The sequence below is a fragment of the Triticum urartu genome, chromosome 5, assembly GCF_003073215.2.
Source record: "Triticum urartu cultivar G1812 chromosome 5, Tu2.1, whole genome shotgun sequence".
Classification (NCBI taxonomy): Eukaryota; Viridiplantae; Streptophyta; class Magnoliopsida; order Poales; family Poaceae; genus Triticum; species Triticum urartu.
In genome coordinates, this window is record NC_053026.1 from 90,200,748 (window position 1) to 90,272,836 (window position 72,089).

Sequence of the window (72,089 nt, forward strand, 5' to 3'; positions counted from 1 at the left end):
GTGGATTGCCTCTTGGGCTGATGATGAACAATACAAGGGGAAGAATAGCCTCCTGAGAGTGAGGTGTTCTCGTGCCTGGCTAACTTGTGTGTGTGGGGATGATCTTCAGGCTCTCTCTATCTCTCTCTCTCTCTCTCTGTCGTCTTCCCCTTTTTCTCCTCTTCCTATGGTGGTGGCTAGTCCTATTTATAGAGGCCCTGGTCCTCTTCCCAAATATTGAGAGGGAAGGGAGCCAACAATGGCAGGCTAATTTGAAGGGGGACAGCTATAGTACAAGCCATCCTGACAAAAGTGGTCTTCGCCTGCCAAAGGCTCTGGTGGTGACGCCATCTTGGGCTCCATGCTGACCCCCATCTTGTCTCCCTTCTGGTCTTGGTCTTGTTGCACTGATATGGCAACCTTTGCCTGATGCCTCGGTACTCCTCGCCTGCGTAGGCCTCCTTTGCACCAAAGAGGAAACAAGGACGCTGGCGCCCGCCTGGTGCCCGCCTGGTGTCGATCGTCATGGCTCACGTCACAAGAGCCTCATGAGGTTTGCCTCGCCTTGATATCTCCGCTCCTCGTGAGCCTGCCCGACTAGGCCATTCAAGAGGAGGCCTTATGTCGTCTGCCTCGCGAGGCTTGGCTCCTCGCGAGGGTCTTGGATGCCTTGTTGATGAAGATGGGCCGTACGGCCTGCTGGCTTACCCACGCCGTGGGCCGCAGGCACGCAAGTCTAGGGACCCCCGTTCCCAGAATGCCGAAAGTAGCCCCCGGACCCAAGGTGTGCTCAGGCTTGGCTTCCCGGCGAAGCCAAGGGTTAAGTACGGAGCACCGCAGGCCCCCAAAAGCCTGCGGCCTCGGTTGACGCATGGCGATTGATTGGACATGGGCGTCTCCGCTTCCCCACACTGCCTCTGCAACTGCACGACTTGACAAAAGGCTGGCGCAGGTAGCACTTGCCTTCATCGCTTCTTCTTCGCCTTGCTCCAGATCCCCTTCCTTGCTCTCCGCCACCGCTATCTCTAGATCCGCCCCAATCTCATCCCGTAGCCCCGATTCATGGCGCCACGCAAGGCCAAGGCTTCCTCGGTGCTGGCTTGGTATGAGCCAGCCCTCGAGGCGCCCTCCATCATGGAGAAGATCCTCGCCTCTGTACGCCTGCTGACGGCGGGCGAAAGTAATGAGTGGGGGGACCGAGCTCCGGCTTGCCTCGGACGTGCCGGAGCCTGAGGAAAGCACCTTCTTCCCCTCTTCTCGAGCAGTGTCGTCGTCGGGTTGGTTCCTCCCTTCTCTGATTTTTTACGAAGTCCTCTGCCACTACGGGCTGCACGCGTTGCATCTCCATCCCAACTCTGTCCTCCTCCTGTCCATCTTTGCCTACTACTGTGAGGCATACCTGGGCGTGATGCCGTCCGTGGCGCTCCTGCGCCATTTCTTATTCCTCCATGTCAGCGAGGGTCACATCTCTGGAGGCGCAAACTTCATCGCATCCGGCAAGGCCAACTCGATCTCGAGCACCGGGAAGAGGGTCGAAAACATTCGCTCCAAATGGGTCATGATGGACGCCAAGTGCGCCGATCCGCATCTGGCGTTGCCTATGGTGGCGCCCTCTCTTCACGGGGGATGGCCCAGGGCGGAGCTTGCTGATGAGCGGGCCTCGTTAGTGTTGGGGCAGATGGTGACCGACCTGAAGCCGGGCAACGCGAGGGCGGCAAAGGTGACGGGGGCCATGCTTCTGAGGGAGTTCTTGACCCTGCGAGTAGCTCCACTCCAGGCGCGTGCACGCCCCCTGTGGGAGCTTGAAGAAGAGGGGAACATGACCCGCCTGAGGCCTGATACGTCTCCAACGTATCTATAATTTTTGATTGCTCCATGCTATATTATCTACTGTTTTGGACATTATTGGGCTTTATTATCCACTTTTATATTATTTTTGGGACTAACCTATTAACGAGAGGCCTAGCCCAGAATTGCTATTTTTTTGCCTATTTCAGTGTTTCGGAGAAACAGAATATCAAACGGAGTCCAAACGGAATGAAACCTTTAGAGCTAAAAACCTAATTCCACCGCCGCAACTTTCTGTATCCACGAGATCCCATCTTGGGGCCTGTTCGGAGCTCCGACGGAAGGGGAATCGATCATGGAGGGCTTCTACATCATCATCCAAGCCCCTCCGATGAAGTGTGAGTAGTTTACTTCAGACCTATGGGTCCATAGTTAGTATCTAGATGGCTTCTTCTCTCTTTTTGGATCTCAATACAATGTTCTCCCCCTCTCTTGTGGAGATCTATTCGATGTAATCTTCTTTTTGCGGTGTGTTTGTTGAGACCGATGAACTGTGGGTTTATGATCAAGTCTATCTGTGAATAATATTTGAATCTTCTTTGAATTTTTTTATGTATGATTGGTTATCTTCGCAAGTCTCTTCGAATTATCAGTTTGGTTTGGCCTACTAGATTGGTTGTTCTTGCCATGGGAGAAGTGCTTAGCTTTGGATTCGATCTTGCGGTGTCATTTCCCAGTGACAGAAGGGGCAGCAAGGCACGTATTGTTTTGTTGCCATCGAGGATAACAAGATGGGGTTTTTATCATATTGCATGAAACTATCCCTCTACATCATGTCATCTTGCTTAAGACGTTACTTTGTTTTTAACTTAATACTCTAGATGCATGTTGGATAGCGGTTGATGAGTGGAGTAATAGTAGTAGATGCAGGCAGGAGTCGGTCTACTTGTCTCGAACGTGATGCCTATATACATGATCGTACCTAGATATTCTCATAACTATGCTCAATTCTGTCAATTGCTCAATAGTAATTTGTTCACCCACCGTAGAATACTTATGCTCTTGAGAGAAGCCACTAGTGAAACCTATGGCCCCGGGGTCTCTTTCTCATCATATCAATCTCCATCACTTTATTATTGCTTTGCTTTTACTTTGCCTTTTACTTTTCACTTTGCATCTCTATACCAAAAATACCAAAAATATTATTTATCATCTCTATCAGGTCTCACTTTCGTAAGTGACCGTGAAGGGATTGACAACCCCTAAGCGCGTTGGTTGTGTTGAGCTATTGTTTTGTGTAGGTACGAGGAACTCGCGCGTAGCCTCCTACTGGATTGATACCTTGGTTATCAAAAACTGAGGGAAATACTTACGCTACTTTGATGCATCTCCTCTTCGGGGAAATCCAACGCAGTTCTCAAGAGGTAGCAAGAAGAATTTCTGGCGCCGTTGCCGGCGAGTCTGCGCAAAAGTCAACATACCAAGTACCCATCACAATCCTTATCTCCCGCATTACATTGTTTGCCATTTGCCTCTCGTTTTCCTCTCCCCCACTTCACCCTTGCCGTTTTATTCGCCCTCTCTCTCTCTCTCTATCCTCCCTCTCTTTCTTTATTTGCCTCTTTTTGCCCGTTTGCTTTTTGTTTGCTCGTGTGTTAGTTTGTTTGCTTGTCGTTATGGCTAGTCCCTTATCTTCTCCGTTGACCCCTGAGTTTGAAATCTTTCACTTTAAACAAAGGTTAGGAGAAAACCTAAAAGATTCCTGGTCGAGAATAATGGAATCTCATCATAATTGTACCTCTGAAATAAATCTGAGAATTTTGCTTCGCAATTTTTATGTTGGATTAAATATGTCTCATAGACAACTCTTGGATTGCGTTGCCAAAGGCAATTTTATTGAAATCGATCCCCATATTGCACTTGAAATTATAGATGGTATAGTGGGAACACTACCTCAACAAAAGGGGCCTCATCCTACTCAGGAAGAGACAAAAGTTTTTGAAAAAAATTGTGAAGTTACTAAAATCTTGCAGAAATCTCTTGAACCTCTTAAGAACATTAGTGGAAATATTCACCGCATGAATATGTTGATTACCCTTTGCAATAAGCGGTTGGATTCTTTAGATCTAAAAATTTCAGAATATGAAGGGAAACGTAAAGAACCTCCCGGATTCGAGCTTGATTCTGCTAAAAATTTGAAAACCAAAGATGGCAATACCTAGATCTATCCTTGCTTGTTACGCCTAGCTAGGGGCGTTAAACGATAGCGCTTGTTGGGAGGCAACCAAATTTTATTTTTATTCCTTGCTTTTTGCTCCTGTTTAGTAATAAATAATTTATCTAGCCTCTGTTTTGGTTGTGTTTTTTGTGTTTAATTAGTGTTTGTGCCAATTAGAACCGTTGCGAAGACTTGGGGAAAGTCTTGTTGAACTTGCTGTAAAAAAACAGAAACTTTAGCGCTCACGAGAACTGCTGTCATGTTTATTTGGAAAGTGCTATTTAGTTAATTCTTTTTGCAGATGATTAATAGATAAATTCCTCACGTTCAGCAATTTATTTTAGAATTTTTGGTGTTGCAGATCTTGCGCTAGCTACAGATTACTACAGACTGTTCTGTTTTTGACAGATTCTGTTTTTCGTGTGTTGTATGCTTATTTTGATGAATCTATGGCTAGTAAAATAGTTTATAAACCATAGAGAATTTGGAGTACAGTAGGTTTAACACCAATATAAATAAAGAATGAGTTCATTACAGTACCTTGAAGTGGTCTTTTGTTTTCTTTCGCTAACGAAGCTCACGAGATTTTCTACTTTAAGTTTTGTGTTGTGAAGTTTTCATGTTTTGGGTAAAGATTTGATGGATTATGGAACAAGGAGTGGCAAGAGCCTAAGCTTGGGGATTCCCATGGCACCCCCAAGATAATCTAAGGACACCTAAAAGCCAAAGCTTTGGGATGCCCCGGAAGGCATCCCCTCTTTCGTCTACTTCTAAAGGTAACTTTACTTGGAGCTATATTTTTATTCACCACATGATATGTGTTTTGCTTGGAGCGTCTTTTATGATTTGAGTATTTGCTTGTTAGTCTACCACAATCATCCTTTCTATACACACCTTTTGAGAGAGCCATACATAATTTGGAATTTGATAGAATACTCTATGTGCTTCACTTATATCTTTTGAGCTTTATAGTTTTGCTCTAGTGCTTCACTTATATCTTTTAGAGCACGGTCGTGGATTCATTTTATAGAAACTATTGATCTCCCATGCTTCACTTAGATTAGTTTGAGATTCTTAATAGCATGGTAATTTGCTTAAAATCCTAATATGCTTGGTATGAAAGAATAATAATAAAACTTTCTTATGAGTGTGTTGAATACTAAGAAAAGTTTGATGCTTGATGATTGTTTTGAGATATGGAGGTAATAATATCAAAGTCATGCTAGTTGAGTAATTGTGAAATTGAGAAATACTTGTCTTAAGGTTTGCAAGTCCCGTAGCATGCACGTATGGTAAACGTTATGCAACAAATTTGAACATGAGGTGTTATTTGATTGTCTTCCTTATGAGTGGCGGTCGGGGACGAGCGATGGTCTTTTCCTACCAATCTATCCCCCTAGGAGCATGCGCGTAGTACCGAGGTTTTTGATGACTTGTAGATTTTTGCAATAAGTATGTGAGTTCTTTATGACTAATGTTGAGTCCATGGATTATACGCACTCTCACCCTTCCATCCTTGCTAGCCTCTTCGGTACCGTGCATTGCCCTTTCTCACATTGAGAGTTGGCGCAAACTTCACCGGTGCATCCAAACCCCGTGATATGATAAGCTCTTTCACACATAAACCTCCCTATATCTTCCTCAAAACAGCCACCATACCTACCTATTATGGCATTTCCATAGTCATTCCGAGATATATTGCCATGCAACTTTCCATCATTCCGTTCATCATGACACATTCATCATTGTCATATTGCTTAGCATGATCATGTAGTTGACATAGTATTTGTGGCAAAGCCACCGTGCATAATTCTTTCATACATATCACTCTTGATACATTGCATATCCCGGTACACCGCCGGAGGCATTCATATAGAGTCATCTTTGTTCTAGTATCGAGTTGTAATCATTGAGTTGTAAATAAATAGAAGTGTGATGATCATCAGTATTAGAGCATTGTCCCAAGTGAGGAATAAAAAAAAGAGAAAGGCCATATAAAAAGAAAAGGCCCAAAAAATGAGAGAAAAAGAGAGAAGGTACAATGTTACTATCCTTTTACCACACTTGTGCTTCAAAGTAGCACCATGATCTTCATAATAGAGAATCTCTCATGTTATCACTTTCATATACTAGTGGGAATTTTTCATTATAGAACTTGGCTTGTATATTCCAACAATGGGCCTCCTCAAGTGCCCTAGGTCTTCGTGAGCAAGCAAGTTGGATGCACACCCACTAGTTTCTTTTGTTGAGCTTTCATACATTTATAGCTCTAGTGCATCCGTTGCATGGCAATCCCTACTCCTTGCATTAACATCAATCGGTGGGCATCTCCATAGCCCATTGATTAGCCTCGTTGATGTGAGACTTTCTCGTTTTTTGTCTTCTCCACATAACCCCCTTCATTATATTCTATTCCACCCATAGTGCTATGTCCATGGCTCGCGCTCATATATTTCGTGAAAGTTTATAGGTTTGAGATTACTAAAGTATGAAACAATTGCTTGGCTTGTCATCGGGGTTATGCATGATGAGAGCATTCTTGTGTGACGAAAATGAAACATGACTAAACTATATGATTTTGTAGGGATGAACTTTCTTTGGCCATGTTATTTTGAGAAGACATAATTGCTTAGTTAGTATGCTTGAAGTATTATCATTTTTATGTCAATATGAACTATTGTCTTGAATCTTTCGGATCTGAATATTCATACCACAATTAAGAAGAATTACATTAAAATTATGCCAAGTAGCACTCCGCATCAAAAAAATTGTTTTATCATTTACCTACTCGAGGACGAGCAGGAATTAAGCTTGGGGATGCTTGATACGTCTCCAACGTATCTATAATTTTTGATTGCTCCATGCTATATTATCTACTGTTTTGGACATTATTGGGCTTTATTATCCACTTTTATATTATTTTTGGGACTAACCTATTAACCGGAGGGCCAGCCTAGAATTGCTATTTTTTTGCCTATTTCAGTGTTTTAGAGAAACAGAATATCAAACGGAGTCCAAACGGAATGAAACCTTCAGAGCTAAAAACCTAATTCCACCGCCGCAACTTTCTGTATCCACGAGATCCCATCTTGGGGCCTGTTCCGGAGCTCCACCGGAAGGGGAATCGATCACGGAGGGCTTCTACATCATCATCCAAGCCCCTCCGATGAAGTGTGAGCAGTTTACTTCAGACCTATGGGTCCATAGTTAGTAGCTAGATGGCTTCTTCTCTCTTTTTGGATCTCAATACAATGTTCTCCCCCTCTCTTGTGGAGATCTATTCGATGTAATCTTCTTTTTGCGGTGTGTTTGTTGAGATCGATGAACTGTGGGTTTATGATCAAGTCTCTCTATGAATAATATTTGAATCTTCTCTGAATTCTTTTATGTATGATTGGTTATCTTTGCAAGTCTCTTTGAATTATCAGTTTGGTTTGGCCTACTAGATTGGTTGTTCTTGCCATGGGAGAAGTGCTTAGCTTTGGGTTTGATCTTGCGGTGTCCTTTCCCAGTGACAGAAGGGGCAGCAAGGCACGTATTGTATTGTTGCCATCGAGGATAACAAGATGGGTTTTTTATCATATTGCATGAAACTATCCCTCTACATCATGTCATCTTGCTTAAGGTGTTACTCTGTTTTTAACTTAATACTCTAGATGCATGTTGGATAGCGGTCGATGAGTGGAGTAATCATAGTAGATGCAGGCAGGAGTCGGTCTACTTGTCTCGGATGTGATGCCTATATACATGATCATACCTAGATATTCTCATAACTATGCTCAATTCTGTCAATTGCTCAACAGTAATTTGATCACCCACCATAGAATACTTATGCTCTTGAGAGAAGCCACTAGTGAAACCTATGGCCCCCGGGTCTCTTTCTCATCATATCAATCTCCATCACTTTATTATTGCTTTGCTTTTACTTTGCCTTTTACTTTTCACTTTGCATCTCTATAACAAAAATACCAAAAATATTATTTATCATCTCTATCATATCTCACTTTTGTAAGTGACCGTGAAGGGATTGACAACCCCTAAGCGCATTGGTTGCGTTGAGCTATTGTTTTTGTGTAGGTAAGAGGGACTCGCGCGTAGCCTCCTACTGGATTGATACCTTGGTTCTCAAAAACTAAGGGAAATACTTATGCTACTTTGCTGCATCATCCTCTCCTCTTCGGGGAAATCCAATGCAGTGCTCAAGAGGTAGCAAGGCCAGGGGCCCTGCCTGACGATGAATTGGCCGTTGTCCTATGCCTCATAGTTGGGGACAACCAGGAGTACCCACCAAGCGCCTTCGTCCCCTTGTTCCAACGCAAGGATCGGGAGGAATTCATCGCCTCCAGGCCGACCTTTGATGCGCGTGGGTTGGTGCCACCGGCGCTCCTGGGAACCCCCACGGCACCGAAACCGGTGGAGGTGCCTTCTGACGAGCCCCGCGGGGAGGGGGGAGAGGAGGTGCACCCGGAGAAGGCTCTGGAAGAGTTGGGGGGAGACATCCCCTCTGAGCAAGGCCGAGATCCTCCGCGCCCTTCCCGACGATGCTCAGGCCGACGCCCGCCAAAGGGAGAGGGATCAGCCCCCCATCTTGACGAGAGGTAGGTCGTCGTTGGTGCCTCATGATGCCGCCTCCATCCCGATGCTGTCAGGCTTTAGGCTTCCTAAGCGAAAGTATGTCGCGGTGGATCAGTAAGTGTCTCAAGCTTCGCCTTGTCCCTGTTTGCACTCTTCATTTCCTGATGCTGGCCCTTGGTTGATCAGGCCGTCGTCTTCTGCGAAGAAGATGAAGGAGGATGCGGCGTCTGTGCCTCCTTCCTTAGAGAAAGGGGGGAGCGGCGCCCGCATCTCCCTAGCCCGGTCGTCCTTGCGGGGCCAAGAGGAGCTTTGCCACGTGGAACCAGCCCCCATGGCCCTACTAGCTCCGGAGGTGCCGGCGCCTGGCGCGACCGATGAGGTTCCAGCTGCTACGGAAGTCGCGGTATCCCAGACCCTGGTGACGATGTCGCCTCCTCCCACTGCTGCACCTCCACTCCCAGGTTCTTCTGCTCCTACTGCTACTCTGGAACGTGCTCTATCGGAGATGACCCGACTGCAGGCGGATCTCCTAGGCGCAGACCCACGCCTTGTGGCCGGGCGTCTAGAGTTGGCCTCGGGCTGGCTCCATTCTGACTTGGCGGTTCGCGCGGCGCTAGGCTAGGCCGTTGCGGCTTCTGAGAAGGAGAAGCAGAGTGCCGCCAACGCCGCAGCCGATCGTGAGATGGCGTTGCAAGACGCTGAGGTTGCCCGCGACCGCTGCCAGGTGCTGGAGGACGAGCTGCAGGGCTTGCGCGCCAAGCACGCCGAAGAAGCATGCTGCCACAAAGCGAGGGAGGAGAAAATGAAGGCCCGGGAGGACGCCGTCAAGAACTGTGATGCTGAGCTGGCGGAGTTGGGGCGGGCATAGGCCGCTGAGCGCAACCGGTTGGAAGAGCTTGAGCGGGAGGCGAAGGCGAGGGAGGCCGAACTCGACGCCAAGGCGCGAGTCCTGACCGAAGACCATGCGGCCTTTGCCGATCTCGAGAAGAGGTCCCGCAAGGCACTAAAGACGCTCTACGAGCACGGCCTAGAGAAGTCACTGGCCGTTGATGAGGACGGCCCCGCCCGGTTGCTTCCTCTCTTGGTGCAGGCGCTCGAGGAAGTCGTTGATGGCGTCGGTCCTATGGCGGAGGCAGAAGCTCATGTTCTGTCTTCAGCTGCATTGACTCGCGTCTTCAGCCACCTGCACGTTCGCGACCCCAGCGCTTGCCTTGACGGGCTGTTGGAGCCTGTGGCTAAAGACCAATACGAGGCTGCCGCCGCAGCCGTGCAAGGTCAGGTGGAGGCCTTGCTGAAAAAGTTCTGCGGCTTTGTCTCCGCTCCTCTGTCTGGTGATGTTGCCGATCTTGCGGCTGGTGGTGAAGGCGAAGACAACGTCGCTCACGAGGTAGCTCCTTCCGCAGGTGATGGCGGCGTCCGAGGGTGACCCGCGGCTACCCTCCTGTTTCGTTCCTTCAACATGCATTAGGCCTCGGGGAGGCGTTTAGACTTTTTCATTTGATATCATGGAGACAATGTGTGAGGACAATGTGTTTGTAATATTTGCTTCGAGATTTTGTGATTTCCTTCCTATTTGCTTTGTGTTCTGCGTCGGCAGAGCCCGGCCCCGCGCATACCTCAACCGCCATTGGGCCGACTGGAGACCAGGACGGACCAAGGAGTGAGGGGCTACATGACCAGTTAGGCTCCTGAGTCGCGATGCTCAGGAGTCCCCCTTGACGCGCAAACAGCTTATAGGGAGAGTTCGCGAGGATAGACTGATGTTCTACGTCGGCAGGGCCCGGTCCCACACATACCTCAACCGCCATTGGGTCAACCGGAGACCAGGATGGACCAAGGAGTGAGGGGCTACGTGACTAGTTAGGCTCCTGAGTCGCGATGCTCAGGAGTCCCTATTGACGCGCAAACAATCTCCATACATGCCCTAGCCGAGGCCTCGGGAGGGGCGCGCGACGCCCAGGTCCGGGAGACCTGGTTGGGTGGCGTGCACTTGGGTGTGGCCCGAGCGCAGCCCCCGTACCCAGCCCCCTCGCACGGCTCTCCCGAGGGGAGGCATTGCGGTGAGGCCGGACGCTGAGCTCTGGGCTCCCTGAAGTTGGTACGACCGTGGGGCCGCCCTCAGTTGTTTATCACCAGAGCGAAGCATAGTGCTTCCGCTTGTGCACAGGAATAGCCGCTCCTTGGCAGTGTCGATGGCCAGCGTGGAGCATGGCGCTTCCACTTGCGCGTGGGATGGGGGGCCCCTCCGGGAGGAGCCCCCGTGGTGTGTACAGCCCTACCCTGACACATGGCTTGCACGGCAGGGCTGTGAGGTGTATCTGGGCACTCGTGAGCCAGCGCGGGACTCACGAGGCCCTACCTCAAGGCGGGTTGCGCCTGGTCTTGAGTCTTGGTGACTGTGTGTTCCTGTAAGGCGGTCAGGTGCAAGCACTCTACGTCCTCAGGTCCCGGCCCTCGAGCGAGCTCAGCCGCCGCTAGTATGCCAGGTCGCGATGCTGTGGTTAAGGCCAGGGGTGAGGGCTGGAGAGCCAGTAAGAGCTCCTGAGTCGCGATGCTCAGGAGCCCCCCTTTTAACGCGCAAGTGGATTGCACGGGGTGAATGTGCCCGTGGCGGGTGGCAATCGAGCAGATGATAACCATAGGCAGGTTAAGCAGGGAAGGCAAATCAGCTTGGGTAAATGCAGGAAGATACATGCCACTGGGTCCGGCCCGAGCGACTTGGGGATGATGCAGCCCGAGGGGCACCCCCAGCAAGGTAAGCTAAAGACATAAGCAAATGGGATACATGCCGTTGGGACGGACCCACGCGGCCTGGTAATAACATAGCCCAAGGGGCGCTCCCAGCTTAATGAGCTTGGAAGATGTCACCTGGTTCTGTAGACGAAACAGAGATGGTGCAGCTGAAGGCGCGTGTCGAAGAAATGACTCCTCATGAGCCACCGGAGTCCTAAGCCTCGGGACGCTCTGGGGGCTCAGGAGACTCCCTGAAGACCGTCTCCATTCCATCCAGGACGACACGGTACCTGGCCTCTTGAGCCTCCAGGTCACGCCGCATGGCGTGCTGATAGGCCGACGCCACGCTCGGCAAGCCGAACGACATGCGAACGTAGCTATGTAGCGGGCCCTTGCAATGGCCCATACGCGAAGGCCAAAAGCGCTCCTGAGACGCGGCCCTGTTGAGCCCTGGGACGTCGATGCAGACACGCAGCTCAGCACCCTCGCCTGGGTGGTGAGCCGCGCCTTGTGAGCGGCTGTCGCCGCACATGGCTCTTGCGTCTTGCAGTTCCTGTGTGGTCCTGGCGATGAACTCCTGAGCGGTGGGCACCCCTTGCCCTGCGGTCTCCTGAGGAAAACATGCCGCATAGCACTCCTCCAAGTGGTGCCCAAGCGCCTCCCTCGTGAGGTTGGCAAGGCCTGAGGCCCTCCAGAAGAGAGCCCCTGAGCCTTGCCCGAGGAGGGCGCCAAGCGCGCCTTCCTATGCGATGGAGGGAGGCGCCCCTGGGACGGACTCTGATCCTGACGAGGCTCCTTCCGCGACACCATCCTCCTGAGGTCCTGCGCGACGCAGCTGCTTCTTCTTGGGGATGGCCTCCGGAGGGCACTCACTTCTGCTGTCGGGGTCGTCGATTGCTGCATCTTGGAAGGTGCGCTCGAGGGAGCACACCGCATCCCTTTCCTCACATGGGACCGTGATGACCCCGCCACTTCCAGGCATCTTGAGGATGTTGTAGCCGTGGTGGGTGACCGCCATGAACTTGGCCAGGGCCGGACACCCAAGGATGACATTTTACGGCAGGCGGATGTGGGCGACGTTGAAATCGATGAGCTCGATGTGGTAGTTGTCGCGTGTGCCGAAGGTGACAGGTAGGCGGACCTGCCCTATCGATGTGGTGGAGCCGTCGGTCACTCCTGAGAAAGGTCTGGTAGGTTGGAGCTGCTCGTATGGCACTTGGAGGTTGTCGAATGTGTCGACGGACAGGACGTTGATCCCTGCACCACCGTCGATGAGGGTCTTGGTAACCTGCACATTGCTGATGACTAGGGAACACAACATCGGGAGGACGCCGGCGGCGGCCGCGCACTTGAGCTGATTTGCCGAGTTGAAAGTGATGGCGCACTGGGACCACCTGAGCGGGCGCGCGGCCTCAAGCTTGGGGAGCACCGCGTTCACCTCGCGAGCGAACCGTTTGAAGATGCGCTAAGAGGCTAGGGCCTGGGCACCGCCCAAGATGCAGGCGATTGCACGTGGCTCCTGGAAGCACCCAACCCCCTTGTCATGATGATGATCGTCGTTCCTTCTTGGTGGCGACAGCGGGGGAAGACCGGCGTTGCCTTGGGGGCGATCCTCACGAGGCTGGTCCCTCCAGGGCCCCTCGCGAGGATGGTCCTGCCATCGGTCCTCACGAGGCCTGTCGTGCCATTCCTAACGCGGGCCACGGTCGTCCCAGCGTCCGCCTCGACGTCCTCCTCTGCGGCCGTAGCCCCGGTCGCTGCGCTCAGGGCGTCGACTGTAGCATCCTTCTTGTATGGCTCTGAGCTCTTGGCAGTCGCTGGTGTTGTGGGTGTTCAGGTTGTTGAAGGCGCAAAACGGTCGGCTGTTCTTGGATGACTCGGGCTGATCTCTGCCCCGTTTGGTGTCGGGCTCCACAGCTAGCACTGCCTCTTCCTTGCGCTTCACGTCCTTGGCCTTGGCTTTCTTCTCCTCTGCGCCTGCGACTGGCAGCTCAAGGATGGAAAAGCGCCCCTCCTGAGCTCTTGCGCAGTTGGTCGCCAGGTTGAACAACTCCTGGGACGTGCAGAGCTCCTCGTGGATAGTGAGCTCTTCCTTCATCTTGACGTCACGGACACCGTCGGAGAACGCGGAGATGATGGCCTCATCCGTGACCTTGGGGATCTTGAGGCGGGTCGCGAGTGCCCTGGAAGTTGGCGACGAAATAGTCGCGCATCTCGTCCCAGGAGGAGATCGAGCCGTGCTGCAGGTTCAGGAGCCAAGAGCGGGCCCCGTCCTTGAGAGCCATGGGAAACCAGTTTGCCATGACTTTCTCGTCGTCGTTGGCTGCTTCGATGCTCAGCTTGTAGAGCTGCAGGAACTCCGTGGGGTCGGCAGTGCCGTCGTAGCGAGGAGGCAGATCCGGCTTGAACTTGCCTGGCCAAGCGACGCTGCGCAGCTCGGGGGTGAAGGCGCAGCAGCCGGCCGTAGTTATTGGGGCCCGCTTCGGAGGTGGACCTTGGTCTTGATGAGGTCCGCGCGGCGCCACCGCGGGCGGCACGCGGTCTTGACAAGGCAGTGCGGGGAGCGCGGGTGCAGCTCCTCGCGGCCGAGGGATTTCTTGGCAGCTTCTCTCTTCACGAGCGGGCACCGGGCGTGGCGGATCACACCGCGGGGCCGCGCACCTTGGTGCCAAGGCGCCGTCCTTGGGCTGGGGTGGTGGAGGCACGCCTCGGGCCTCGTCGCCCGTGGCCGGCTGAGGGTGAGACAAAGAGACGGATAGCGCCAGGTAGCCCCCTATGGCACGGACGAGCTCGGCGACGCGGTCGAGCCACTCCTCATAGAGGTCGTTGACTGGGCGGTAGCGCAGGAGTTTGTTTGCGGCGAGGAGTGCGGCCCGCGCTTCCATGGGAGCATGGCGTGCATGGGACGAGGAACCGGCCGGGGTCAGCGATGGAGTGCGGTGCGGCCGTCCTGCCGTACCGAAGGATGCAGCGAAGACGCTTGCTGCTCGTTCCCCACCGGGCCCGTGGCAGCATTGGCGGTGGGAGACGGAGAACGACGAGGTGGCCCGCCGATGGGGGCCGTCTGAGCAACGCGGGCGGTGAGGGCAGCCTGACGCTCAGCTCAAGCACGGCAAGCGTCCGCCATGGAGACGATGGGGCGACGGAGCAACGAATTGATGGAAGGGAAGCTACGGCGCACCCCTACCTGGCGCACCAAATGTCGCATGTGGGGTTCCGGCAAACCCTTAAGGTTCGAACACTGGGGTGTGCACGAAGTCTTTTCCTCCCACCAATCTACGCCCTAGCTCGCTAAGATCTCGCGGACGAACTTGACGAACTCGCAACACGGAAAGTCACAAGATTTATACTGGTTCGGGCCACCGTTGTGGTGTAATACCCTACTCCAGTGTGGTGGTGGTGTATTGCCTCTTGGGCTGATGATCAACAATACAATGGGAAGAACAGCCTCCTGAGAGTGAGGTGTTCTCATGCCTGGCTAACTTGTGTGTGTGGGGATGATCTTCAGGTTCTCTCTATCTCTCTCTCTCTCTGTGTGTGTGTGTGTGTCGTCCTCCCCTTTTTCTCATCTGCCTATGGTGGTGGCTAGTACTATTTATAGAGGCCCTGGTCCTCTTCCCAAATGTTGAGCAGGAAGGGAGCCAACAACGGCGGGCTAATTTGAAGGGGGACAGCTAGTACAAGCCATCCTGACAAAAGTGGTCTTCGCCTGCCAAAGGCTATGGCGGTGACGCCGTCTTGGGCTCCTCGATGACCTCCGTCTTGACGTCCTTCTAGTCTTGGTCTTGTTGCACTGATATGGCAACCTTTGCCTGATGCCTCGGTACTCCTCGCCTGCGCAGGCCTCCTTAGCACCAAAGAGGAAACAGGGACGCTGCGCACGCTGGTGCCTGCCTGGCACCCGCCTGGTGTCGATCGTCATGGCTCACGTCACAAGAGCCTCATGAGGTTTGCCTCACCTTGATATCTCTGCTCCTCGTGAGCCTGCCCGACTAGGTCACTCCAGAGGAGGTCTTGTGTCGTCCGCCTCGCGAGGCTTGGCTCCTCGCGAGGGTCTTGGATGCCTTGTTGATGAAGATGGGCCGTACGGCCTGCTGCCTTAGCCATGCCACGGGCCGCAGGCAGGCAAGTCTGGGGACCCCCGTTCCCAGAACGCTGACAGCACCATCCCAGCTGGCTCCGCGGTCAAGTTCATCAAGGGCCTCGTGAGCCGTTTCATGGTCCCCAACCGCGACAATGGCTCATAGTTCACCAGTAACCTCTTCAAAACATATTGTGCTAACCTTGGAATGCAGATCTACTACGCTTCGGTGGCGCACCCCAGAAGCAATGGCCAGGCTGAACGCGCCAACGCGGAGGTCCTGGGAGGCCTCAAGACCAGGACCTTCACAAAGAAGCTCGAGGCCTGCGGCAGGGGCTGGCACGACGAGCTCCAGTCTCTGTTGTGGTCTATCCGCACCACCGCCACTAAGATGACGGGCAAGACCCTATTCTTCCTTGTCTACGTAGCCGAAGCGGTCCTCCCTCACGAGGTCATACATCGCTCCGCATGGGTCCTGGCGTTTGATGAAACGCAGCAGGACGCCACGCGGGGGATGGACCTCGTACTAGGGGAGGAACAATGTCGCAAAGCTGCGCTGAGGGCGGCAAGGTACCAGCAGGCGCTGCGGCGGTACCACTGCCGCAACATCTGCTCTAGGACGCTCGAGGCAGGCAACCTCGTCCTGAGGCGGGTCCTCTCTAGGGAAGGGTTGCACAAGCTCTCACCCATGTGGGAGGGCCCGCTTAGGGTTTTCCATATCTCCAGGCCCGAGGCCGCGCGCCTGGAGACGCAGGACGGGGTGCCCATCCAGAACGCCTGGAACATCTAGCACCTCCGGAGGTTCTATCCATGACACAAGGCCCGGTGCCTGTGAAGCAAGGCCCGGTGCCTGTGAAGCAAGGCCCGGTGCCTATGAAGAATCACCGCCCGTGACACTCCCACGTAATAAATGAGTGGGGTTGTACACGTCCCGGAGACTCCGGAGAGCCGCCCTCGGGCCTTGGGGGCTCCCTCCCACGCCTAGTGGCAGCACTTAGCTCCGCGCTGGTGAGAAGATGTCGAAGACTAGACCAGGTGCCGGACGTGGATTTTCATTTGCTTTCCGTAGTTGGCTCGCCTCCTCTTAATCGAAGTTTGTTTCTGGTGTTCCTCGCCGATTTGGTTCTGCCGCCTTTTTTGAATCTGGTTCGCTTTTGTTCTCTCTCTCGCATACCTCGCGAGGGGGCTAGGCAGGTGCCTTCACGAGGGTTTCTTCCTCCTGTGTTGGTCCTTCTCTCCACCTTCGGTCTGCCTTCTCGCGAGGCACCCTCGTTCGGGCCCACAAACCAGCACATCCCTCTTAATCCATGCCCCTCAGGTACTGTGATGTGAAGCGCTGAGTCAAGGCTCGGGTGAACGATAAGTCTCCTGGCAAGCTCCCTAACAATTTTTTTTGCAGTTCCTGAGCAACCGCTAAGCCAAGACAAGCATGAAGAAACGAGTGCCTTATGAAGAAGAGGCTGCCCCGAATGCACCAGGCTAAGTTATTTCCGTACAAAATAAACGACACATCACAGGAATAACAAGCATAGTGTAATGATTAAGGAATCACAGTTCGATACACGCCCACCCGGGCCCACACTGGTTTCGTTTGATGCAGGAAAGGAAAGAGGGAACAAAGCGAAAGCAGCGTTGCAGCAACCGCGGGGGAAGGCCTCTAGAGACATCCCGAGCTCAGCCGGATATCTCCTCGCGCTTCACGGAGGCTCGACGGCGGGACGACCCGCTACCACCCTCGAAGCGAGCGCGGCGGCGTGGCGGCTGGTCGTAGCTGGACGAGGCGCGGCCGGCGGGCTCGCCCTCGTTGCAGCCATCGCCAAGACCAAGCACTGATAACCCACAAGTATAGGGGATCGCAATTGCAACAGTTTCCAATAAGAAAGAGTGTCGAACCCAACGAGGAGCTAAAGGCAGAACAAATACTCCCTCAAGTTCTATCGACCACCGATACAACTCTACGCACGCTTGATGTTCGCTTTACCTAGAACAAGTATGAAACTAGAAGTACTTTGTAGGTGTTGTTGGATAGGTTTGCAATAATATAAAGAGCAAGTAAATAAAAAGTAGGGGCAATTTAGATAAAGACACAACTAAGTTAGTTTTAGTAAAGTGGTTTTTGTAACGAGAAAGTTATTTGTCCCTAGGCAATCGATAACTAGACCGGTAATCATTATTGCAATTTTATTTGAGGGAGAGGCATAAGCTAACATACTTTATCTACTTGGATCATGTGCACTTATGATTGGAACTCTAGCAAGCATCCGCAACTACTAAAGATCATTAAGGTAAAACCCAACCATAGCATTAAAGCATAAAGTCCTCTTTATCCCATACGCAACAACCCCCTTACTCGGGTTTGTGTTTCAGTCACTCACGCAACCCACTATAAGCAAATCATGAACGTATTGCAACACCCTACCGCAGGGATCCCTCATGCTTGCGCGACACGGAGAGCACCATAGGACAGCACCAATAATAAAACATGCAACTCAAACCAATCTTGATCTTCAAATAGCCCATAGGACAAAACGGATCTACTCAAACATGATAGGATAGCCATACATCATTGGGAAATAATATATAGCATTGAGCACCATGTTTAAGTAGAGATTACAGCGGGTAAGAGAGAGGTTACACCGCTACATAGAGGGGGGAAGAGTTGTTATTTGTCCCTAGGCAATCGATAACTAGACCGGTAATCATTATTGCAATTTTATTTGAGGGAGAGGCATAAGCTAACATACTTTCTCTACTTGGATCATGTGCACTTATGATTGGAACTCTAGCAAGCATCCGCAACTACTAAAGATCATTAAGGTAAAACCCAACCATAGCTCCCATACGCAACAACCCCCCTTACTCGGGTTTGTGTTTCAGTCACTCACGCAACCCACTATAAGCGAATCATGAATGTATTGCAACACCCTACCGCAGGTATCCCTCACGCTTGCGCGACACGGAGAGCACCATAGGACAACACCAATAATAAAACATGCAACTCAAACCAATCTTGATCATCAAATAGCCCATAGGACACAACGGATCTACTCAAACATGATAGGATAGCCATACATCATTGGGAAATAATATATAGCGTTGAGCACCATCTTTAAGTAGAGATTACAGCGGGTAAGAGAGAGGTTACACCGCTGCATAGAGGGGGGAAGAGTTGGTGATGATGGCGATGAAGTTGTTGGTGAAGAGTGCGGTGATGATGATGGCCCCCGGTGGCACTCCGGTGCCACCGGAAGAAAGGGGGAGAGAGCCCCCCTTCTTCTTCCTTGACCTTCCCCCTGGATGGGAGAAGGGTTTCCCCTCTGGTCCATGGCCTCCATGGCATGGGAGGGGCGAGAGCCCCTCCGAGATTGGATCTGTCTCTCTGTCTCTCTCTGTTTCTGTGTTCTCAGATTCTTCCCTTTCACCGTTTCTTATATTCCTGGAGATCTGTAACTCCGATTGGGCTGAAATTTTAACAGGATCTCTATCCAGATATTAGCTTTCTTGCGCCAAAAGAAGGGAACCAACCGCCTTAGGGGTGGCCCACATGGGTCAGGGGCGCGCCCCCTGCCTCATGGCCACCTCGGGCACCGTCTCGCGTGGATTTTCCTTCCCAAAAATCATATATATTCCAAAAAAATCTCCGTCAGTTTTTATCCTGTTTGGACTCCGTTTGATATGGATATTCTGCGAAACAAAAAAACATGCAACAAACAGGAACTTGCACTAGGCACTGGATTAATATGTTAGTCCCAAAAATAGTATAAAAAGTTGCCAAAAGTATATGAAAGTTGTATAATATTGGCATGGAACCATCAAAAATTATAGATACGACGGAGACGTATCAGCATCCCCAAGCTTAATTCCTACTCGTCCTCAAGTAGGTAAATGATAAAAAGATAATTTTTGATGTGGAATGCTACCTAGCATAATCTTGATCACATATCTAAGCATGGCATGAATATTAAGACACGAGTGATTCAAAGCAATAGTCTATCATTTGACATAAAAAAATAATACTTCAAGCCCACTAATAAAGCAATCATGTCTTTTCAAAATAACAAGGCCAAAGAAAATTATCCCTACAAAATCATATAGTCTGGCTATGCTCCATGTTCACCACACAAAATATTCACATCATGCACAACCCGATGACAAGCCGAGCAATTGGATCATACTTTTTAACGCGCTTCAGCATTTTCAACCCTTGCGCAATACATGAGCGTGAGCCATGGACATAGCACTATAGGTGGAACAGAATGGTGGTTGCGGAGAACACAAAAAGGAGAAGATAGTCTCACATCAACTAGGCGTATCAACGGGCTATGGAGATGCCCATCAATAGATATCAATGTGAGGAGTAGGGATTGCCATGCAACGGATGCACTAGAGCTATAAGTATATGAAAGCTCGAACTGAAACTAAGTGGGTGTGCATCCAACTTGCTTACTCATGAAGACCTAGGGCATTTGAGGAAGCCCATCATTGGAATATACAAGCCAAGTTCTATAATGAAAAATTCCAACTAGTATATGAAAGTGATTACTCAAGAGACTCTCTATATGAAGAACATGGTGCTACTTTGAAGCACAAGTGTGGTAAAAGTATAGTAACATTGCCCCTTTTATTTTATTTTTATTTTATTTTATTTGGCCTTTTTTGGCCTTTCTCTTTTTTTGGGACAATGCTCTATTAATGATGATCATCACACTTTTATTTACTTACAACTCAATATTACAACTCGATACTAGAACAAAGATATGACTCTATATGAATGCCTCCGGCGGTGTACCGGGATGTGCAATGATCTAGCGTAGAAATGACATCAAAAAAACGGACAAGCCATGAAAACATCATGCTAGCTATCTTACGATCATGCAAAGCAATATGACAATGAATGCTCAAGTCATGTATATGATGATGATGGAAGTTGCATGGCAATATATCTTGGAATGGCTATGGAAATGCCATAATAGGTAGGTATGGTGGCTGGTTTGAGGAAGGTATATGGTGGGTTTATGGTACCGGCGAAAGTTGCACAATACTAGAGAGGCTAGCAATGGTGGAAGGGTGAGAGTGCGTATAATCCATGGACTCAACATTAGTCATAATGAACTCACATACTTATTGCAAAAGTTTATTAGCCCTCGAAGCAAAGTACTACTACGCATGCCCCTAGGGGGATAGATTGGTAGGAAAAGACCATCGCTCGTGCCCGACCGCCACTCATAAGGAAGACAATCAATAAATACCTCATGCTTCGACTTCGTTACATAACAATTCACCATACGTGCATGCTACGGGAATCACAAACCTCAACACAAGTATTTATACAATACACAACTACCCACTAGCATGACTCTAATATCACCATCTTTATATCGCAAAACTATTGCAAGGAATCAAACATATCATATTCAGTGATCTACAAGTTTTATGTAGGATTTTATGACTAACCATGTGAATGACCAATTCCTGTCATCTCTCTAAATAGATATAAGTGAAGCAAGAGAGTTTAATTCTTTCTACAAAATATATGCCCACGCTCTAACAACTACAAGTGAAGCAAAAGAGCATTCTACAAATGGCGGTTGTCTATGTAAAGAGAAACAGGCAATCCAAACTTCAAATGATATAAGTGAAGCACATGAAGCATTCTATAAACCCATACTCAAAAGATATAAGTGAAGTGCATATAGAATTCTATAAATCAACCAAGGACTATTTTCGATAAGTAAGAGTGTCGAACCCAACGAGGAGCTAAAGGCATAACAAATATTCCCTCAAGTTCTATCGACCACCGATACAACTCTACGCACGCTTGATGCTTGCTTTACCTAGAACAAGTATGAAACTAGAAGTACTTTGTAGGTGTTGTTGGATAGGCTTGCAAGAATATAAAGAGAAAGTAAATAAGAAGTAGGGGCTGTTTAGATAAAGACACAACTAAGTTAGTTTTAGTAAAGTGGTTTTTGTTACGAGAAAGTTATTTGTCCCTAGGCAATCGATAACTAGACCGGTAATCATTATTGCAATTTTATTTGAGGGAGAGGCATAAGCTAACATACTTTCTCTACTTGGATCATATGCACTTATGATTGGAACTCTAGCAAGCATCCGCAAATACTAAAGATCATTAAGGTAAAACCCAACCATAGCATTAAAGCATAAAGTCCTCTTTATCCCATATGCAACAACCCCCTTACTCGGGTTTGTGTTTCAGTCACTCACACAACCCACTATAAGCGAATCATGAACGTATTGCAACACCCTACCGCAGGGATCCTTCACGCTTGCGTGACACGGAGAGCACCATAGGACACCACCAATAATAAAACATGCAACTCAAACCAATCTTGATCATCAAATAGCCCATAGGACAAAACGGATCTACTCAAACATCATAGGATAGCCATACATCATTGGGAAATAATATATAGCGTTGAGCACCATCTTTAAGTAGAGATTACAGCGGGTAAGAGAGAGGTTACACTGCTACATAGAGGGGGGGAAGAGTTGGTGATGATGGCAGTGAAGTTGTTCGCGAAGATTGCGGTGATGATGATGGCCCCCGGTGGCACTCCGGTGCCACCGGAAGCAAGGGGGGAGAGCCCCCCTTCTTCTTCTTCTTCTTCTTCTTCTTCTTCTTCTTTCTTGACCTTCCCCCTAGATGGGAGAAGGGTTTCCCCTCTGGTCCATGGCCTCCATGGAACGGGAGGGGTGAGAGCCCCTCCGAGATTGGATATGTCTCTCTGTCTCTCTCTGTTTCTATGTTCTCAAATTCTTCCCTTTCACTGTTTCTTATATTCCCGAAGATCTGTAACTCCGAATGGGCTGAAATTTTAACACAATCTATATCTGGATATTAGCTTTCTTGCGGCAAAAGAAGGGCACCAACCGCCTTACGGGTGGCCCACGAGGGTCAGGGGCGTGCCCCCTGCCTCGTGGCCACCTCGAGCACCGTCTCGCGTGGATTTTTCTTCCCAAAAATCATATATATTCCAAAAAAATCCCCGTCAGTTTTTATCTCGTTTGGACTCCGTTTGATATGGATATTCTGCGAAACAAAAAACATTCAACAAACAGGAACTGGCACTAGGCACTGGATCAATATGTTAGTCCCAAAAATAGTATAAAAAGTTGCCAAAAGTATATGAAAGTTGTAGAATATTGGCATGGAACAATCAAAAATTATAGATACGACGGAGACGTATCAAGCATCTCCTCGCCGTCGTCCGTCTCGGGGCAGCACCCAGCGCGGCGGCCATCTTCCCCAAGCACCCTCACATAGAGGGTCGCATCACCGTCATACTTAAAGTGGAGGGTGCAACGCTTGCCCAGGCCGCGCACGCGGGCGAACGCCTGCCAGCCACGGGCCAGAGCTATGTTGCCCGCGGCGGAGACTTCGACTGCGACCCAGGAAGCCCCGCTGCAGTAACCGTCCGACTGCAGCCAGAGCCCGCCCGGACCAGGGGCCCGCAGCTCGTCGGCAAAGAAGTGCGGAAGCTGGAGCCAGTTGCCAGCCGGATCCACCGACCAGACAACAAACTCCGGCAGCACCTTTGCCGAGTGGAAGCGTGGCCAGGGAGGCGATGCAACCACGGCACGTCTCCCCTCACAGACGGGGCTGCCGTGGCCAGATCGACCCCCACCACGCGCAGCGGCACCACCCCGGGAGCAGGGAGCACGGCGGGAGTCGAGGAGAGCTTGCGGGGATGGCCGCGTCCCTGTTTAGGAGTCGGGCCCCTCGCGAGGGGCCTTTCCTTTCTCCGCGGTGGTGAACCTCTTTGATGGCGCCATTGGAGTCGGAGGCGGAGCAGACGAAATGGGAAGAGATGGGCGATGGGGGCTCTTCTGCCTCCCCATTTATAGTAGAGGAAGGCCAACCAGCACCCCCACGATCATAGGTAAATGATGGTTTTATTTGCATGTCGCACGGACTTGTCAAGTCGGGCAGTTGCCGAGGCAGCATGGGGAAGCGGACACGCCCACAACCAATCAACTACCACGCGTCAACTAAGGCCGCATGCTTTTGGGGCCCGTGGCGCTATGTGCTTGACCCTTTGGCTTCACCTTAAAGCCAAGCCCGAGCGCGCCTTGGACCCGGGGGCTACTGTCGGCATTCTAGGAACGGGGGTCCCCAGACTTGCCTGCCTGCAGCCCACGGTGTGGCTAGGCTGGCGGGTTCGTACGGCCCATCTTCATCGACAAGGCATTCAAGACCCTCGCGAGGGGCCAAGCCTCGCGGGGCGGACGACGCAAGACGTCCTCAAGAGCGGCCTCGCCAGGAAGGCTCACGAGGGGCGGAGAGATCAAGGCAAGGCAAATCTCGCGAGGCCCCTCATGATGTGAGCCATGACGGTCAAGGCCAGGCGGGCGCCAGCGCGTGCAGCGTCCTTGTTTCCTCTTTGGTGCTAAGGGGGCAAGCGCAGGCGCGGAGTACCAAGGCGTCAAGCAAAGGTTTCCATATTGGTGCAACGAGACCAGGACCAGAAGGACGGCAAGACGGAGGTCACCATGGAGCCCAAGACGACGTCATCACCAGAGCCTTTTGCAGGCGAAGACCACCTTTTGTCAGGATAGCTTGTACTAGCTGTCCCCTTTCGAATTGGCGATTGTTGGCTCCCTTCCCGCTCAATATTTGGGGAGAGGACCAAGGCCTATATAAGTAGAACTAGCCACCACCACGAGGGGCATCGGATCAACACCATCACAAGTTGGCAGCTGATTTCGATCCACACACACACAAACTCACAAGCACAAGAACACCTCGAACTCAGGAGGCTGTTCTTCCTCTTGTACTGTTCATCATTAGCCCAAGAGGCAATCCACCACCACCACACTGGAGTAGGGTATTACACCACAACGGTGGCCCGAACCAGTATAAATCTTGTGTCTTTCTGTGTTGAGAGTTCGTCGTGTTCGTCTGCGAGATCTTAGAGAGCTAGGGTGTGGATCGATAGGGAGGAAACCTTCGTGTGCACCCCAGTGTTCGAAGCTCAAGGGTCTGCCTGAACCCTAGATCCGACAGCTTCGCCTAAGTACTTCAAAGATATGATCGAGGTGAATTATGGTGGAGGGGGGCACCGCACACGGCTAAGAGATCAATGTCTGTTGTGTGTTCTAGGGTGCCCCCTGCCCCCGTATATAAAGGAGCAAGGGGGAGGCCAGCCGGCGTTGGGGCGCGCCAAGCAGGGGGAGGAGTCCTCCTCCTAGTAGGACTAGGACTCCCCCTTTATCCGGTGACCCCCGGAACTCATCCGATGTCCGAATATAGTCATCCAATATATTAATGTTTGTGTCTCGACCATTTCGAGACTCCACGTCATGTCCGTGATCATATCCGGGACTCTGAACTATATTCGGTACATCAAAACACATAAACTCATAATACTGATCGTCACCGAACGTTAAGCGTGCGGACCCTACGGGTTCGAGAACTATGTAGACATGACCGAGACACGTTTCCGGTCAATAACCAATAGTGAAACCTGGATGTTCATATTGGCTCCTACATATTCTACGAAGATCTTTATCAGTCAAACCGCATAACAACATATGTTGTTCCCTTTGTCATCGGTATGTTACTTGCCCGAGATTCGATCGTCGGTATCTCAATACCTAGTTCAATCTCATTACCGGCAAGTCTCTTTACTCGTTCCGTAATGCAACATCCTGTAACTAACTCATTTGTCACATTGCTTGCAAGGCTTATAGTGATGTGCATTACCGAGAGGTCCTAGAGATACCTCTCCGATACACGGAGTGACAAATCCTAATCTCGATCTATGCCAACTCAACAAACACCATTGGAGACGCTTGTAGAGCATCTTTATAGTCACCCAGTTATGTTGTGACCTTTGATAGCACACTAAGTGTTCCTCCGGTATTCGGGAGTTGCATAATCTCATAGTCAAAGGAACATGTATAAGTATGAAGAAAGCAATAGCAACAAACTAAACGATCATCATGCTAAGCTAACGGATGGGTCAAGTCAATCACATCATTCTCTAATGATGTGATCATGTTAATCAAATGACAACTCTTTGTCCATGGCTAGGAAACTTAACCATCTTTGATTAATGAGCTAGTCAAGTAGAGGCATACTAGTGACACTCAGTTTGTCTATGTATTCACACATGTACTAAGTTTCTGGTTAATACAATTCTAGCATGAATAATAAACATTTATCATGATATAAGGAAATATAAATAACAACTTTATTATTGCCTCTAGGGCATATTTCCTTCACCTTGCAGCTCTTTTCCACATGAATGATTCATTCATCCCCAGTTGTTCATGTGTTTCACATAATAATTTGAAGTGCTATTCGATCTTCCAAAATCCTCGGTAGCCTGTTGCTCCTGATCTTCCTTACCTGCTTGCAATATGGTTAATTCCATATGTCTAGCAATATTCATTAAAATCCTTTGGGGTTGTCAATCTGATCCTATTAATTCAACATGTGTGTGAATGCAAGCAATCATCAGTTGATCCTTATAAATTATCTTTCTGGATCAAACGTCATTTTGAACATGAGCTGGTTCTTGACCAATCAATTTGCTCTCGATTGTGCCCCTAAGTCTATTCAACTTATCCATCCTTGATCAGAGCGTCTGCTTGCAATCCTTCATTTTGGAAATCATAATTCCTTTGTTATCTAAGCATCGAATTATTTAGATGTTCTATAATCCGATGCCTTTGCATTCTTTCTTCTTCTGTCTGAGTATCGTTACTCGCATTAGATCATCTATGGTCCACTATCCCCTTTGGTGAATTATTATCCGACCGTTCCTGCATATTCTCAGAACCTTGAGTTCTTCCCCTGTACATAATGGATTTGGTAAATTGTATCCCTTGGTCTTGTCAACCATGCTCTGCTTCCGAGCTTGAGTTAATTACTCCTAAAGTTTGTGGTATATGTTCCTACCCCGATGGGTTGAACCTATGTCTGCCATAATCTATGTGAACCCAAAGATTATGCGGGTTATATCTACTGGTGTTTCGTCGGATAAATTTTCAACTCTACAACTTCTTCGAAAGCGAGAAGTGAATGAAAGGGTATGCATTGGAGAAGTGGGAGTCGACCTTGAACTTTGTGTTCATGCCCGTGGACACGATGTAGATCTTACCATGGAATCGTCTCATAAAAATGATTACCCCTTGTTATAAGTTCACCTTATATCTGGATTTGGTCAGTTGCAATCGTGGTTCTGACCATATTTTCTCCTTGATTCTATTTCTCAGACAAGTTAAAGCACTTGTCTTCTGCAGATCATTACATCCCTGCAACCTCTATTGTGATCTTCCTTCGAGTATTACCCTCCGGTATCTCGAGAATATCAAAGAACTGTGTTGCTTCCTATGAGTCTTCATCTAGTATTGCTTCTCACCGAGTTCAGATTTCCCACGGGTTAAGAGTTATTAGTCACTCGAGAACACCGATAAATGAATCGATTCTGCACTCCGATTCAATAACTCTAAGTATTTTTCGTTGCTTATGAGTTTAATAATCCTTCAAGTTATTCCTAGCCTGTTTGGCTATATCATTATCATGCTAAATTTTAATTGTGCTACATGGTCCTTCTTCCCGGAGCACAATGTTCTACGATGAGTGCTACTTCTTGAGCTTGCGTTAGTTTTTCCCTTGAAGAGGAAAGGGTGATGTGGCAAAGTAGAGATAAGTAAAGTAGAGATAGGTATTTCCCTCAGTTTGAGAACCAAGGTATCAATCCAGTAGGAGACAACATACAAATCACCTAATACCTGCACAAACAATCAAACAAATTACCCCCAACATGATAAAGGGGTTGTCAATCCCTTCATGGTTACTTGCAAAAGTGAGATCTAATAGAGATAGATAAAACTAAACAAAGGTAAAGTAAATATTTTTGGTATTTTTGGTTTATAGATCGGAAAGTAAAAGATTGCAAAAATAGTAAAATGCAAACTTGTATGATGGAAAATAGACCGAGGGGCCATAGGTTTCATTAGAGGCTTCTCTCATGATAGCAAATAATATGGTGGGTGAACAAATTACTGTCAAGCAATTGATAGAAAAGCACAAAGTTATGACGATATCTAAGGCAATGATTATGAAAAATAGGCATCACATCAGTTTCAAGTAGACTAAAACGATTCTGCATCTACTACTATTACTCCACACATCGACCGGCTCCTGCCTGCATCTAGAGTATTAATTTCATGAAGAACAGAGAAACGCATTAAGTAAGATGACATGATGTAGAGGACTTAACTCAAGCAATATGATGAAAACCCCATCTTTTATCCTCGATGGAAACAATACAATACGTGCCTTGCTGCCCCTACTGTCACTGGGAAAGGAAACCGCAAGATTGAACCGAAAGCTAAGCACTTCTCCCATTGCAAGTAAAACCAATCTAGTTGCCCAAACCAAACCAATAGTTTGAAGAGAATTACAAAGATGTCAAATCATGCATATAATAATTCATAGAAGATTCAAATAATTTTCATAGATAAGCTGATCATAAATCCACAATTCATCGGATCTCGACAAACACACCGCAAAAGAATATTACATCGGATAGATATCCAAGAACATCAAGGAGAACATGGTATTGAGAATCAAACAGAGAGAGAAGAAGCCATCTAGCTACTAGCTATGGACCCGTAGGTCTGAGGTAAACTACTCACGCTTCATCGGAAGGGCAATAGACTTGATGTAGAAGCCCTCTGTGATCGAATCACCCTCTGGCAGGGTGCCGAAAAAGGTCCCTAGATGGGATCTCATGGGTACAGAAGGTTGCGGCGGTGGAAAACTGTTTTCGTGGATGCCTCTGGTTGTTTGGGAATATATGTGAATATATAGGCGAAGGAATAAAGTCAGGGGAGTCATGGGGGCCCACAAGGGTGGGGGGTGTACCCTCCCCCCTTGTGGCTGCCTCGTGGCTCTTCCGACTTGATCTCCAAATCTCTGGGGTGTCTTCTAGTCCAAAAAATCATCGCGAAGGTTTCATTTCATTTGGACACTATTAAATATTCCTTTTCTACAAAATTCAAAAACAAGGAAAAAACAGAAACTGGCTCTAGGCTCTAGGTTAATATGTTAGTCCCAAAAGTAATATAAAATAGCATATTAATGCATATAAAACATCCAAAACAAATAATATAATAAAATGGAAAAATCAAAAATTATAGATACGTTGGAGACGTGTCAAGCATCCCCAAGCTTAATTCATGCTCGTCCTCGAGTAGGTAAATGATAAAACAGAATTTTTGATGTGGAATGCTACCTAACATATTTATCCAAGTAATTTTTCTTTATTGTGGCATGAATGTTCAGATCCATGTGATTCAAAACAAAATTTTAATATTGACATAAAAACAATAGTACTTCAAGCATACTAACAAGGCAATTATGTCTTCTCAAAATAACATGGCCAAAGAAAGCTTATCCCTACAAAATCATATAGTCTGGCTATGCTCCATCTTCATCACACAAAATATTGAAATCATGCACAACCCCGTTGACAAGCCAAGCAAATGTTTCATACTTTTGATGTTCTCAAAGTTTTTCAACTTTCACGCAATACATGAGCGTGAGCCATGAACATAGCACTATAGGTGGAATAGAATATGGTGGTTGTAGAGAAGAAAAAAAAGAGGGAGATAGTCTCACATCAACTAGGCGTATCAACGGGCTATGGAGATGCCCATCAATAGATATCAATGTGAGTTAGTAGGGATTGCCATGCAATGGATGCACTAGACCCATAAGTTTATGAAAGCTCAAAAAGAAAACTAAGTGGGTGTGCATCCAACTTGCTTGCTCATGAATACTTAGGGCAATTTGAGGAAGCCCATCGTTGGAATATACAAGCCAAGTTCTATAATGAAAAATTCCCACTAGCATATGAAAGTGACAACATAGGAGACTCTCTATCATGAGGATCGTGGTGGTACTTTGAAGCACAAGTGTGGAAAAAGGATAGTAACAATGCCCCTTCTATCTTTTTATATCATTTTTTGTTTGGCTTCTTTGTCCACCTCTTTTTTAGGCTTCATTGGCCTCTCTCTTTTTTTCCTCACATGGGGCAATGCTCTAAGAATGAAGATCATCACACTTTTATTTACATACAACTCAAAATTTACAACTCGATAATAGAACAAAATATGACTCTATATGAATGCCTCCGGCGGTGTACCGGAATGTGCAATGACTCAAGAGCGACATGTACAAAAAATGATGAAAGGTGGCTTTGCCACAAATACGATGTCAACTACATGATCATGCAAAGCAATATGACAATGATGAAGCGTGTCATAATAAATGGAACGGTGGAAAGTTGCATGGCAATATATCTCGGAATGGTTATGGAAATGCCATAATAGGTTGGTATGGTGGCTGTTTTGACGAAGGTATATGGTGGGTGTATGGTACCGGCGAAAGTTGTGCGACACTAGAGAGGCTAGCAATGGTGGAAGGGTGAGAGTGTGTATAATCCATGGACTCAACATTAATCATAAAGAACTCAGATACTTATTGCAAAACTATATAGTCATCAAAACAAAGTACTACCCGCATTCTCCTAGGGGGATAAATTGGTAGGAAAAGACCATCGCTCATTCCCGATCGCCACTCATAAGGAAGACAATCAAAAAATACCTCATGCTCCGACTTCGTTACATAACGGTTCACCATATGTGCATGCTACAGGACTCACAAACCTTAACACAAGTATTTCTCAAATTCACAATTACTCACTAGCATGACTCTAATATCACCATCTCTATATCTCAAAACAATTATAAAGAATCAAACTTCTCATAGTATTCAATTCACTTTATATGAAAGTTTTTATTATATCCCTCTTGGATGCCTATCATATTAGGACTAAATTCATAAACAAAGCAAATTACCATGCTATTTTAAGACTCCCAAAATAATATAAGTGGAGCATGATAGTTCAACAATTTCTATAAAATAAAACCACTGTCGTACTCTAAAAAGATATAAGTGAAGCACTAGAGCAAAATTGCCTAGCTCAAAATATATAAGTGAAGCACATAGAGTATTCTAATAAATCATGATTCATGCATGTCACTCTCAAAACGTGTGTACAGCTAGGATGATTGTGGCAAACTAAAAAGCAAAGACTCAAATCATACAAGACACTCCAAGCAAAACACATATCATGTGGTGAATAAAAATATAGCCTCAAGTAAAGTTACCGATAGACGAAGACAAAAGAGGGGATGCCTTCTGGGGCATTCCCAAGCTTAGGCTCTTGGTTGTCCTTGAATATTACCTTGGGGTGCCTTGGTCATCCCCAAGCTTAGGATCTTGCCACTCCTTATTCCATAGTCCATCAAATCCTTACCCAAAACTTGAAAAATTCACAACACAAAACTCAACAGAAAATCTGATAAGCTCCGTTAGTATAAGAAAATAAATCACCACTTTTGGTACTGTTGTGAACTCATTCTTTATTTATATTGGTGTAATATATACTGTATTCCAACTTTTCCATGGTTCATACCCCCGATACTGCCCATAGGTTCATAAAAATAAGCAAACAACACAAAGAAAACATAATCTGTCAAAAACAGAATAGTCTGTAGTAATCTGTAACTCACGAATACTTATGTAACTCCAAAAAATTCTGAAAAATTATGACAACCTACGAATTTTTTTTATTAATCTTGTGCAAAAATAATCAATATTCTATCACGCTTCTGTTAGAAATAAGAATTGTTTTCCTGAGCGTAGAAGTTTCTCTTTTTGAGCAAGATCAAATCAACTATCACCGTAAGCCATCCTAAAGGTCTTACTTGGCACAAACACTAATTAAAACACAAAACCACATCTTACCGGAGGCTAGATGAATTATTTATTTAAAAACATAAAGGAAATATATTGTGTTGTCTCCCAACAAGCGCTTTTCTTTAAAGCCTTTTAGCTCGGCATTGAGATTTCAATGATGTTCACACGAAAGACAAGAATTGAAGCACAAAGAGAGCATCATAAAACACAGGACAAACACATCCAAGTCTAACATACTTCATATGCATAGGCATTATATAAGCAAACAAATTATGAAGACAAGCAAAAATTAGCATATGCAAGGAAGAAGAAAGAAACAATAGCAATCTCAACGTAACAAGAGGTAATTTAGTAACATGAAAATTTCTATAACCATATTTTCCTCTCTCATAATAATTACATGTAGGGTCATAATCAAATTCAACAACATAGCTATCGCATAAAATTTTCTCTTCATGATCCACATGCATGCAAAGTTGACACTCTTCCGAAATAGTGGGATTATCATAAAATAAAGTCATGACCTCTCCGAACCCACTTTTATCAAAAACTTCATAAGATTGAACATTATCCAAATATGTGGGATCTAAAGTTGACACTCCTCCAAACTCACTTTCAGTATTATTGAAAACTATATTATCAATCTCATATTAATCATGGAGCTTAAATAAAATTGCAAGATTATAAGAAGAATCACCCCAATCATGATCATTGCAACAAGTAGTGGACATAGCAAAACCAGCATCCCCAAGCTTAGGGTTTTGCATATCATTAACACAATTGACATTAATAGAATTAAGCATAATATCATTGCAATCATGCTTTTCATTCAAGAAACTATCATGAATCACTTTATAATTTTCTTCTTTCAACACATCATCACAATTTTCAAATTCATGAATTTCAAGCAAAACCTCATAAAGATAATCTAGTGCACTCAACTCACTAGCATTTGGCTCATCATAATTGGATCTCTTAAAATGATTAGCAAGTGGATCAGGATCCATAAACTATTTGCTTCTAATTTTCAATAAACACACAATTATACCAAGAAAACGAGCAAACAAACCAAGTAAGACATAAAGGCAAATGAAAAGACGAACGAAAGAAGGGCAAATCTTTTTGAAAATCATTTTAGAATTGGGGGAGAGGAAAATGAGAGGCGAATGGTGAATAATGTAATGCAAGAGATGAGAGTTTATGATGGGTACTTGGTATGCCTTGACTTGGCGTAGATCTCCCGGGCAACGGCGCCAGAAATTCTTCCTGTTACTTCTTGAGCTTGCGTTGGTGTTTCCCTTGAAGAGGAAAGGGTGATGCAGAAGAGTAGTGATAACTATTTCCCTCAGTTTGAGAACCAAGGTATCAATCCAGTTGGAGATAGCACACAAATCACCTAATACCTGCACAAACAATGAAATGACTTGCACCCAACACGATAAATGGGTTGTCAATCCCTTCACGGTTACTTGCAAAAGTGAGATCTAATAGAGATAGATGAAACTAATCAAAAGGTAAAGTAAATATTTTTGGTATTTTTGGTTTATAGATCGGAAAGTAAAAGATTGCAAGAATAGTAAATCGGAAACTAATATTGTAGATCGGAAACTTGTATGATGGAAAATAGACCCAGGGGCCATAGGTTTCACTAGAGGCTTCTCTCATGATATCAAATAATATTGTGGGTGAACAAATTACTCTCGAGCAATTGATAGAAAAGAGCAAAGTTATGATGATATCTAAGGCAATGATTAGGAAATATAGGCATCATGTCCGTGTCAAGTAGACCGAAACGATTCTACATCTACTACTATTACTCCACACATCGATCGACTCTTGCCTGCATCTAGAGTATTAAGGTCATGAAGAACAGAGTAACGCATTAAGTAAGATGACATGATGTACAGGAATTAGCTCAAGCAATATGATGAAAACCCCATCTTTTTATCCTCGGTGGCAATAATACAATATGTGCCTTGTTGCCCCTACTGTCATTGGGAAAGGACACCGCAAGATTGAGCCCAATGCTAAGAACTTCTTCCATTGCAAGAAAAACCAATCTAGTTGGCCAAACCAAACTGATAGTTCGAAGAGAATTACAAAGATATCAAATCATGCATATAAGTATTCAGAGAAGTTTCAAATAATATTCATAGATAAGCTGATCATAAATCCACAATTCATTGGATCTCGACAAATACATCGCAAAAGAATATTACATCGGATAGATCTCTAAGAACATCGAGGAGAACATGGTATTGAGAATCAAAGAGAGAGAAGAAGCCATCTAGCTACGCAACTTTATTCTTGTAGACACGTGTTGGGCCTCCAAGCGCAGAGTTTTGTAGGACAGTAGCAATTTTCCCTCAAGTGGATGACCTAAGGTTTATCAAAATGTGAGAAGTGTAGGATGAACATGGTCTCTCTCAAACGACCCTGCAACCAAATACAAGAAATATCTTATGTCCCCAACACACCCAATACAATGGCAAATTGTATAGGTGCACTAGTTCGGCGAAGAGATGGTGATAAAAGTGTAATATTGATGGTAGAAATATATTTTTATAATCTGAATAAATAAAACAGCAAGGTAGCAAATAGTAAATGGGCACAAAAACGGTATTGCAATGCTTGAAAATGAGGCCTAGGGTCCGTACTTTCGCTAGTGCAATCTCTCAACAATGCTAGTATAGTTGGATCATATAACTGTCCCTCAACGTGCAATGAAGAATCACTCCAAAGTTCCTATCTAGCGGAGAACATAAGACGGAATTGTTTGTTGGGTACGAAACCACCTCAAATCTATTCTTTTCGATCAATCTATCCTAGAGTTCGTACTAAAATAACACGAAGCTATTCTTTTCGATCGATCTAACCAAGAGTTCAGACTAAAATAACACCAAAGCAAATTCAGATTCATAATATTCAATACAACACAAAGAACCTCAAAGAGTGCCCCAAGATTTCTACCGGAGAAACAAAGAAAATAATGTGCATCAACCCCTATGCATAGATTACCCAATGTCAGCTCGGGAATCTGCAAGTTGAGTGCCAAAACATATATCAAGTGAATCAATACGATACCCCATTGTCACCACGAGTATTCAATTGCAAGATATATATCAAGTGTTCTCAAATCCATAAAAGTATTCAATCTGATAACAACGAAATCTCAAAGGGAAAAACTCAATTCATCACAACAAGATAGAGAGGGGAAAACATCATATGATCCAACTATATTAACAAAGCCCGTGATACATCAAGATCGTGACATCTCAAGAACATGAGAGAGAGAGAGAGATTAAACACATAGCTACTGGTACATACCCTCAGCCCCGAGGGTGGACTATTCCCTCCTCATCGTGGTGGCCGCCGAGATGATGAAGATGGCCACCAGAGATGATTCCCCCCTCCGGCAGGGTGCCAGAACGGGGTCTAGATTGGTTTTTGGTGGCTACAGAGCCTTGCGGCAGTGGAACTTCTGATCTAGGTTAATCCTGAGGGTTTTTGGAATATTTTTGAATTTATAGGGTAAACATGGGGTGCGGGAGGCCACCGAGGTGGGCACAACCCACCTGGGCACGCCTGGTGGGTTGTGCCCGCCTCGGGGCACCCCCCAGGTGCTGCTCTGGCCCATTGGTGGTCTTATGGTCCATAAAAAATCCACAAAAATTTACGCAGTGTTTGGATTCCGTTTGATATTGATTTCCTGAGATGTAAAAAAAACAAGCAAAAAATAGCAACTGGCACTGGGCACTGGGTCAATAGGTTAGTCGTAAAAAGTGATATAAAGTTGCTATAAAATGATTGTAAAACATCCAAGAATGATAAAATGACATCATGAATACTTCATAAATTATAGATACGGTTGAGACGTATCAGCATCCCCAAGCTTAATTCCTACTCGTCCTCGAGTAGGTAAATGTTAAAAGAAATAATTTATGAAGTGCGAATGCTAGCAAAGTGCATAAGTTTGATCAATGATAATTTCAATCACTTTTCCTAGCATGATAACATCAATTCTTTCTTATGAAACTTCTCATGTTAAAGTAGCAACCAATTCACATGTTAAGGTTCAAACAATGAACTCTCTTGAAACTCAATAACCTATGTTCTCAGTCACCAAGCAATTGCAATTCAACTTATTCAACAGACTTTAAGTAAGAGCTCCACATACTCAACCATCATATAGTCTTCTATGATTTCTAACACTCACCGCATACACATGAGCAGAACGTTTCAACCGGACACATAGAAAGATAGGGGCTTATTGTTTTGCCTCCCAACATATTCAACTCAAGGGTGATGTCAACAATAATAACTCATGCTACCCATATCCAACTGGATATATGTGCCTATATCTTTCCTCACCACATGATGCTTGCCAAAAGAGAAAAATAAAAAGGAATAGAGAGAAGAACTTCGACTCTTTGCATAAAAGTAAATACATAAAAGTAAAAGATAGGCCCTTCGCAGAGGGAAGCAGAGGTTGCCATGCGCTGATTTGTTTGTATGCTCAACCCCTTAGTGCAAAAGAACGTCACGTTGTATTGACCCTTGTGATAGCAACCTTTATTATGCAGTCCGTCACTTTTATTACTTTGCAATCACAAGTTTTTACAAATGCTCAATTTTCTCTTAGACTAAATGATTTAACACTTTTAGAAGCAATTTTTATTGCCTTATTGCACCGATGACAACTTACTGGAAGGATCTTGCTCAATCCTTAGGTAGGTATGGTGGACTCTTGAAGATAAGATTTGGGTTTAAGGGTTTTTGGATGCACAAGTAGTATCTCTAGTTGGTGCAGAATTTTTGGCTAGCAAAGATGGGGGGCAAGCACCACATGTTGAAGGATCTATGACAATATAACTTCTATGTGAATATGAACAAACATAAACCATTACATTGTCTTCCTTGTCCTGTGTCAACAAATTTGGTATATAATATTTTGATGGGGGCTCACAATCACAAAAGATTTCCATGATAGTGTATTTATATGATAAAGTTCACTTCCTTATACTAATTATTCGTGAATTGCTTGTATGACCAAAATTGTGATTTTCAAGCCTCAAAAGATTTCACTTTCTAAACCCAATGTGAAGATACCACTAGGCATGATATGATTTCAACTTCATGATATTTAATCTATTCAACAATTTACTCATAGGATATAAGTGAAGCACAAGAGCAATTCCAAAGAAAAGAGCTTTGTTGATGGGATGTGAATGCCGCTTACTTTGCCTCCCTGGCAACTATTTTAGGACTCTATTTTATTTAAAAACTTTCATATATAAGTATTTTATTGAAACGGCAAGTAAAACAAAAATAAAACGACATTCTAAGAATAGCACAATGTAACATATCAAAAGTCTAAATTTTCGAATGTTATAATAAATAAATAGTTTTGGTTGATTGTTTGATTTGTGGTGTGGTTGCTTGAGTGCAATTGAGTGAAATTTGATACTTTTGAAAGTTAAATGAGAGGGAATAAAAGGACTTTCCCAAACTTTCACTTTGCATTTTGATCTCCATGAATTCAAATTCTTTTCATCACAAAACCCTGGAGAGAAGATGACATGACTTCTTCCATTTAAATAAATGTAAGGGATTTTGAAAAGATTTGAATTTTTATTTGGAAATATTTTTTCAATTTCGAAACTTTAAGCAACTCAATGATTTTCATGAGAGAAGATAAAATGACTTCTTCAAATCATATGAAATATGAGTTGGGAGTTTAAAAGAATCAAATTGAAAGTCCCTTTTGAAATTATTTCTCATTTTGGAGTTATTTGGATTTTATTCAAATTATTTTTCTCCAAAAATAAAATATATGGAAATTAGGGTAAAATGATTCCCTACATTAGAAAATTGGAGAGAAATAAATTTGAATTTATTTTGGTACTTTTAAAATGATTTTTATGAGGTTTTATTGCAGCAGTAGCACTGTTTGCTTTTATTTTAAATTTTTGTCGATTCTATTTGACGCTAGAAAAATGTTCATGTCATAGAAAATCTTTTCTTAAAACTTTTGATATATAATATGCCTATATAAAAATTTATTTTATTTTCGTTATTCAGTTTTTCCTTTTCTGTTACTATTTAAAAAACTGCGTGTGCAGCCTATAACTATCCGTCGCCCACGGGCGCAACATAGTCAGCAGACACACCTGTAACTGTTTTTATTTATTTTCCGGTTATGCTTGGAAAAAACCTATTTTCGGAAATATTTCTTGTTCTTAAAAAAAAGTTCAAAAAATACTACAGCGCGCGTGCACCGGCCGGCCGAACCGCCTAAGGCCTTTAGGCCCATGCGAGGCGCCTCCTCTTTTTCCTTTCTTTTTGTCTATGTTTAGTCCCACATTGCCTAGCTTTTGACCCCTAAACCTATTTTCCACCTATAAATATAGACCCATAGAGCCTCCAAAAATCATACGATTCGGGTTAAATCAATATTTTGGTTTGACTAGATTCATTAAAGAAAAATATTTTTCTCCTCTCCGGCAGGAATTTTGGAAATCGTCTCCTCTCTCTGAAGTCGTCTTTTCTCTACCTTATAAAGGTATCTTTCTTCGTTTTTTCCTTTTATACTTCCGTAGTTTATTATTTCTAGACTAGTACGGTAGAATAATTAGATTATCAATTAGTCTATGTATTTATACATTAAACCTAGAATTCTTTTAGCCGTAGCTATTTTTTCCCATAAACAGCTTTGCCCTGATTTTTCAAATAGCCATAACTTTTACTTGTTCATCCAAATTAGATGAAACCAGCGCCTATAGTTTTGTCTTGTTTTCACATATCCAGTGAACCTGTCACATCAACTTTTTTGAAATTTTCAAATTTGTTTAGATTCATATTCAAACTTCTTTTGATCATAACTTGAGTTTCGTAACTCCGATTTAGTTGATTCTTTTTGCAAATCGAAGCTCTTGACCTAAACCTTTTGATAAGACCAAATCCACCCAATTTTGGTTCTGTTAGAAATTGTTTTCTGTTGCAAGAGTTAATTGCTTGTTTTCGAAGTTTTCTAAAGTCTTTTCTTCAATTCTTTTGCATGAGTGCTTATGTATGTAATTGCTTGCTCACGATAGATTGAACGGAGTGTGACAAGTAGAACTATCAGGAGTTATGAGTGTGAATCATCTTCATCAACAGTACAAGGCAAGTTCACACTTTGATCATGTTTTTCATACCCAGTTTTTATGCATTAGTTTCACCCTCAAACATTGCATGAGTAGGATGTGATAACATATGGGTCTTTGGGAAGTAGTTGATGAGGTAGGAACCTACTGTCTTAGATTCAAACCCCTGGGTGTTACTACGTTATGCTTATACTGCTATGCTATGCTCGTAGACGTGGATTGGTTTGTGAGGTTCATGAAAGATGTGAGAGTTATTTATATCTAAGGGTTAACGTAAGGTGGCTACTTTAATACACAGCTGGGTGGATTGGTGGGCACCCTCGAGCACCCAGTGCTTGCCCAAGGGGATCCCGGAGTACCCATGTGATCATCCTATGGAATGCCACCCAGGCTTAAAGGGATCATAAGATTATTCATACTAGAAACTTCCGTGTGCAGCCACAATACATTATGGGCTCTGGCATAGTTGAGTAAGTTGTGGGAAACCTTTCCATGATGGGCTAGCAGATGTAGGGGATTATAGGTGTACCGGCCTATCTATCGGTTAAGGGGGCCTCTTCGGAAAGACTGTGTCTCAGTCATCCATTTCTCAAATATCATGTAGTGCGAGAAATCCAACGGAGGAGATCGAGTCTTGTGGGGAAAAGTGCGCAAACATGTACAGAGTGTACAAACTAATCATGATTAGCTGTGTCCCCGGTTATGGACATCTTGAGTATCTGGTACTTGAATTATTGATTTGATCTCATCACTATACTTAATGAATTTTTTGGGTTATTAATATTTTGGGTTTGAGTTGGAGGAACCTTCTCAATAATGGCATAAACTTGGTAGTTAAATAAAATATATTCCTTTGTTGCAGGGAAAAATTAGCTTTTTGCAAAATTAAACTCTGAGCCTCCCCCAGCCAAATATGCATATAGAGATAGCCATTCTCATTTTTATCCTATGGTGTGAACTTGCCAGTACATTCAATGTACTAACCTACATGGCTGCAACGTCTTATGTTGCAGGAATCTTACAACGAGTAAGTGATATGTTAGGGTTACGTTGTCTACACTCAACTTTGCCGTTGGTGTTCATGGGAATCCACAACCTTGTTGTTACTTCCGCTATTTGTATTGGGGTAATAGTCTTTACATTACTTTATACATGTGATTTACCTATGTTATAAATCCTCGAGTACTATGTGTGTCAGCATACCGATCCAGGGATGACTCTTAAGCACAGAGACTTGATCCATTCGGGTCGGGTCGCTACAAGATGGTATCAGAGCACATGTTGACTGTAGGAGGTGACCCCTAGAGACTGGCAAGCCCATAGGAAAGATTTTCTCTAAAACTTTATTTTCAAAAGGATCTTTTACCTCTCTTCTGAGCTCATTCAAATATTCCCTTTTAGTTAGACTATACCACCCTTGCCCCTTTTTACCACACGAAGATTCGACTAATGATACCACTCCAATAAGTACAAGATATCGTACAACTAAGACCACTTCGGAATGAAGAGGATTTTACCGTGCATTATAATAATGGAAGCTACAATGGTTGAAGACTCCGAAGACTAGGAGAATTTCAAGGCTCTGAAGAATTTCCAAATTGGCATGACCTAGGAAGGCTACCCATATGGAACTTGTTAGACTATTGAAGTTGTCAATACCTGAGATCAAGGTGTGTCGGAGAAACACTAGAACATGGAGCGTTAAAACTCAAAGTTTTTGTCAAGAAAACCCTAAGGCAAGAGATATCAACTATGGAATGATAGCTCATGGCAATGACATGGGCATAAACACGGCTATCCATGATGTTATCGCCGGCTTATGATATTGTCACCGGGCTGAGTTAAGCATGCATTTCATGGGAAGGATTGGATGACAAAAGGGCTAATGGAGCACCTATCAGCAAAAGATGAAGTTTTAGCTGGTGTATCGCCAGAATCTGGAGTATTACATCAAGAATTTTAAGATGGACCTGCAGGAAGCCATATTTGACAAGGAAGCATTTCGTGAAGAACTCAGGACCCAGAAGTTGAAAGTAGCCAAGCTGGAGGAGCAAAACCTCGAGATACCGGAGATTCGATAGGAACTGAAGGACAGTAGGACCATGGTTCATGCCAAGGATGTTTAAACCCAGAAGTTTGGAACGTAACTCCTGAAATATTAAAGGACGTCACGAGAGACTTCGCGTCAACAGAGATGATCTCGCGAAAGAACTTGAGAAGGACAAGCATGATCAGAAGAAGCCATCGGAGACATGAACAAGACTTGGCAACTTTGAAGATTTATTTACCTTTAGAAGACCAAACCCTTGTTGTATACTTACGATAGATGCGATGTTTGTGAGTTGTCATTTGTTTGATGTTTTTCCGACAGCCACAAAATAAAATTTGTCTCTTCAAAACTATTGTTTGTATTGTGTGTATCCCTCTCTATCTCTCTTATCTCGCCCCAAAACCCTTGGAACCAATAGAGGATGAATGGATATGAACTCACATTTCCGGGAACGATGACTCAATTGGAGACGGACCGATGGATTCAGAACATGGAAGATCACATGAAGAATAACCCTATAGCCGGAAAGGATATGACCCAGCATGCTCTTCAGTGCTTTGAAAGAGGTGTTGCTACTTGGTGGAGGATGTACCAAACCATCAATGGATGGCAAGGAGTAACCACTTGGGAAGAATTTAAGTTGACTCTGCTAAATTCTCGGCCTGTGTCCCAGAAGTTGAAGCCTTGTGGAAATGATATGAAGAAACCTTGTGCATGCAAGCTCTGTGGAGAAATAGGACATAACCATAAAGAACACAAGGATGAATGCCCTCATTGTGAAGAAAGTCACTCAGCTGAAGAATGCCCAACTAGGCAGGTTACTTGTTTCTTGTGTGAAGGGACTACCCACTATCCTGCTCGGTGTCACATTTACCCCGTGGTTCAAAGAACCATCCAGCAGAAGAAAGAAGCAATGAAAGGAGCCCTCATGGAAATTTTAGAAGAACCAGTGATGAAGGAAGAGGTGGAGGACACACCCAAAGAAGACCCAATTAAACCCTACACCAAGTCATGCTATTCATGTGGAGAAGAAGGACACATCTCCCAGAATTGTCTGAATGGGGATCTAGTAGAATTCCCGACAGAGGAAGTAGAGTATGACCCACGGGAAATAGAAACCCTGATTGGAATGGAAAAGTCCAGGAAGAGAAATAGATTGGATTCCAGGAAGGACCTGAGTCATATCACCTGTTTCAGGTGCAAGGAGTCAGGGCACTACTTCAGCGGTTGCCCAAAAAGGAAGCCGAGGACCCAAGGAGGCTTTGGAATCACAAGGAAACCTCGAGACTTGTCAGAAGTAATATGTTCCCGTTGTAATGGAGTAGGGAACTTTGCCAGAGATTGTCCCAATGAGTATATCCATGTTAAATAGTGGAGTCTGTGAGAAATATAGTGGTAGTGGAAACATTTCTTTTATATTGAGGGGTTGAGTTGATGCATGTAATGGAAATGCAGGAGGTTGTAATAATTTGAGAATCAATAAAGTTAGCATCGTTGGAACTGATTTGGATTTTATGAGTTGTTACTCTATGAAGAAAGATTTTGACCATTTTCGAGGATATGAGAAATATGGTCTATGGATGAATTTGTGCAATTTCAAGGGTGGTAGAACCCTGTGAGGACACTTGACCCCTGGTAAAGATAATGATATTCCACGAAGTGGACTTCGGACAAAATAAGTACGAGTTTTATCTCGATAAGTGGGATACCCCAAGAGTATGAAGGGATGAAGTACTATTGGATATAAAGGATGTATAATGTTGGTAATATGGAGCAATTGTAACCCCACGATGAGCTGAGTAATCACGTCTTAATTTGGTACAAATAGAAGGAAAGCAGATAGTACAATTGGATGGATTTAAGAATGCTAGGAAGCTGGATGTTGGGGTAATGACTAGTTGCCCCGATGATGATCTCAAGGTTTACAAGTGATGACATGGGCCCTAACCCACAGGCCCCAGGACCTGCCAAGAAGCAAGCACACTCTCGCTGAAGGAAAAACCCTGGAATAAGTTACGAATTTATCAACAGACGATCTCATAGGAGTAACGCAAAACCTGAGAGTTGTGAAGGAACGATAGATGTTTGTTTGGCTTTCAGAATCCATGGATTTATCCGAACTTAGTTCGTTGAGAAGAGAAATTCTCCAATGCTTGTGAGGATGACCGAGTGTTAGAATGTGAGATTCGCTAAATCGTATACAAGGTAATGATTTGGGTGCGGGATGGATTGATCACCATACCGACTTACTCTTATTATTCGCCTTGCTATACGGGACGGTAAATCTGAGTGACTTACCCATAGTAGAGTGACGACGATGAAAACCTTGTTTAAACCTTAGAATGGTATGAAAATTTTCCCTTGTACAAGGCAGCTGTTACCAACCGTAGGTCATATGGTGAGGTTCAACCCAAACCCATTTCCTACATGAGAAACCATAAATGGTTGACCACCATGAGATATCGATAGTTGTTTAGTATTAGCGCCAGACCCATCAGCTAAGAAGACCCAGTCACAGAAGAACCTTACCAAGATGAAAGGACACAAGAGTTGAGGAAAAAGGTACGCCACTACCGGAAGGTCCCAGAGAAGGAATTATCCTGAAGATCTGAGAAGACCGACACTACCAATAATAAGGATGGAGTATATGAGTTTTGTTGGAACCGTAACCATGCTTCTTTTTACCCTTAACCCTTGTATTTATCAACAAGCTACTTTTATTAATCACTCAATTTTCCTTCCATTCTTGCAGGAGATTTCCCGTTCTTCTTCCGACGACTCATTACAAACTCAACTGCCGGCTTTCAAGACCGCCCCCGGGTAAAGATAATTGTCTTTCTTCTGTACCTTTATATCTTTATCATTATACTGACTTGCCCAAAATTCAATTTAGCGGTCAAGCGAAGCCCAAAAAATAAAAGGTGACAAAACCGGTTGAAGATCCAAAATCCACTGAACCGGATGAGGCAACACTTGTACCAGAACACTTTGAAGCACCGGAAGATCCTGCTATCAACACTCGACCAGATTTACCTAAGCCGTCTGTCGTCGAAACCATTCCTGACCCATCAACTGTTGATCCGTCAAGCTCGGCTAACCCGCCAGAGACTCATGGCGATGATGCTTTAATCACTGGCACCAGATTCGTTGAACTGTACTGGCGAGACACTCTGCCAAACAGGAAGTCATGGAAAGACGAAAAGTGAGGTTCGATGTCTCCCACTATTCTCAATTGAGTAATAGTGAAGTGCTATCTGGTTATCTCAATCAAGTGCACTCCAGCCGTGATTTAGAAGTTGAGATGGTTAAACACATGCACCAAAAGTATGAGGTACGCTCTCCGGCTTATATAAGTTATATATCCTATCAGCCCCCAAGTCTTCTGATTATAAAAAACTTAAATGATCTGTAGACTTGAGATGTTTATAAGCTTCTGTTCTAGACTTCCTCCAAGTCCGGTTAAAAAACTTTAAACCGGATTCTGATGATAACATAGTTTTGCATCTGTAGCCTCCAAGGGCCGGTTTAATCCGTAGGAATGAGTCGGTCCTATTAGTCATTATGTAAGAGACCAAAACTTAATTTCATATCCCTCATGAGTCGCCTGGGTCTGTCAATAGCACATCGGCTCATCCTTAATAAGAAAACAAGCAATATGCATTAGCCCCCAAGTGCCAAGTGTTATTGCCTGCAAAACACTTGGGACTTTTTTTTGGAAAGAACCAGTTGTTTTGAAATTTTTTGCTGATAGACATTAGCCCCAAAGTGCCAAGTGTTGTTGCTTGCAAAGCACTTGGGACTTGTTTTTTTAACTTGCCATGAAACTTTAACGAACTTATACTGTATGCAGGCTGCGACCACTGAACTGGAAGCTCAATTGTCTGATGCCAAGACCAGGCTGGCGGCTCAGGACACTGAAACAAATAAGGCCGAATCCAAATTCTAGTTGAGTGTGTCTGAAGCAGAAAAATTGAAAAACAGCTTTACTGTGGAGAAAGAGGCTTGGGCAAATGAGAAGACTACTGTAACATCCCAAAATTCTATATTTTGGAATGTTATATTAAATAAATAAATAAATAAATAGGGTTGTTTGTTTGATTGTAGTGTGATGGATTGTGTCAAATTATTTTATTTTCACAAGAATTAAAACATTTTGAGTTTTTGTTTAAAACTTTTCTAATCATGTTATAAAAGTTGGGTAACATTTTGTCCAATAAAGAAAACTATGGTTGGGGAAGTTTTTTCAAGAAAATCAAAGGGTTTTAATTTTTGTTTGACTCTTTTTTGAAATATTGGAAACCACAATTACAATTTTGGAGTGAGAATAAGATGACTTTCTCAAATGTGGTGGATGAATATTTCATATGGAGTTTGTTTGGATTTTGGAGTTCCAATTGAAATATGATATTATTTAGAGTTTTAATGTCATTTAAATATTACCAAATTAATCAAATAAAATTTAATGAGAGGAGATAATGTGACTTCTCCAAAAATATATTTGGAAATATTTAATACGGTACAATTGTCATTTTGTTAATTTACAATTGTCCTTATGTCCATAAAAAATGTATTCTAGCTTGTGCACACAAATAATATTTTGTAGGCACCAAATTATAATTACATGTATGTGAACATTTTTTTGTCTATTAATTTTTTTCTGCGCGAAAAATGTATTAGCAAAAAGAAAACCTACAGCCATGGCCCAATTTGGCCCAACTGACCGAGCAGCCCACTAGCAAAGCGTTCATCTTCCTCCTCGTGCACATTTGTATGTTCACGTACACAGAGACATCCATGGCTTAGGCTGCACCCCAACACTTCCTCTCCCTTTTCCCGCAACCACTGACCTCCTGAACCGGTTCCCCATGCTCTCTCGACTCCTTCCCTCCAATAGTGCGCTTTAAGGCACCCCCTAATGGCCATTAGAGCTCGAGGAAACTGCTGCTTTTACTGCCGTCAATAACAACTATGGAACTGCTCATTTCTAACCTCCCCTGCTCCTATAAAAGGTACCCAGAAGAGAGCCTCGAAGCCACTCACTAGCCCATCCGAAAACCCCTCTCTGAACCTCCTCCTTTGCGAGCAATTGCTCGTCGGGGTTCGGCAACTCCGGCGGCCGCTCCACGCCGCCACGGGACAAGTCCGAGCCTGTGATCTTATCCAAAGGACTCCCCTTGTCGACCTCTTCGCCGTTCTGCTACTACTTGACGTTGGGGGCCTTCTTCCTCAACTCCGGCGACCTTTTTCCCCAACTTCGGTGACTAACTCTGATGAGCACTGTGTAAATCCCGTAATTGTTTTTCAGAAAAAATACTTAAACTTCGGAAATTCATATCTCCTAGACCGTAAGTCCGAATTCGGCAAATTTTATATCGACGGATTCGTTGAAACACGAAGTTTATCATGAGAGAAAAATATTTCACTTTTGGTAAATTAAATTTGACACAGATTTAAAATTTGTATTTGAGTATTTTTGCTATATCTAGTAATCTATAATTCTGTTGAAAATGTTTCCTTCAGCAAAATTGATCCTTCGGTCCATATCTTACTGTTAGAATTTTTTTCCTAATTGTTCACCTATGTCTAGCCACTGTTTCAAACATAACACTTCATATAGTTTTTCTTTTATCGTAATTCAATTTCATCATTAGTTTAATTTGATTCTTGACTCAACTTTCTTGAGAAGATCATTAGGAACCTCTCTGGTCATATGCTATCATCATACAAATTTAGACTTCACGAGTTGTTACATACATTTTGTAACATAAATCTTTGTGCCACAAACTCCATCTACCATTTTCATTATAGACTTTGTCGTAGAACCTTGCCTCACAACTCTTCAACCAGCGATCTTCACTTTGACCCAACCCTAGAACAAAACCTAGATCATATTTTCATTCTTGATCTTATCTCAACCTGTAACCAAGTCCTAACACCTTATGTAGGAATGTTATTTATTTTTAATTCTGTATTGTAATTTGAATATTTTATTTCGATCATTATTTGGATGTTGTTGTGTGTTAAAAGTACTTTCTTATATCATAACGAGAAGGATAGATGACTCAATAGAATATTTCATCTTCATCAACAGTACAAGGCAAGTTACATCTTGATCATGCCCTTTTATACCTATGTTTTATATATGCATTTAGTCCTTTGATGTAGGGTTTGCATGAATATGTTAGTTGGCTATATTATAAACCCAGTAGTGCAATGAGGTAGGTCTGAGCCATTACTTCTTTGTCGCCAACGTTGTAGGGATTTTTGCTATGCCATTGTAGATGGGGATTGGTATGTGAGATCATGAAAGTTGCGAGTGATACAAGAATTAAGGGTAACCTTAAGGTGGCAACATTAACACACATCTGGGTGGATTGGCAAGGGGCACCCTGGAGAAACTAGTGGACTTGCCCGGGCACCCTGGAGAAACCAGTGGACTTGCCCAGGGGATCCCGGAGTACCCGTGTAATCACCCTATGGACTGCCACCCAGGCTCAAAGGGACTCATCAATTTTTCATGACTAGAAGCTTAGTTGCACAGCCACAAGCTATTATGGGCTCTGGCTTAGTTGAGTACGTTGTGTGACCTCTTCTAGTGGTAGACTAGCAAATGTAGTTATATATGTAGGTGTACCGGTCTACCCAGGGTTAAGAGGGAACACTTCAGAAAGACTATGTCTCGATCTTCCGGCTCTCAAACACCAGGTAGTGCGAGGACTACAAAGGAGGTGATCGATTCTTGTGGGGAAAAGTGTGCAAAACTCTGCAGAGTGTAAAACTAATCGATTAGCCGTGTCCCCGGTTATGGACAATTTGAGCATCTAGAAAGTGTCAATTGAGCAATCTCATCACTCTAAATAATCTAATGGGTTTTAATAAATTTGGGTATAGATTGAATGGAGCAACCATCTCAATCATATTATGATGAATTATGTAGTAACAATATGATATTCTTTTGATGACAGGGAAAAATTAGCTTTATGCAAATTAAATTTAGAACCAACCACCAGCCATATTGCATGTATAAATAGGACATTTATTCATCTCTTGTGGTGTGACTTGCCAGTACATTCAACGTACTGACCTACATGGCTGCAACATATTATGTTGCAGGTATCATCCGACGAGTAAGTGATACGATAGGGTTACGGTCCGCACTCAACTTGCCGATGGCGTTGATGGGACTCCACACCTATTTGCCTATTTCCGCTGAGATTCTTAAGGTATATATTAGTTTTTTTGTTACTTATACATGTGATTGCACTTTGATATATACATTGATGTAATGTGTGTGCTAGCATACCAATCCAGGGATAGCACAAATACACAGAGACTTGACCATCTGAGGTCGGGTCACTACAACTACCTTGACGCAGCGGGCTGAGAAAGCCAAGGCGGCTCTGGAAGAGGTTACCACTGAACTCACCGGTTTAAAGAACCGTGTGTCTCAGATGGTTTCTGCAATCTTTGGTAAGTCGCCTTGTTGTTTACCCAAAGTAAATATTTGTCATCATAACACGAACCACCACTTAACCAATTGTGTAAACTTTGCAGGTCCCAGGAGTAGCAATCTAAGCCGAGACACGTTGGTCAAGCTCAAGGCGGTTTACACGCTTGTTGAGCAATTATACACTGGAGCTCAGCGGGCTCTTGCCACTATCTCCCCCGCAAATCAAGAACCAAACTTATTAAGTGATGTCTTGAAGAAGCTGTCCATCTTGCCTGCTAGGTTCCAAGAAATCAAGTGATCTTGTGCTAGAGCCGGAGTTGTGACAGCTTTGAGCCGTGCCAAAGCCTGGGTACCGGAGTTAGACCCGGCGGACGTAGCCAGTGGGTATCCCAGTCTCAAGGAAGATGGAACTCTTTTTGATCAACAAGACTTTGCTGCTTGTGTCAAGGAGATTTACCCTCATGCTACAATCATTGCCGAAGAGACCAACCTCACAAAGTATCAGCCGGGTTATGACACAGATAATCAAAAGATGGTGACTCCTTCATAAAAAGTGATGGACTTAATACCGCTAATTTGTAAGCACACTTTCGCCCCTGATGTTGATCCGTCTGACCTGATTGATGACAAGGCTGAATTTGTCGCCCTACATGGCTTTGACTGGTCCAAACCCAACTTCTAGACGGTGGACAAGGATGAACCGGCAAGGGATGAGTCGCAACCTTCAAGTCAGCTGGGCCAAGATTCATGAACCGGGGCCGATTTATTATCTCCTGTATGTGAGACTGAAAAAACAGTTATCCTTTTGGACTCCAAACGCCTTGTAATAGGCTAGCTTTAAACTTATTGTTCTGCTATGCCATCATGCATATTGTGATGTTTATAATACTTCTTTATCCGTTATGCGAAGATATGCTATATATGCCTGATGATATTATCAATCTTGAATCTGTTCCTACATACAATGGATGAAAAATTGTCCTGGCAGTTTACCGCTGGAAGGGTTATACTGCCCCAACATGAACTTATCATGATTTATAACCAAGGCTGGTCGAAATAATAGTCATATATGATTAAAAATATATTATACTTGTGATATTGGATCACACTTGTTGGTTTATCAAGCCAGTGCAGTAAGGGTGATAGCCCAAAGCTCCGAGCACTGGCAACTATTAAAGATTGACGGCTTCTGAACAAAGCCGGACCGGGTCAATAAACACCGGATATTATCTTTATTTCATACTGGTGACTTATAGTCAAAACCAGGCCGGGTCAATAAACACCGATTAATGTCATATACGACTCAGAAGGCATTATAAGCCTTATTGATTCTCAACCATATATTACTATGTGACAAAAGAAAAAATCTCAAAAAGATGTTCAAAGCAACAAACAACAGAAAATCCAAGGCTTTCATAGGCCCCCAAGCCAAAATATCTTCTTCAATGAAACTAGCATTAGCCACTGGAAGGTACGCGCTTTCCGTGAGCCGGCACTCACATTACCCAATCGACATTTTAACCCAGATAAGTTCAGTTCTTATTTAAAGATAGACTTATCAGGAGTACGCGGGGTTAGAGTAGCATCGTGCATCACAGGCCGATTTATCCAAGTTTCAAGGAAGGCGGCTTTATCAGCCTGAGCTTCTCCTTGCTTTCCGTACACCGTGCCCTCTCATGAAAAATCGGCGTTTTGACCTTAACGAGTTCAGGGTCTTGTTTAAAAGATTGATTGTTAAGAGTTCGGCGGGTCAATCAGGATTACCTGATGGAGAAGCATCTGGCATACAGGCAGGATAACCCGGGGTTTTAGCTGAATACACCTGGCTTCCAAGCCTGGCTTTTATAGCCTATCACAAGGTTATGAACTCTTTGTTCTTTAGAACAAAAGAGCCCCCAAGTAACTTTTTGAGCTGTGCTCAAGGGGTACCTATGTTTGAGTTGTGCTTTTGCAACAAACTCTCTTTGGTCCCTTTAACCTGGGTAGTAAGCCCCCATGTTTTTTATGTGGCCTATAAGCTGGATCGAAGGGTAATTATAACTTTGCTGTATAAAGCAGAAGCCCCCATGTGACAAAAACTCATTATTTAAAGAGGAGGAAACGACAGAGACCCTACTTTAGCAGGGATGCCGGCTTTATTATATATAATATATACATTGTCAAAATATGTACATTGGAAGATCCGGTGGCTCAAGGTAGTAAGGCCTAAGGTGAGCAATATTCTAGGGCCAGCGGGTCTCTTCCTCCGACGTGTGTGAGTCCTTGTGGTCTTAAACATCAATAAGGTAATATGACCCGTTGTTTAAATTCTTGCTGACTACAAAGGGTCCTTCCCAAGGTGGGGATAACTTGTGCATATTAGTCTGATCCTGGATAAGCCGGAGCACTAGATCGCCTTCTTGGAAAGTTCTGGTTTTAACCCGGCGGCTGTGATAACGGCGCAAATCTTGCTGGTAAATCACCGAACGAGCCGCTGCGATGTCACGCTCCTCATCCAACAGGTCAAGTTCTTCTTGACGTGCTCTTTCATTGTTAGCTTCAACATAAGCCGCCACACGAGGTGAGTCATGACGGATGTCACTAGGGAGAACTGCCTCTGCTCCGTAAACCATGAAGAAATTATATCTCGAAGATTAGTTTGGGGTGGTATTGATACTCCACAATATGGAAGGTAACTCCTCCACCCAACAGCCCGACGTCCTTTGCAGGGGACGTTCCCATAAGCCGGGGTTTGATGCCTTTCAAGATCTCTTGATTTGCTCTCTCAGCTTGACCGTTGGATTGGGGGTGAGCCACTGACGATACATCGAGTCGGATATGCACACATTGATAGAATTCTTCCATAGCACCTTTAGAGAGATTAGTGCAATTGTCTGTTATAATGCTGTGTGGGAAGCCAAAACGGAAGATCTCCTTCTTCATGAACTGAACCGCTATTGCTGCATCACACTTACTAACCGGCTCTGCCTCTACCCACTTGGTGAACTTATCAACCGCCACCAAAAGGTGAGTCTTCTTATCCTTGGATCTTTTGAAAGGCCCAACCATATCAAGCTCCCAAACTGTGAACGGCCAAGTAATTGGAATCATCCTCAATTCTTGAGCTAGCACATGAGCTCTTCGTGAAATTTTTTGACACCCATCACACCTTCTGATGAGGTCCTCTGCATCAGCATGAGCTGTTAACCAATAAAACCCATGAGGAAAGCTTTAGCCACGAGGGATTTTGAATCGGAATGATGCCCACAATCTCCTTCATGAATCTCTCGTAAGATCTCACATCCCTCTTCTGGAGAAACACAAAGTTGAAACGCCCCTGTGACACTGCGATGATGTAACTCTCCATTAACAATTGTCATTGACTTATACCGCTGGGTTATCTGCCTCGCTAAGGTTTCATCCTTAGGTAACTCGCCCCGAGTCATATAAGCCAAGTAAGGTGCTGTCCAATCTGGGATTACATGAAGAGCCACCACCAACTGAGCTTCCGGGTCAGGAATAGCCAAATCCTCCTCTGTAGGTAACTTGACCGACGGGTTATGCAAAACGTCAAGAAAAACATTAGGCGGCACCGGCTTACGTTGAGAACCCAACCGGCTTAAAGCATATGCCACTTCATTTTTCCTCCGATCAACGTGCTCAACTTGATAGCCCTTGAAATGACCAGCAATAACGTCCACCTCTTGTCGATAAGCCGCCATGTGTGGATCCTTATAATCCCAAGTACCAGAGACTTGCTGAGCCACCAAGTCTGAGTCGCCGAAGCACCTAACCCGCCTTAAATTCATCTCCTTAGCCATCTGAAGACCATGGAGTAAGGCCTCATACTCAGCTGCATTGTTAGTACAAGGAAACATCAAACGGACAACATAACAAAATTTATCACCTCGAGGGGAAGCAAGAATAACTCCAGCCCCCGAGCCCTCTAATTGCCTAGACCCATCAAAGTGAATAGTCCAATACATGTTATCTGGCTTTTCCTCAGGCATCTGCAGCTCTGTCCAATCATTGATGAAATCCACCAGCGCCTGAGACTTGATGGCCGTGCGAGGCACATATTTTAACCCGTGAGGTCCAAGCTCAATAGCCCACTTAGCGACCCGGCCAGTTGCCTTCCTGTTTTGGATGATATCTCCCAAAGGAGCAGAGCTAACCGCAGTGATGGGATGACCCAAAAAATAGTGTTTAAGTTTCCGGCTGGCCATGAACACCCCATACACAAGCTTCTGCCAATGCGGATATCTCTGCTTGGACTCAATAAGCACCTCACTGATATAATAAACCGGCTTTGAACCGGATACTCCTTGCCTACTTCCTTCCTTTCTACCACAATAGCTACATTGACAGTCCGGCTATTAGCAGCCACATATAACAACAGAGGCTCTTTATCAATAGGAGCGGCAAGCATGGGCGGCTCAGCCAGTTGCTTCTTCAAATCCTCAAACGCTGTATTAGCAGCATCACACCAGACAAAATTATATGTCTTTTTCATCATCTGATACAGAGTGATAGCCTTCTCTCCCAACTGGCTTATGAACCGGCTCAACGCCGTAATACGACCCGCCAGACGTTGCACATCATTGATACACGCCGGTTTAGCCAGTGAAGTGATGGCTTTGATCTTCTCCGGGTTAGCTTCAATACCTCTGTTAGACACCAAAAAACCCAAGACTTTGCCTGCGGGTACACCAAAGACACATTTCGCTGGGTTAAGCATCATCTTATAAACCCGGAGATTATCAAAGGTTTCCTTGAGGTCATTTGTCAATCTCTCTTTCTCTTTGGACTTTACCACAATATCATCCACATAAGCATGAACATTACACCCAATTTGGTTATGAAGGCAATTTTGCACACATCTCTGGTAAGTCGCTTGGGCACTCTTGAGCCCAAAAGGCATAGACACATAGCTGAAGGCTCCAAAGGGAGTTATGAAAGTTGTTTTCTCTTGGTCCTTAACTGCCATCTTGATCTGATGATAACCAGAATATGCATCCAAAAAAACTCAAACGCTCACAACTCGCTGTAGCATCAATAATCTGATCAATACGAGGGAGAGCAAAAGGATCAGCCGGACAAGCTTTGTTTAAATCTGTGTAATCCACACACATGCGCCAAGTGCCGTTCTTCTTAAGCACTGGCACCGGGTTAGCCAACTACTCAGGATGAAAAACCTCGATGATAAACCCAGCTGCCAAGAGCCGGGCTACTTCCTCTCCAATGGCCTTCCGCCTCTCCTCATTAAACCAGCGAAGAAACTGTTTAACCAGCTTAAATTTTGGGTCAATATTAAGAGTGTGCTCAGCGAGTTCTCTCGGTACACCCGGCATGTATGAAGGCTTCCATGCAAAGATGTCCCGGTTCTCACGGATGAACTCGATGAGCGCGCTTTCCTATTTCGGATCCAGATTAGCACCGATGCTGGACTGGTTGGATGAGTCGCCAGGGACAAAATCAACCATCTTGGTATTGTCTGCCGATTTAAACTTTAAAACCAGATCATGCTCTGTGGTTGGCTTTTTCAAAGATGTCATATCCGTCGGGTCAACATTGTCCTTGTAAAATTTTAACTCCTCCATCACACAAACCGACTCAGCATAAGCTGCGGCCCCCTTCTTCACATTCCAGAGCTATCTTACGGCTTCCATGCACTGTAATGGTTCCTTTGTGACCCGGCATCTTGAGCTGCAGATACACGTAACACGGCCGCGCCATGAACTTGGCATAAGCCGGCCGTCCAAACAGAGCATGATATGGGCTGTGGATCTTGACCACTTCAAAGGTCAATGTCTCCGACTTAGAGTCACGATCATCCCCAAAAACGACTTCCAGAGCTATCTTACCAACTGGATATACCGACTTACCAGGCACTACGCCATGGAAAATAGTGTTTGACGGCTTAAGATTTTTATCAGTCAAACCCATGCGACGGAAAGTTTCATAATAAAGGATATTGATGCTGCTCCCTCTGTCCATGAGTACTTTGGTAAACTTATACCCTCCAACCTGAGGTGCGACCACCAAAGACAAATGACCCGGATTATCAACCCAGGGCGGGTGATCTTTCCTACTCCACATGATGGGCTGCTCAGACCAGCCCAGGTAACATGGAACCGCCAGCTCAACAGCATTGGCTGACCTCCTATGAAGCTTCCGATCACGTTTACACAAGCTAGTGGTAAAAACATGATGCTGCCCACTGTTCAACTGCTTCGGGTTGCTCTGATAACCAGACTGTTGTTGTTGACCCCCTGATTACTCTGCTGGTTGTAACCACCCTAATTGACGTGATTACTTTGATTTCCCTGGAATCCCGAGTTAAAACCGCCACCGCTGTAACCCGGACCGTGAAAGACGGATCCAGAACCGCCACTTGGCCCATTACTGTCTTGGAAAAGATTGGAATTCTTGTATTCTTTCATAATGTGACAATCTTTCCAGAGGTTCCTGGATGGTCTTTCTTTCGTACCATGTTCTGGGCAGGGCTGATTTTACATATGCTCAAGATTGATACCGGATCCTCCGGCCCGTGGGTGCGGTTTACCCTTATGATGTTGACCATTATTCTGTGCATTGGTGTTAGTCACAAAGTCAAAACTATTATCAGCCTTGCGCTTACCATTGCCTCCCTGGTTATACTGCTGCCCCTTAGCATTGCTGTTCTTTCTTCCCTTCCCCGGCTTTTGATCATCAGACTCGGGGTCCTTGGTACTATCAGAATCAGCATACTTAACGAGAGCCACCATGCGCGTCCGCATGTCATTTCAATGACGTTTGAGCCGCCCTAGCTTCTGCTTTAAGGGCATGAAACGACAATTGTTCTCCAACATCAGCACTGCTGAGTTGGCATTGATGCGATCCGACGAGTGCAAGATTGTTGAGACCCGGCGCACCCAATGGGTCGTTGACTCACCTTCTTCTTGAACACAGGAGGCCAGATCCACAATTGACATGGGTTGTTTGCACGTGTCTTTGAAGTTCTGGATGAACCGGGCCTTTAACTCGGCCCATGACCTGATGGAGTTGGCAGGGAGCCCCTTCAACCAAGTGCGGGCCGTTCCTTCTAACATCAGGGGGAATATTTAGCACATGCAGCCTCGCTGACATCCAGTAACTCCATGGCCATCTCATAACTCTCAATCCATGCCTCCGGACTTAAATCGACTGTATAGTTAGGCACCTTGCGAGGACCTTTAAAATCCTTGGGCAGGCGCTCATTACGCAGATCCGACACCAAGCATGGCACGCCCAAGTTTCTAAAGGTCATACCTGGCTCCACAGAGGTGGTTGGACGAACCGGAGTTGGTTGACGAGCCGCATACTGAGCCGCCAGCTCGGCCTCTCGACGCGCTCTACGTTGATCCACTACGTTCTGAGCATTAGCACCACCGCCCGCCAGGTCATGTCCACGGGGCGGGTTACGGTTCCGCCCACTGCTTGATACATCCAGATCATCAATATGCCTGCTGTAACTCTGGCTTGGGCGAGGGGTGGAATGAACCCTATCACGATTGTAAGAATAAGCCTGCTGCTGAACCAGCGCTGTCCGAAGGAGATCTCTAGCCCTCCGTGTTTCAACCATCGCTGGTGACTCACCTTCAATCGGGATAGCCGCCAATCGTGACACCGCAGCAATCATGTTATCCAAAAGGTTAGAGTAATGACCCGGTGGCTGCGACGGGTTATTGTTCTGACGAGGCGGGTCCATCGTGCGCGGCTGAACTGGCGTACCCATCCCTGGTGCTTTGACGCAGTTTGCTACTACCGGGTTACTGGTTCATGCTCCTGGCGTGTTAAAGAGATTCCTTGCCTCATAAACTGAAGGCAGACGAGTCTGATGCCTCCTCCTCATGACTTCATTGGAAGCGTTCTAATCGAGCATGAGTCGGTAAGATTGTGACTGAATTCTTTGTGCCTGAGCATCCAAAGTGGCCCGCTCCTCTGCCATCCTGGTATTTTCTGTGTTTAGCTCCTCCTTGGCCTGCGCTATCTCATCACGCAGATTTGTGATTGCTGCAATGTGCTGATCTTGATCCGAGGGGTTAACCATCGCTGTTAACAGCGTTGTCAGCTTATCCAGCAAGTCAGTCAAAGCTTGAGCCGGCGGGCGCTCAGGGCCTCCTGCCCCGGCAGCCGCTGCCGCTGCTGAGCCGGAAATCAACTCTGCTATTGTTGATGAATGCTGCACGGGATGTGTACCGGCCATGAAGATTGCAACCCAATTTGGCGGCTAACAGGGGTCTGGAATACTGTCGCCATCGGAAAAGCTCCCAAGCCGGCCGTCTAGTAGTTGATACAATGACTCTGTCTCACCGGTGGATGACTTGCCATCAGAATAAATGACGGTCTCCCCACCAGACACTGGTCTGTCCTCAGATTCCACTCCATGGATAAATCCCACGAAGGCATGATTCATGGCAGGCCGAACCCGGGCGGGTCTCGCACGCTGAGCCGTCTCGACGATGTCGGTGCAGATGTCCGGCTCAGGGCCCGGTTCACCGATCTTGCCGATGAAGACGTGGATTCCGCCGAAGGGGACCCGGTGCCCGTACTCAATTGAGCTGGCCTCGGGGCCCCAGCCTGCGTCATTGATGTAGAGCTTGCCGCGGCGACTCTTGGTCATCCATCCCACGGCGTATCCCTTGATCCCTTCGAAGCTGCCCTTTAAGAACTCGAAACCATCGTGCGATAGCCCCACGGTGGGTGCCAACTGTCGTGGAATTGTCACGGCAGATGTCCTGGTGTGAGGACTTAGTCGTGGAGCCATCACGTTGAGGTTAGCTTAAAGGGGTTAATCAAGACAAAGGACATGAGGAGTTTATACTGGTTCGGCCCCTTACAATGAAGGTAAAAGCCTAGTCCAGTTTGTAGTTGGTATTGCTAGGGTTTCAATGAGCAGGGAGCGAATACGCTTGACCCGGCTCTTGATGTGTTGTTTCTTATTCTAAGCTGTCGCTAGGTCGTCCCCTTATATACACAGGTTGATGCCCTGCGGCCCATAGAGTCCCGGCCAGTTTATACAACGTGACCGGCTCGATGACCTTTCTCATATACCTTACGATACAACTTTACATACATGGAGGTTTATAATCATGGGCCTTAAGCCGTCTTCAGGTCTGGGCCCTCTACCAAGCCTATCTATGAACCGCCACATACTCTTGGGCTTCATTGAGATGGGTCATTATAGGGGTGACCCGGCCCCTCCTGGGCGGGTCATACCTAATAGTTATATCACCAACACCCTATGCATAGATTACCCCAATGTCACCTCGGGAATCTGCGAGTTGAGTGCCAAAACATATATCAAGTGAATCAATACGATACCCCATTGTCGCCACGAGTATTAAATTGCAAGACATATATCAAGTGTTCTCAAATCCATAAAAGTATTCAATCCGATAACAATGAAATCTCAAAGGGAAAAACTCAATTCATCACAACAAAATAGAGAGGGGAAAACACCATATGATCTGACTACATTAACAAAGCCCGTGATACATCAAGATCGTGACATCTCAAGAATACGAGAGAGAGAGAGAGAGATTAAACACATAGCTACTGGTACAAACCCAGAGCCCCGAGGGTGGACTACTCCCTCCTCATCGTGGTGGCCACCGGGATAATGAAGGTGGCCACCGGAGATGATTCCCCCCTCCGGCAGGGTGCCAGAGCGGGGTGTAGGTTGGTTCGATAGCTATAGAGCCTTGCGGCGGTGGAACTTCTAATCTAGGTTAACCCCGAGGGGTTTTGGAATATTTGTGAATTTATAGGGTAAAGAGGGGGTGCGGGAGTCCACCGAGGTGGGAAGAACCCACATGGGCGCGCCTGGGCCCCCAGGCATGCCCTGGTGGGTTGTGCCCCCCTCGGGGCACCCCCCAGGTGCTGCTCTGGCCCATTGGTGGTCTCCTGGTCCATAAAAAATCCACAAAAAGTTTCGCGGTGTTTGGACTCTGTTTGATATTGATTTCCTGTGATGTAAAAAACAAGCAAAAAATAACAACTGGCATTGGGCACTGGGTCAATAGGTTAGTCCCAAAAAGTGATATAAAGTTGCTATAAAATGATTGTAAAACATTGAAGAATGACAAAATAACAACATGAATACTTCATAAATTATAGATACCTTGGAGACGTATCAGTAACCACCGATGGAAGAGAACTTTGCCTATTGGTCTACCTCGTTTCAATGAGCGGGAAAATGGTTCTCTTCGTCCCTCTCCCTTGGTACCAACGTTGTTGCCAACATAACTGACAGGATATCCTCTATCATGCCTTGCTATCATGACCGTGCAAGATGTTAGCGCCCTTCCTACTTGTAACCCACATGGTGGGCCCATAACCCACAGTTACACAGGATCGAAACCTGACTCTCCCGTACACGCTTGTTTCGAAAGTTATGCTCACGCTTGGCTTCGTATGTAGATCATGAACCACCTCCCTAGAGATGATCTACTCTAGTATCAAACACAATATTTATTTTCGTTGCTCTGAACCCTTTTCACCTTATGATTAGGCATCGAATGATTGCCTACCCATTTGAAACTTTTGTACCATTGCATATTGCTCTCAACGAATTCCCCGAGTTACAACTCAAGAAATAATTCATGTCTTCTCCCCTGAGTTCACCGTCTGATGCCCAACTTTGTGGAGATGCGTTCTTCCAGAGTTTTCCCTCTTATCGCATTCGTAGGATGATGAAGATCCCGAAGAAAGGATGACAACTTCATCGGGATGACCTGATGCAGCAAATTGAAGACATCTATGAAAGCGATCAACTTCTTCGATAAGAGCAACCAAGGACGAGAAGATTCGTTAGAATTTCGTAACCAGAACTTCCCCTTACCCCACCTCTTAAATCTTGGGACGACATTTCTTGTAGTGGAGGAGATTTGTAACACCCCGAGAATCTTGCTGAATTAATCTTCCACTAAGATGCCATGTCAGCAAGTTTAGCAAAGCCAAATAGCCACTTGATAAAAAAATCGAAGCCTTTTCCAATTTTAAAAGAAAGTCAAATAAATTATTTCTTCAACCAGTAAAACTAAAATGTTTGTAATATTGCGTAAAGTTCTAAAGCTGTTATAAAAACAAAACAAACATTAATTGACACTCCAAAAATGCCCCTATCTATTTTTTGAATGACCCAACAACACCCTTCCATCACTTTTAAATTCAAACCAAAAATCAAAAGAATTCAAATCAGGTTCAACCTTTTTGTGGCAGTGCCATTTAATGCAATTTGAATTATGTGGCAAGTTACACTTTTTACAAAAATCATTTGGTGGCTCTACTTAATGCAAAACAGTGTAGAAAAAACTAAACAGTAAAATAAAAGATAAAGAGGTAGAACCTACTGTGCACACGGGCTTAATTCTACAGTACAAGGCCCAGCCCACCATCACCCTTGTCTTCTACCCCGCTACAGTCACCTGCTCCCGACGACGTGCCCCCGACCACGTGCGGCCATCCCCGGCTCCCCTGCTGGATAAGGGTGATACTCCCTGCCCCTCTCATCCTCCCCCGAAACCCTAGCACCCCAGATCCCCTCTCCCTCGCTCAATTTCTTCGCCCCGAGCTCGTCCGCCCGCTACAGTCACCGTGTCGTCACCGTTGCCGTGACATCGTCCACTCCCTCGCCTCGTCTTCATGCCAGGAAGCACCATCGTCACCTGCTTCGCCTCCCTCGCCATTGGATCAGAGCCAGGAAGCCTCTATGCCGACGCCCACGTTCGCACACTGTTGCCTAGTCGTCCCCGCCCATGCAGTCGCGCCTCTCCCTCGCGTACTACCACCGCTGCCGACGCGCGCGGTTGCTCGCCACCTCCTGATGCGCTACCGCTCGCGGCCACCGCGCGCAACCGCTGTCGTGCCGGCGGCCGACCCTCCCGCTCGTCCGGCCGGCTGCGCTGTGGCCGCTGGTGCGCCCTCACTGGGCGCCCGTGTGCGCGCCCAGCCGCACCGAGGCCGGATGGGCCACTGCCAGTGGGGCCGCCCACATATAAAAAGGAATAGGAAAAAAAATATAAATATAAAAATTATAATAGGCACTTACAAGTGGGGCCCATGAATAGTGGTAGTTGACCAGTCAACCTTTGACTCAGTCAACTCTGCCACTAGACCCCACTGTCAGTCACACAACCTTTCTGCTGGGTACATTCCTAGGTACCCATAGCAAATTTCCTGTTTATTTCGAAATAATAAATAATTTCAGGAAATACTTAAACCTTTGAAAATTCATCTCTACCCCTATAGTGTACCAGTTTCAAATTTGGATTTACCACCTCGGCTCCATTCTTTCCCGCCATAGGGATATGAGATCAATCCCGACCGTCGATTTCATCCTTCGTATTAACATCCACCCTCCATCACATGCTAATATACCAAATCCGACGGTCCATCTTTGCTGGATTCGCCCACCTCTTCCCACCTGTGGAGTTTTCTCGGACGTTCGCGATGGCTCCTCACATGACTCTCATTGTTTGTAAAAAATCAAAACAACCCCGCGTGCGAAACCCATCCTGGCAACCAACACGAACGAGCGCGCCAAACAGCAGCTTCTGCTTCTCCATCCCCTCCACACCCTGCCGTCACCTCCACCTGCTGTCTACTGTGATTCTGTTTTCATCTTCTTGTTCTTGGTAGTACTTTTGAGTGCTTGCAACCCGTGGCCGTGGGATCTAGGCTGGGAGGAGCGGAAGTGTGTAACCTACAGGTGAGTCCGCCGTATAGCTATCCCTCTTTTCCCCTTGGTTCCGATTTTCTTGATCTTTTTCTCATACGAGATTACCGTGGAAGTTGATGTTTCTTGCAGAGAACTATCTATTCTCTCCGTGTTACAAATCAACACGAAATGATGGCATTTTCTGTCCCTTGTGGAGGTTATGCATTTTTGTGCACACAAGGTGTTTGTGTATTGCCCAAACTGTTATGAAGAGATAGAGACGAGCAGAAGGCAAATAATTAATGTGCAGTTATGAAGCTGCATACCAGAATCAGATGTATAAGTGGAATGGTCATAGTCATACTTTTGTATTCTTGTTAGCTGGTTCTTGGTTCCTTATATAATGTTCTGATTTTTTTTTGAGTTGATATGTTACCTGGAATAAGAATGCCCATAAGTGTTATCTTTTTCTTTTGTGCGGTATATTCTCTTTATTTATTGATGATATTAGAGACTAAAAAACTGCCGCTCCATAATTTCATCAGAGCTGAACTGAACTACAGTTCAGTCAGTACATGTCTCATAACTCTGTATGTCTACACGAGAGTATATATTGTCAATCAAAGCATTAAATTTGCGAAATTCATGCTCTTAGTTTTAATTTATCTAATAACCTAAGGTGTTGTTCAAACCTGTCCTACAGATTTGAGTTGGCAACTTCTAACGATCAACCTCCGGCCCGCATGACTTTGTGTCGGCATTCTGTTGCAAACCACCTCATTTGCTTCTCCTTCATCCGTAAAGCTATTGCCTCACCAACTAGCTAATTAGATGTGAGCACCTCCTTGGGCGGATTTTTTCTTTTGCTCCTCAGCTTATGTGGTATTAGCAACCGTTTCCAGTTGTGGTTCTTACGCGTTACTCGTCCGTTTGACACTCGAAACTAAAGACCCTCGGCTTCCATCAAGCCACCACTACATCGATTTTGTTAGGAATCAAAGATCTTTTAACAATACCCTCTAAGGGATGGTTAGTCCAAGACGTGGAACAACAGAGTTTTCTTTTGGAGAAACATTGGTTGTGTTATTTCTTATTTCTTATATCCATCAAAATGACTTAATTTGTTGGTCAATAAATTCAAACCAATATTTTGGACGAAGAAGCGACCACTTTGGTATACATTTTCTTTTGAATTGTTTGGATTGCTTTACCACACATATCACGTGGTACCAATTTGGTATACATGGTGGTGTGCATAGCACGTGCACTTTTATTAGTACTACTTATAGTGTACCAGTTTTGAATTGGGCATGATCATCAATCCTAGCCATTCGCGTGCTAAATCCAATGGCTGAAAAGATTGGGATTCGCAGTAAACAGTACATCATTGCTCCATCCACAATGTTCGAGAACAATCGCCTCATCCTTCTCAAAATAAGTGGCTTCCTCTTGGCCCATGTTGCAATTTGAGGACGTGTTGAGCCCAACAAAGAAGGTTTCAGAGAGGAAAAATACAGTAAAGTTATACTCTCTCCATCCCACAATATAAAACATTTTGGCAAGCAATTTTCTGAATTATTTTCTTTTTAAAAAATAGTGGGGATTACATATATTAACTCCTACTTTTTAAAAATGTATTTTCTTTCTTCAATATTATCTTTTGCCTTGAAATATTGGAAAGTCTATGTGTTTTTCTACCAAAAATCATTCCATAATAATGTTAAAACGTGCATTGCACGTGCATACATACTAGTATAAAATAAACCGTAACTTGGATTAAAATAATTTATATATGGAAATCAACCATAAAAATATGATGAATCTGCATATGCATTCCGTTCATCTATCACGTGCCCCTAGCATAGCAAACGTGGGGTCGTCCCCTCTCTTTCATCTGTCCGAAAAATACTAAACGTCAGGAAAACCCCTCTGAATGTTTTCCCTCTTCGTCTGCAACGTGTAGTACCGCGTTAGAACACCCCTAGCACTGCTTACGGTCATGTCATGCTTTCTGTTGCTTTGTATGCCTGTTATTTATTGTTTGTTCCCCCTCCTTCCTCTCCGGTAGACCCCGAGACTGTTGGTGCTGTTGGAAATATGCCCTAGAGGCAATAATAAATTGGTTATTATTATATTTCCTTGTTCATGATAATCGTTTATTATCCATGCTATAGTTGTATTGATAGGAAACTCAGATACATGTGTGGATACATAGACAACACCATGTCCCTAGTAAGCCTCTAGTTGACTAGCTCGTTGATCAATAGATGGTTACGGTTTCCTGACCATGGACATTGGATGTCGTTGATAACGGGATCACATCATTAGGAGAATGATGTGATGGACAAGACCCAATCCTAAGCCTAGCACAAAGATCGTGTAGTTCGTAAGCTAAAGCTTTTCTAATGTCAAGTATCATTTCCTTAGACCATGAGATTGTACAACTCCCGGATACCGTAGGAATACTTTGGGTGTGCCAAACATCACAACGTAACTGGGTGGCTATAAAGGTACACTACAGGTATCTCCAAAAGTGTCTGTTGGGTTGGCACGAATCGAAACTGGGATTTTTCACTCCGTGTAAACGGAGAGGTATCTCTGGGCCCACTCGGTAGGACATCATCATAATGTGCACAAAGTGACCAAGGAGTTGATCACGGGATGATGTGTTACGTAACGAGTAAAGAGACTTGCCAGTAACGAGATTGAACAAGGTATCGGGATACCGACGATCGAATCTCGGGCAAGTAAAATACCGCTAGACAAAGGGAATTGAATACGGGATTGATCGAATCCTCGACATCGTGGTTCATCCGATGAGATCATCGTGGAACATGTGGGAACCAACATGGGTATCCAGATCCCGCTGTTGGTTATTGACCGGAGAACGTATCGGTCATGTCTGCATGGTTCCCGAACCCGTAGGGTCTACACACTTAAGGTTCGATGACGCTAGGGTTATAAAGGAAGTTTGTATGTGGTTACCGAATGTTGCTCGGAGTCCCGGATGAGATCCCGGACGTTGCGAGGAGTTCCGGAATGGTCCGGAGGTAAAGATTTATATATGGGAAGTCCTGTTTTGATCACTGGAAAAGTTTCGGGTTTTATCGGTAACGTACCGGGACCACCGGGAGGGTCCCGGGGGTCCACCAAGTGGGGCCACCAGCCCCGGAGGCTTGCATGGGCCAAGAGTGGGAAGGGACCAGACCCTGAGTGGGCTGGTGCGCCTCCCACAAGGCCCAAGGTGCAGCTAGGAGGAGAAGGGGGAAACCCTAGGCGCAGATGGGCCTAAGGCCCCCCTAGGGCGCGCCCCCTTCTCCCCCTCTTGGCCGCCCCCCCCTCCATCCCATCTAGGGCTGCCGCCCCCTAGGGGTGGGAACCCTAGAGGGGGCGCACCCTCCTCCCCTTCTCCTATAAATAGTGGGGGTTTTGTGCTGCCCAAGATAGACGATTTGATCTCTCCCTGGCGCAGCCCTACCTCTCTCCTCCTCGTCTCTTGCGGTGCTTGGCGAAGCCCTGCTGGAGTACCACGCTCCTCCACCACCACCACGCCGTTGTGCTGCTGCTGGATGGAGTCTTCCTCAACCTCTCCCTCTCTCCTTGCTGGATCAAGGCATGGGAGACGTCACCGGGCTGTACGTGTGTTGAACACGGAGGTGCCATCCGTTCGGCACTAGGATCTCCGGTGATTTGGATCACGACGAGTACGACTCCTTCAACCCCGTTCTCTTGAACGCTTCCGCATAGCGATCTACAAGGGTATGTAGATGCACTCTCCTTCCCCTCGTTGCTGGTTTCTCCATAGATAGATCTTGGTGACATGTAGGAAAATTTTGAATTTCTGCTACGTTCCCCAACAGTGGTATCAGAGCTAGGTCTATGCGTAGTTTCTATGCACGAGTAGAACACAAAGTAGTTGTGGGCGTTGATTTTGTTCAATATGCTTACCGTTACTAGTCCAATCTTGATTCGGCGGCATTGTGGGATGAAGCGGCCCGGACCGACCTTACACGTACTCTTACGTGAGACTGGTTCCACCGACTGACATGCACTAGTTGCATAAGGTGGCTAGCGGGTGTCTGTCTCTCCCACTTTAGTCGGATCGGATTTGATGAAAAGGGTCCTTATGAAGGGTAAATAGCAATTGGCATATCACGCTGTGGTTTTTGCGTAGGTAAGAAACGTTCTTGCTAGAAACCCATAGCAGCCACGTAAAACATGCAAACAACAATTAGAGGACGTCTAACTTGTTTTTGCAGGGTATGCTATGTGATGTGATATGGCCAAGAAGAATGTGATGAATGATATGTGATGTATGAGATTGATCATGTTCTTGTAATGGGAATCACGACTTGCATGTCGATGAGTATGACAACCGGCAGGAGCCATAGGAGTTGTCTTTATTTATTGTATGACCTGCGTGTCATTGAACAACGCCATGTAATTACTTTACTTTATTGCTAACCGGTAGCCATAGTAGTAGAAGTAATAGTTGGCGAGAAACTTCATGGAGACACGATGATGGAGATCATGGTGTCATGCTGGTGACAAGATGATCATGGAGCCCCAAGATGGAGATCAAAAGAGCTATATGATATTGGCCACATCATGTCACTATTATTTGATTGCATGTGATGTTTATCATGTTTATGCATCTTATTTGCTTAGAACAAGGGTAGTAAATAAGATGATCCCTCATTAAAATTTCAAGAAAGTGTTCCCCCTAACTGTGCACCGTTGTGACAGTTCGTTGTTTCGAAGCACCACGTGATGATCGGGTGTGATAGATTCTAACGTTCACATACAACGGGTGTAAGACAGATTTACACACGCAAAACACTTAGGTTGACTTGACGAGCCTAGCATGTACAAACATGGCCTCGGAACACAAGAGACTGAAAGGTCGAGCATGAGTCCTATGGTAGATACGATCAACATGAAGATGTTCACCGATGATGACTAGTCTGTCTCACGTCATGATCGGACACGGCCTAGTTGACTCGGATCATGTAATCACTTAGATGACTAGAGGGATGTCTATCTGAGTGGGAGTTCATAAGATGAATTTAATTATCCTGAACATAGTCAAAAGGTCTTCGCAAATTATGTCGTGGCTCGCGCTTTAGTTCTACTGTTTAGATATGTTCCTAGAGAAAATTTAGTTGAAAGTTGATAGTAGCAATTATGCGGACTAGGTCCGTAAACTGAGGATTGTCCTCATTGCTTCATAGAAGGCTTATGTCCTTAATGCACCGCTCAGTGTGATGAACCTTGAACGGCGTCTGTGGATGTTGCGAACATCTGACATACACATTTTGATAACTACTTGATAGTTCAGTTAAGCGGTTTAGAGTTGAGGCCCCGAAGACGTTTTGAAACGTCGCGAAACATATGAGATGTTTCGAGGGCTGAAATTGGGATTTCAGGCTCGTGCCCACGTCAAGAGGTATAAGATCTCCGACGATTTTCTTAGCCTACAAACTAAGGAGAAAAGCTCAATTGTTGAGCTTGTGCTCAGATTGTCTGAGTACAAAAATCATTTGAATCGAGTGGGAGTTGATCTTCCACATGAGATATTGATGTTTCTCCGAAGTCATTACCACCAAGCTGCTAGAGCTTCGTGATGAACTATAATGTATCAGGGACATATATGATGATCCTTGAGATATTCGCGATGTTTGACACCACAAAAGTAGAAATCAAGAAGGAGCGTCAATTGTTGATGGTTGGTGAAACCACTAGTTTCAAGAAGGGCAAGGGCAAAAAGGGATGCTTCATGAAACGGCAAATCAGCTGCTGCTCTAGTGAAGAAACCCAAGGTTGAACCCAAACCCGAGACTAAGTGCTTCTGTAATAAGGGGAACAGCCACTGGAGCAGAATTACCCTAGATACTTGGTAGATGAGAAGGCTGTCGATAGAAGTATATTGGATATACATTATGTTAATGTGTACTTTACTAGTACTCCTAGTAGCACCAGGGTATTATATACCGGTTCGGTTGCTAAGTGTTAGTAACTCGAAATAAAATCTACGGAATAAACGGAGACTAGCTAAAGGTGAGATGACGATATGTGTTGGAAGTATTTCCAAGGTTGATCAAATATCGTACGCTCCCTCTACCATCAAGATTGGTATTAAAACCTAAATAATTGTTATTTGGTGTTTGCATTGAGCATAGACATGATTGGATTATGTCTATCGCGACACGGTTATTCATTTAAGGAGAATAATGGTTACTTTGTTTATTTGAATAATACCATCCCGATCATAGTGATACACATTTTCATGCCAAAGGTATAAGATAGTAATGATAGTACCACACAAATGTGGCACTGCAATTTGAGTCATATTGGTATAAAACGCATGAAGAATCTCCATGTTGATGGATCTTTGGACTCACTCATTTTTGAAAAGTTTGAGACATGCGAACCATGTCTATTGGTGTATATGCATGAAGAAACTCCATGCAAATGGACCGTTTGGACTCACTTGATTTTGAATCACTTGAGACATGCAAATCATACCACATGGGCAAGATGACTGAAAGCCTCGTTTTTAGTAAAATGGAACTAGAAAGCAACTTGTTGGAAGTAATACATTTTGATGTGTGCAGTCCAATGAGTGCTGAGGCATGTAGTGGATACCGTTATGTTCTTACTTCACAGATGATTTGAGTAGATGTTGAGTATATTTACTTGATGAATCACGAATCTGAATTATTGAAAGGTTCAAGTAATTCAGGGTGAAGTTGAAAGATCGTCGTGACAAGAGGATAGAAGATCTATGATATGATCATAGAGATGAATATCTGAATTACGAGTTTGGCACAGAATTAAGACATTGTGGAAATTGTTTCACAACTAATACAGCCTGGAACACCATAGTGTGATGGTGTGTCCGAACATCATAACTGCACCCTATTGGATATGATGCATACCATGATGTCTCTTATCGAATTACCACGATAGTTTATGGGTTAGGCATTAGAGACAACCACATTTACTTTAAATAGGGCACCACATAATTCCGATGAGATGACACCGTATGAACTATGGTTTAGAGAAACCTAAGCTGTCATTTCTTAAAAGTTTGGGGCTGCGACGCTTATGTGAAAAAGTTTCAGGCTGATAAGCTCGAACCCAAAGCGGATAAATGCATCTTCATAGGACACCCAAAACAGTTGGGTATACCTCCTGTCTCAGATCCAAAAGCAATAAGGGATTGTTTCTAGAATCGGGTCCTTTCTCGAGGAAAAGTTTCTCTCGAAGGAATTGAGTGGGAGATGGTGGAGACTTGATGAGGTTATTGAACCGTCACTTCAACTAGTGTATAGCAGGGCACAAAGAGTTGTTCCTGTGGCACCTACAGCAATTGAAGTGGAAGCTTATGATATTGTTCATGAGACTTTGGATCAAGTCACTCCCAAACCTCGTAGGATGACAAGGATGCGTACTACTTCAAAGTGGTACGTAATCCTGTCTTGGAAGTCATGTTGCTAGACAACAATGAACCTACGAGCTATGGAGAAGCGATGGTGTACCCGGATTCCGATAAATGGCTCGAGGCCATAAAATCCGAGAGAGGATCCATGTATGAAAACAAAGTGTAGACTTTGGCAGAACGGCTCGATGGTCGTAAGGCTGTTGAGTACAGATGGATTTTAAAAGGAAGACGGACAATGATGGTAAGTATCACCATTAAGAAAGCTCGACTTGTCGTTAAGATTTTTTTCCGACAAGTTCAAGGAGTTGACTATGATGAGACTTTCTCACTCGTAGCGATGCTAAGAGTCTGTTGGAATTATATTAGCGATTACTGCATTATTTATGAAATCTTGCAGATAGGATGTCAAAACATTGTTTCCTCGACGATTTTCTTGAGGAAAGGTTGTATGTGATACAACCGGAAGGTTTTGTCAATCCTGAAAGATGCTAATAAGTATGCAAAGCTCCAGCAATCCTTCTAAGGACTGGAGTAAGCATCTCAGAGTTGGAATGTATGCTTTGATGAGATGATCAAAGATTTTGGGTGTATACAAAGTTTATGAGAAACTTGTATTTCCAAAGAAGTGAGTGGGAGCACTATGGAATTTTTTATGAGTATATGTTGTTGACATATTGTTGATCAGAAATGACGTTCTGGAAAGCATATAGGGTCATTTGAAAGGTGTTTTTCAATGGAAAACCTGGATTAAGCTACTTGAACATTAAGCATCAAGATCTATAAGGATAGATCAAAAACGCTTAATGGTACTTTCAAATGAGCACATACCTTGACATGATCTTGAAGGTATTCAAGATGGATCAGCCAAAGAAGGAGTTCTTGCCTGAGTTGTAAGGTATGAAGTTAAGACTTAAAGCTCGACCACGGCAGAAGAAAGAGGAAGGACAAAGGTCGTCCCCTATGCTTTTGTCATAGGCTCTATACGGTATGCCATGCTAAGTACCGCACCTGATGTGTGCCTTGCCACATGTCTGGCAAGAGGGTACAAAGATGATCTAGGAGTAGATCACCAGATAGCGGTCAAAATTATCCTTAGAGGAATACGGATATGTTTCTCGGTTATGGAGGTGATAAAGAGTTCGATGTAAAGAGTTACATCGATGCAAGCTTAACACCTATCCGGATAGCTCTAAGTAGAGATACCGGATTCGTATAGTAGAACAGTTATTTGAAATGGCTCCAAATATAGTGTAGTAGCTACATCCGCAAGATGACATACATACGAATCTGAATGTTGCAGACCCGTAGGCTACAACCTCTCTCACAAGCATAACATGATCAAACCCAGAACTCTTTGGGTGTTAGTCACATGTGGATGTGACCTTGAGTGTAAATCACATATCTATGTGAACTGGATTATTGACTCTAGTGCAAGTGGGAGACTGTTGGAAATATGCCCTAGAGGCAATAATAAATTGGTTATTATTATATTTCCTTGTTCATGATAATCGTTTATTATCCATGCTATAATTGTATTGATAGGAAACTCAGATACATGTGTGGATACATAGACAACACCATGTCCCTAGTAAGCCTCTAGTTGACTAGCTCGTTGATCAATAGATGGTTACGGTTTCCTGACCATGGACAAAGCTTGTGAAAGAACGTGGCAAAGCTTGTGAATGCCACATGCATCTGTTAAAGATCACGTAGTGGTACCTACAAGCATGCGTTCCCTTTGTTCCTTTCCTTGTGCTACACATAACTGCTGCGTTCATAGGGAGCGCACACACATACGGCTTATAGGATTCACTGAGGGTTTTAAGCTGATGGCACGGTACTTTGTCGCCGGGCCCCCTGCCAGAGGGGGGTGGGGGGATACAAAGTCTTCCTAATCAAGCTGCCATGTACTCTCATCAAGTGAAAAGCTAGGCTGGTTTGCTGCACGACAAAGAAAAGGGGAGATTAAGCATCAAATCGGTGAAAAATCTTTTGCTCCGGCAAGATTTTGATGTCGCCCAAGATAGAGCTAGTGATAAAACATAAACATAAAACAGTGAGCTATTACTGCATCTGCATTATGTTGTAGTTAATCGCTTATGTTGACCATGGCATGCTATTGATTTTCGTTTTCTACTACTAGCTAGTTCCAAAGTTAAGTCGACCAGGTAAAGTATGGTTCCTTTTGCGGGGAAATATCCTTTGGTTCTTGGGTGTACATACACCTGCAAGAAAAAAATAAAAAATATCAAAAAAGTTTACGAGTTTTTCTAGAATAAACTTCACTTTTTTTGCACTAGTATATAAATTTTCATGAATAAAAAATCAGCGTTTATTCAAAAGTAAAAATTATTTGCTATTATATGTCACTACTCATATTATTTTGGCCATTTTTTTGTTTTTTTTACGGTTTTTCTTTTCTTTTTGTGACTTTTTTTCAAGTACAATGAGAGGTCATGTTTATTTCAAAAATATTATCAGAATTTTTGAAGTTTTTATTTAATTACTATTTTTTCATATAGAGTGTATATGCACCTATAGACTAAACGTCTCTGACCTTCTCTTCTATGAGATCAATAGTAGTTTATTTCAATAAGATAAAGTTACAATCCAATGGCAAGAGTTCCTCAATACATGGGGTCCTCTACCGAGCCACACAATTATAGCTCGCTCAGAGCGACTGTACCTTGTCAGACAATCTGTCACGCTATTTCGAGATCTGTATTTTCTAGGGAATAAACACCCTATTGATCATGAGAGACTTAATCTCGGCTACTAAATGACCATAAACTGAACGATTTAAACTAGAACTGGAAAGACAGGAAATAGCAAACGATGAACCAGATTGAACCATGACCGGTAGCTCCGTGTGCTGATGAGCAAGCGCCATACAAATCATCAACGCATGAATCTCAGTCTTCAGTGTGTCACTGCAGTTGAATAAATAGCGATACGCTGAGAAGATGACAGATCCGTCGTGTCTTCGAAGAATCATTCCCACCACCACCGTACCATTTTTCTCCAAGAACGCTCCATCAACAGACAGAGCAGCCATATCACGAGGCGGTGCAGGCCACGGATGAACCTGTGGCGTAGTAGCTGGCTCTAGTCTTTCCCATGTTTCTCCGTCTTTTGCGGCCATCTGAGTGTTTTTTAGTTACCATCTGAGTGTTCAGTGATAGCAGTACATACACCAATGGTTTCTGGCTACACGCCATCAGGTAGCTCAATTAGCTGCAGCTAAACCAAAACGACAGCATTACAAAATACAAGCATATCAAATGTAGCATGGCATAAAGCAGGAAAGAAAGACCATCTTATGATATGATCCCATCTCGATCCCCATCCATTTGTACCTGCATGCATGGTCATGGCTATGAGCCCCTCGTCCGCGCCGCCGGGCCGCCCCCGCTCGCCCCCCTTTCCCCTCGCCGTCGCCGGAGGAGGCCGCCGGGCTAAGCCCGGGCGGCGGACGGCGGCGGCGGGGTCTTCCTCTTCCTCTTCTTTCGTCTGGCGGCGGAAGGAGTTGGAGGCGGATCTGGCGCTCCCCTCGACGGCGGCTTCCCCTGGCGGAGCCCGACCAGGCGGCGTGGCGCGCGGCTGCTGCGGCGGCGTTGGTGTCGCGGTGCCTTGCGGAGGGATCGTTGCCCAGCGACTGTGGCGCCCTCCCTCCCCATCCTTCGATGTGGCCCTGGCCCATCTGGCGGCGGAGGTTCTTGGCAATGCGCGAGGCTGCGGCTTCCCGGCAGCTCTCTGCCTGCCGGCCCTTTTGCAGCGAGGCCCTCTGCAAGCTCATCGATCTGGTCAGGCCCTCCCTTGCCTCTGAATCTGGTGTTGCGAGCTCCGGGCCGATGGGCCTGGTCTAGCTCCTCTGGTGGTGATGTCGTCGGCGGTGGTGGACTGGTTGCTGGGGCGGCGGCCCCGGGTTTGGTGGTGGCGGCTTCGGCCCGGGGGCGGAGCGCATCTGGGCACGGCGGATCGAGGGGTCCCGTGCCTAGATTGAAGTCGTCCTCGACATGTTCTGCGGTGGTTGGAGGGCTGCAGATGGTGGTCTGTCGTGTGGGATGCACGTGGTCAAGGCATCTTTGGGAGAAATCCTCTTCTCCGGAATCGACGACGGCGGCGCCCGTGGGTGTCGCGATCTTTCTTGAAACTGTCGTTGT